At 42.1% G+C, this 57,559-nt stretch overlaps 1 protein-coding gene across 2 annotated transcripts; it reads right to left on the bottom strand.

Moving 5' to 3' along the window:
* Positions 1 to 1,172: 1,172 nt before the first annotated feature.
* Positions 1,173 to 52,045, bottom strand: LOC135945260 (protein tiptop-like). Of its 2 annotated transcripts, none has more exons than XM_065492828.1 (3): positions 51,638 to 52,045; positions 8,808 to 9,006; positions 1,173 to 5,722 (listed from the first exon to the last, which is right to left on the bottom strand). In XM_065492828.1, the coding sequence occupies exons 1-3, from the start codon at positions 51,675 to 51,677 to the stop codon at positions 2,983 to 2,985; spliced, it is 2,979 nt and encodes a 992-aa protein (XP_065348900.1). In that variant the 5' UTR covers positions 51,678 to 52,045; the 3' UTR covers positions 1,173 to 2,982. The 2 variants fall into 2 exon arrangements, with proteins under 2 accessions (XP_065348900.1, XP_065348901.1); XM_065492829.1 differs by lacking the exon at positions 51,638 to 52,045 and adding an exon at positions 38,548 to 38,635.
* Between the last annotated feature and the right edge of the window lie 5,514 nt (positions 52,046 to 57,559).

Here is a 57,559-nt window from a genome sequence, read left to right on the forward strand (position 1 = left end):
TGGGAAAAGTTTCAGACGTTCAAGACATATGTCAATTTGTCCTTTTGAGGTGTGCTCGCTGGGATGGTGCAGAAAACAAAACACACCCGGAGTCAATTGCGGTGAAAGAGGCTTGGAAAGTGCCGATAAATTGGCGTCTCATTTGTCGGGCTCGAGAGGAGCAAAAATGGACCGGCGACCGATAAAAATGATGATGAGAGAGTGCAGAGCGAAATAATAAAATATGTGCGCGCTCGGCCGCCGCTGTTATTCACAACTCACAAATAGCATGAGTTGGGCTGAGCGAGCGGAGATGAGTTGATGGGGGCCGTCTTCTCTCTTTTTCGCTGCTGGGCCTCTTTTATTTTGCTCTGTTATATAAAAGACAAGGAGACAAGTGAAATTTATCGTCTACCAGAGAGATTTATAAGTGTCGCAGCTGCTCTTCATGGTGCCATCACATCGCGTTGCCGGCTCAACTGCTGTACATCAGGGTACACATCAACTCTTGATGGATAGACGGACAGATGTCGCCGACCGACGAGCCAGAATTTCTGCCCAGACGCTATTTATTTGTAGATCCGAACGGGGCCTACCTTTTTTGGCCGCGCCGCAGACGACACGCATCGCGCCGATCACCACCGGAATGCGATTCGCCGACTCAAATTAATTTGCGAAATCAGCTCGTTAAGCGGCCAAGCACTCAGCAGGACGCTGCAAGAGCAAGACGGATGAAGAATTGGCAAAGTGCGGTCGAATCCTGTTGGCCGGCGCTTGTAACTACTATTGCTCACGAAATGTTAACTTTTTACGGACTTCAAGCATCTTTATTTCAGTCAAACGTATTAAGATAAGTGATAATTTGTGTACTTTGGCAAGCTCTCAAAGTTTTAATTTGGTTCGAAAATCCAAATGAACTTACTAATCACGCTTACTTAGTAAATATTCGATTACTTCATTGATTTTATCAAGTTTTTGTATTTTCTCATCATCTTAAATCATAATTTTATTTCAAGCACTTGAGTAAAAATTTAAAAAATAAGTGAAAGAAATTTTTAAATATATCGGTGAAAACCTCTAGTTAATTTCAAATGCTAATCATGTTTGTAATTCACTTAAGTATCATACTCTGTTTGCAATTTTGTTACGTAGTTAACTTCATTTAAGGTTGCTTTAAATAGAAACATATCGGCTAGCCATTTTAGATTGGTTTTTTATTTATAATTACACATAGATTTTTTAAAAACATTTTCATGTCGTCAAATCGTATCTCTCACTGTATTATATTGGCAATTGCTTTTCATCTTTTCGTAAAGATCCCGACAGAAATGCGCGCAGTGTTATTATTACACCTCATTTCCTGGTATAATAATCAGAAATAAACAAATCATTTTCACTTGTAATCGTGTCATTCAGCAGCGATCCATCCTTTGTGGGCAGAAACGCAAAGAAATGCAACGAAACATGTTTATTTACCAGGCAAGAGCTAACACAATATATGGCAGAAGTGTCGCAATAATAATTTAAGTTACAGAAAGCAAAGTCTTTATAATTTGAGCACATATTTAAAAGGGTCCCTCACATATTGTTCAGAGATGCGTGGTTAGCTCGATCCGACCGGCACGACTAGGGAACCCTTTGTTTTTGCACGTTAAAAATTTACCCAACTATATACTGTACAAAATCACGAGATAAATTATAATTTACACATCACTTTGATTTCTCAAGGAATAGAAAATGTTATCGTACCGTCTGCGAAGACAAAACCTAATGAAAAGTTTGTATAACAAGTGAGTTGTACCTTTCATTCATTTTAAATTGTTATACTCTAAGTTTCACCTCGGCCTCAAATTTCATCGTATTTTGACTCTCAACAATAATTTTTGCTACACGATGACAAAAATAAATTTCAATGAATGAACAATGAATAGTGTGTGTGCTTTTGATTTTCAAAGATTCTTAACATTATGGAAGATATTTGCGTAAATTGAGATATGAAAACATTTTACCGTTATGAAAATCAATAGCCATGAAAATTTTTCGAGTTTTTGTGTGTGTTGCAATGCAATATATATAAATTTGCGCTCGTGGATATAATACTGCTTTTTTTACTAATTTCTGCGAAGAAAACAAACGTGGCGCGCTCGAGACTTTCGCCCTCGCCACTGATACTCTTTTTAATGTAAATGAGCATTTTCAGTTTACGTACTTTCAAGAGGTATACAAAGTTTTTATTATTTCGCACGCATCCGCGCTCGCTCTCCTCAAAGATGGCGTGCGAGGAAGAGCGGGGCCGGTGCGTCGGCTTGGTTGACGTTGCTTTTTCTGATAACAGGATGGAGAGGACAGTGAGCAATTATTAAATGTTAATTTTGCACGAACCACCTGTCATGATCTTTGAATATGTACACGATAGCGAAAATTAAAATTTAAGCAGTAGAAATATACTTTCGTTACGCGCTAACTGCTTGACTATGTAATATCCGCTTGTTGCTTTTTTTATTTCTTTAACTCTCTATAGTGTGTGTGTATATTTAAGTCAGTATGGCCACTTGAATCGTATATCTGCGCAGTTGGGGTGCGACTTGTTCGTTCGCGGGTACAACCATCGAATGCCGTATACTTGGGGTATTGTGTTCGTTTCGTCGTCAGTGATTAATTCCATAAAGCGCCGCGAGTGGCGTTACAAAAGAGCAGTTGTTGCATTTATTATATAATTAGAATCCAAGTCGCACGGCCGACCGCTGTTTTTCGTACATGGTTCAGAAAACAACGCTCGAATATAAGAAGAGGTGAATCTTTTTCAACATTTTCCAAACATTTTTTGTCGTAATTAATCTGAGTAAACTGCTATCCAGAAATGGCTGTTTCTCTATTAGTATACAAGTTTTCGTATCAGGTCTAGCACAAAGACACGTGATCACCAGTCTGAGTCGATGGGATGTGTCGGAATTATCTTCGTAAATGGCACTCAGCAATCGTGTATGTTTCTTGCCAAACAATTCAGACGTACTTGCTGGATAATTGCTTCGCGAGTTCGGTATACTTGAGGAATTTCGAGTGCGGCGACTCTTCAGCAGCGGCGGCCGCGGCCGCGGCGCTACCGGCTGCGGGGGCGGCGTCGTTGTTGGGGGGCGTCTTGCGGGCCGAATTTGATTCGAGCGAGGAGCTTGTACTGGCGACAGGCGGAGATGGCGTCTTCTTGTTGCTCTTGGCGTTGTCGGCGTTGAGGTTGCCGTCCTTGACGAAGTGCATCTTGGACAGGTGGTGACGGTAGGCGCCCTTGGAGATGAAGGGCGTGTCGCAGAAGGCGCACTTGATGAGCGCCGATTCGGCGTTGCCGACGACGGCGTCGTTGCACGCCCAGGTGAATGCCAGGATGGCGCCCGGGTTGCTCAGCGCCAGCGGCGACGACGACTGGCTCGAGTTGGCCGACGTGCGGTCCGTGTAGTCGCACAGCTTCTGTAGCGCGGCCAGAGGGTGGCTCGAAGGGTTCTTTCCTGTGCTAGCACCCCCATTCTCGGCGGAGGACTTGCCCGAGAGGCTGTCGTACATGTTCGAGAGCGCGTTCAGCGACTTTGCACTGTCCGACTTGGGCGTGCTACGCTCGCTGTCGCGTTCATTGGCCTCGGACCTTTCGCTTCCTGCCGGACTGGGGGTTCGCCGCACGTTTTTTGGCGAGACGACCGGTTTTTCTGGTTTGCCCTCCTCGTCGGAGGACGCCTGGTTCGATTCTTTCTCGTCCTTGGCCGACGGCGTGGTGCAGGGGCTCTTCGGACTCTTGGGCAGCGGCTCCAGCTTCGGGGAGGAGGGCGAGGCCGCCGCCGCCAACGACTTGGGCTGCGAGTTCTCGTCGATGGTGGCCGGCAAGGGGGTGACTTGGGAGGTGGACTTGCGGTCGGGGGTCTGCGACCGCGAACTCGACTCGCTGCCGCTGCGCTCGCGCGGCCTTAGCAGCTGTGAGGCGGGGTAGTTGCGCAGCAGGTTGATGGTGCTCGAGTCGACAAGCGGCTTGGTGTAGTCGGCGCTCTCGTCGATGCCCAGCCGCTTCAATATGCTCGAGCCGAGGTTCGGATTGGGCATGGCGGAATGGTGGAAGTTTTGTCTGCCTCTCGAGTCGAAACTCTTCTCGATCAGCTTCTCGATCGCGTTCAGCACCGAGGGTGAGGTAGAGCTGCCGGAGGACGCCTCCGCGGCGGTGGCGCCTGCGTCTGACGGCGACGCCTGCTGCTGCTCTTTCTTGCCGTCGCTAGGAACGTCCCGTTCGGGCGTCGTCTCGTTCGACAGCAGCGCCGACTTGAGCAAGTTTCTCGCGTTGCCGACGCACAAGCGGATATGTTCGACGAATATTGAGGTATCGATTTTCTCGCCACACTTTTCACAGGAGATCTTGGACGAAGTGGCCAGCTTCTTGATCGACTCGGAGCCGTTCTTAGCCGAAGCGTTGATTTCGTGTTGCGCCCTTTCCAGCTCGAGCAGCTTGCGCACCGGCAGCGACTTCTTGCGTTTCTCGCGATTCTGACGACGCCTGCCACCCGTCTCCGCGATCGAGCGCAAGATGTGATCCTTATAGTGCGAGTTCTTCACCATGTGAGTGCTGAGGTCCTTGAGACTGGAAAATGCTTGATCACAAACCTTACAGGTGAGCACGGCCGTCACATGCGACTGCTGAGAGGTGGGTGGAGGGGTGGGCGCGGTGGTTTGACTGGCGCCGCCACCCCCACCACCGCCGCTACCTCCACCGGTGCTGTTGCTGGCTGAGGCCTTGGAGCCACCGCCGCCGCCACCCGAGCTGTTCTCCTCGGCCGACTTCCAAGAGATGATCTGCTCCTGCGAGATGATGTTGGTGTAGTGCTGCGTCTGCTGCATGTGCGACGTCATCTCGGCCAGGCTGCGGAAGCTCTGGCCGCACCACATGCACTTGAGGATCTGCCGCGTCTGTTCTGCACCCTTGCCGAGCCAAACGTCCTGGCCGCGCACCAGCTTCCTGGGCAGCGGCATCGTCTCCTTGATCAGCAGGTTCAGGTCCGAGTTCTTGCCAGAGGAACTTTGGGAGGGCGGTGGCGCGTTACTGTTGCAGTGTGAGGTCTCCTTCATGTGTGTCGTCAGCTGGGCCAACGAGTGGAACGAGCTTTTGCACCAGACGCACTTGAAAACCTCCTTGTTCTTTTCGATGCTGCCCTTGTTGACCCAGTGGCTCTGCCACGCCGTCTGTCGCGGTGGCATCTGGCTTCGGAACATGTCCTCGCCCAGCTTGGACAGCTCGTTCAGCGACTTGCTCGTTGTCTCCGAAAACTTCTTCACGCTCATCGGACTCTTTCCGTTCCACTCCTCCTCTTCCCGTTTGGCCGGCTTGCCAGTGTAGCCGAAGGGGAAGTTGCCCAGCGCCCAATTATTCTTGGGGAATTCGGTTCTCTGCTGCTTGACCACCTTGGCATCCTGTGCGGTGGGCTGCGCGTTGCGTTTCCGCGACGAGCACGACAGGTCGAGAGGCCCGTTGAGTGGCTCCACGCTCGGAGCCGCCACTTGAGATCCCTTGGTTAGGTTGAGGCACGCGCTGTCTGCAGTGCTGCCTCGATGCTTCTTTTTACTAAAATCCAAAATGCCCTCTTCCGTCGGCAGATTCTCGTCCTCGCTGTCCAGGTGGCGCTTCACGCCCGGCGTGTGTTCCATCGCCTCCGACGAGCTTCTGGACACCGACCGGCCCACCGACAAAACGGGGTCGCGCGAGTCGCATCGTGGGCTGAAACAGAACAAGCATAAAGATGAGCATTTTGCAAAATCAGCCTGCGGTCGAGTTACAATAGCTGTGAAAATTATTGGTCTGTGCCAGCCGGAAATCGATAACTGCCGAGCCGGAGGGTAATGTGTGGCCCATTAATCGCAAGACGGTCATCTCATAAACTGAGCCCAGTCCTAAATTTCATCAGCGGCCACTGATAATTGAATGCAGCAGCCGGTGAGCGGTCAGCAGATGCTATAAATCCGGATGCAAAATACCTGCTGCCGCCGCCGCCGCCGCTGCAACAACATGAGTGAGAGATAAAGGGCGGCCACTCTCGGTAACTACACCTCCGATGAACGTACTTTATTGCCCAGCCAAGATATACGTGATTTCGAAATTGTTTTAATTTACACGAGAGAGCAGCGCGGCTGACCCGTTCAATTGCTCTGCGCGCGTTGTGTCGGCGGACGGAAAAACGCGTGCAAATGCGTGGTGTCGATGAATTACACGCGGCGGCAATTATACTGCAGATATGTACTGCTGCTTCGAGTTACTTTTGAAACGCAGCAGCAGGCACGCTTTGATTTATCCCGTTGCGGCCGTTTTTTCGTCCACGCTCGCCAATGATATCTGTCGTGAAAGTGTATACGCACCGCATCGGGTGTAAATTTTGTCGATATGAGATGTGGCCCGCTGTTTTATATTTATCATTTCGGATGGCAATAAATTTTAATTGGAAAGTTATTCGGCGCTCGGCTCGCACGTTTCTAGCGGGGCAGAATCGAGGCCGCATGTGATCCGCCGGCCGACGAGCTGTCTTCACGGTTAATTATTGCGTCCTGTCCATTTTTCCTCAAGAAAATAATTCTCCAAAGTTCGCCAGGCACACCTTAGCACCTGCTGAGGCGCCTGCCGGATTTTTATTGCGTTTCGCAACGTCTAGGCATATTTACTGTCGTTTACGTCGCGCCGTATTGAAAATGAGCGGTAAACAGCCGCAGAATAAACGACTTCAATTTTGTAATAAATTCTGGTCCGGCCGCAGGTCTAATCCAATTTAAGTCTAATTCTGCAGAGGAATTCTCGGCGGCCGTCCGAATTCATTGCTGGCGGAAAGACGAGGGGGTTCGTCAAAACGAGAGGCCCATCTCTCTGGCGTGCTGAAACTTAATCCACCCCGCTGGCTGGCGTAATTTGCCAGCGAGATGAAATTGTGATGCGTAAAAGACAAGAGGCGAGAGGTCGGCGGCGGCAAAAATACGGCGGAAAAGTGGAAAAAAGGCCCGTGCAGCACGAGTATAATTTGGTTCTTATAAGCAAAAGCGCGCGGGGCGGCGGACGGACGGATGGAGAGGGCTGCTGGAGGGCGCGCGCACTGGAGGGTGTGGTGGAGGTTTTTAGAAAAGAGGGAGGTTTTGCTGAAGCAAAGGAGGGTGTGCGGGAGTCGGAGAGAGAGAATGAATGTTGGTGTTGATTTACGATAATGGCTACTAGGGGGCAGTAAATATCAACCCTCCCCCTTCCAACCCCAACGTCTCTCACTCGCTCGTCTCCTCCTGGTGGATGCTGTGCCGGCGAACGACGAGCAGAAAGGGCCCGAGCGCCGCCGTGAGCGCTCCGGCCAACTAGGCCGAGGGGAAACCGCCACCGCGAGACCCACGACTCGGCGAGAGGGTGCGATTTCACGTGCAGTTCGATTCAAATTGACCGACAGTCTTTGCGTTTCGCTTCAGTGATTCTCATCGATTGTTTGAAATAAAAATGCTACTGTTCTGCTCAAGTCACGTCAAGTATCCATAAAGTACTTATTAACTTGGAGAACGTCCAAGTGAGCCAATAGATCAACCAAGGTGTGAATGTGAATTCCAGTCGATTCTGAATGGTTCTGGCCGATTGAAATAACTTTTCCTTAGCAATAACTCTTATTCCTCCCTTTTGAATTCAGATCCAGTTCCGGACTTCCCCCTGAGCCGAGGCAAACCCTTTTATCTCATCAAGCCGGCTTGCCGGACGCACTTTTGTTAAAAATGCACGCTTTATGGGCGCAGATTTTGCGGTATTTATTAAGATACACGAGGCAATATATCACGGCTCGCGCGACGTTTATTGCCGACGCGTATATGACTGACTCATCTCTCTCGCCGCGCTCTTTCTCTCTCTCTCTCTCTCTCTCTCTCCTCGGAGGATGTATTAGAGACGTGGTGCGTTTTAATTGCGCATAAATAACGCAACTGCATGCACATTATCCGGCGAAAAAGTAAGCAGGGGGACTTTTGCTGCGCTCGCAGATAATCATATTCAAGGCATAAACGGCGCCGAATTTCGCTGCTCTGCGCACGTGTTGGTTATTGGATCGAGGAGGGTTTGTGTGCCACCGCGCTGTTTGTTCGGAAATTAATCCGAGCAATTTGCATGAATTAAGTTTCTGGATTCACGACTAAAATTTCTGTACAAAGCTGTCTTAAGAAATGGTAGCAAGACTAAAATTTATCTCAGTTTCCTGCTTTGAAATGGGATTCATAAAATATATTCCTGTATTTCCCATGGCACAAATAAATTTTATTAATAATTTTAATTCTTTTAAAATGCTTTCTAGGATTTGTTCACCGATGATTTTGTTATAACATACATTTTTTCATAGATAACATGGAAAAATCTTTTAAATTCAAAATCTTCTGAGAGTTTGAAATTTTCAAATGACTATTATATATATGGAACGGTCAGGTTTTATTTCCGGCCGGGGAACAGTCGTCTAATAAATGCACGATTGGAAATCACTTTGCGTAATTAAGGGACAGATTGACCCGGCAGCGGCCTCGTTTCCCTCTCCAGTGCTGCGTGCTCAATTAAACCGAGAGGCCTGAGGGTGGCATTGACACAACGTGTCTCAGCGAGATTTGCATTTTACCCAGCAGACGAACTAATCAGGCCGTAAATCAGCAGCAAAAGCGTGTCTTTGCTGCGAAAAAAGAGGAAGCGTCAGGGCGTGTCTCCGTTCTCCACGGCAGCAGCCAACAACATACACACACACTCATCTCGCTCACAGATCTCTTCTTTTCTCTTACAAACACAATTAGCTAATTTATTTTTCGCGTACACGTACCTCTGCATGAGAAGCTCCGGCGAGACGACGCTCAGTTTGGCCGGGGGACTCATCGACTTTCGGCTGATGGCGATGGCCTCTTCCAGCGGATTGTCATCGGCTGGAGGACTGACCGGCCCGGAGCCGACCGAGTTTTCGCCGTCGCTCGACTCGGCCCCTTCGTCCTGGTCGGTGCAAGGGATCTCCACGCCGCCTTCCCCTGCGAATCAGAAATTAAGACAACTCGTTAGAATAATTGCAAGTGGTACAAATAAAATGTCTTCAAGATATAGGTGACGAGAAATGGTAACAATTGGAATGAAACTGCTGAGTATACAGAAAATCCAGTTCAACTTAAATTAATTTAGGCTTCGAGAATTGAGTTGAAGCCAAAATATTCTTATGAAGATATCAACTGCAATGTTTGTGTGCTTTTCACATCTCTCTGTCGAGAATCGTAATTTATTTCGTTAAAGAGTAGGAAGTCCCTCAAATGAGAAGTAATATACCGATGGTTTTAGATTTCACGAAAAGGTATTGAACGTGGGCTTAGGTTGTCAAAAATCTTATACTTGGTATTGGTTCGTTGCTTGAATTTTCCTTAAAACTTATTGAATTTCATCCAGTATTTATATTTTTGGCTAGCAAAAAATGCAAAGTTCGATTCAACAAAATTTAGTGGAATCTCGTTGGAGCAAAGGTCAATTGTCATTTTTTGTCAATTATTTGATCTCAGTCTTAGTAAAATTATCATTTTCTTTTAAATTTAGATCATTATATAGTAAGACCAAGAGCTATCAGAAAAGTCTCTGCTTGTTTTTTCTGGAGGACCTCTCAAATATTCAGTCACCCTGCAGACGCGTCGTATTGATTGAATTAATTTGCTCTCTTGGCGATCACGCCAGTCGAGAGACGGAGGGAAAAAAGTCTCAAGAGTCACTCGCTTTAACCGCTAATTAAAAAGCGCTCTCCTGGTCTCCGTGAGCTGCTCCGCGTTTCTCGCAGCAGAGCGCAAACAGTACTTCTTTTCGCACGGGGGAATCAATCCGTGCAGCCTGCAGCGCGGATTCGGTTCCGGCGTTTTCGCGTGCATGCGTCCGGACGCAAGATGCGAGATTTGCAGCTAGCAGCTTCTCTCGGTGGTATTTTTTATTGCGGGCCCGTCGTTTCCCTCTCTCTCTCTCTCTCCGTGTGCTGCCGCCGCTGCTAGCTCTGATTTATCAGCCATTGTCTCTCTCTGATGTATTTATGTCCGATGTCAATCTGCTGGTAGATTTTATTCTCTGTGTGCGCCAGCAACGCTGCTGCTACTGCTATCTCTAGCTCTTTTTGCATCGGGCAAAAATCCCAAAAAGACTGCTTCCCCCGCCGACCCCCCTCCCTCGCGCTTTTTGCCCGTTTAGTTAGTATGCTCGTCAGCGGCGGCAACAATATAAAACCATAATGCCACCAGGACCCACTTTTCCCTGGCTGAAATTTATTCGCTCAAATAAGGAGATAAATATGTCTTTATCTGCTTTAAATATCTACTCTCCATAAATTTAAATGCCTGCTGCTTCTTCTCTCTTTCTCTCTCTTTAGTGCTCCGATCGTCGTCGTTTTCTTTTCCTTCTCACAGCAGAGATGCACTCACTTGGTGCCTTTTACACACTCTCACACACACATACGGAGGAAATTTTATTTTCCCAAGCTGTTTCGCGGTAATTGAATTTGCAAATTGATTTACGTCGCTCGGCTGGAATTCTTTTCTTCAACGGAGAAATTTAATTAGTCCTCCTTGCGGATTCCTGTGCGCGGGAAGGATGATTATCGGTTGATTTAAAGTAAGTGCACAATGTAGAATGAACACATTCTTCTTAGAATTTGTTTCATTTGCGTTGCTCTCATTTCTGATTTAAATTTGAAATCACGCCAGTTAATTTAAAATGAGCCTTGACTGTTCAGGACCACAACTGGAACCAGTAAACACGAAAAATGAAATAAGTTTTTATGATTAAAAAAATTGGTAATTGAATAATTTTATGAATATTTAAAAAACAATTTAGTGATTTTGGGCGGTGACTTCTGTACTTCGAAGGGCACGGAGCAACAAGGTTTTTTTGCCGTAGACTGACCCAAAGAGAAAATTACCGCGTGGAGGGTAAAATTAAAACTAAAATATCATGCAAAAATATTTTTTACTAATTAATTTGAGCCAAACAAAACGTTTGCTCTAAAAGGGGCTATCTTTCCATAGTCTCGTGCGCGTTTAGAGGAGATATTATACGTTTGTGGCGGAGACGCGGCGGCGGCGCGTCTTGATGCCCGCCCGTTTAAATATAGACTGACAAATGTATTGTTATACTTTGTGAGTGACAGTTGAATAACGTGAGCTGGATGTGATGAAGACATGACAGTCGTATTTCAAGAAAATCATCCGCAGGCAGGCTCAAACCAACTCTTCTCGAGACTCGTCATCATCACCAGCACTGAGAGAGCTAGCGCTCTCAGCCCTTATTCTTTCGCAAAACTTCGCCCGAGACTCGCTCGGGGGTGCCGGAAAATGCGTATGAAATCGCGGCAGACGCCAGCTAAGCTGGATGCGTGCGACTCTGCGTGTTTAATCAAGAGTTTTTGTTTTTAATTTACCCTGCAGTTTTCCTTGCGCTTGGAAAAGAAATAAACTGCGTGCTGCGCCTGCGTTCCCCTCCTGGAATAATTAACGAGAAAACCTTCTCGAGTCAATCAGGGACACAACCAGGAAAAGAGCTAAAGTGGCAATAAATTGTAACAATTGTGACGTGTCGCGATGCATTTTTCCTGTCAAACGCTGACAACTTTCAGCAAAGTGTCAGCAAGCGAAGCAGTCAATTCGCTCGATATCAAATTAATTAATCTCCTCGGCGACATCTCGCGTGTTCCGCAAACAAAACACAAAGTTATGCTCTCTCTCGCTCGCTCACTCGGTTCTTCTCGTACAAAACTTTCTTTCTCTGCTGCTGCTGCTGCTCCTCGCGATGCTGCTGACACTCGCTTAATTAAATCAACGTCACACAAGCTCTCAAAATATTTCGATTGAGCTGCCGTTTGGCGTTTGAACACGGGCACATCACTTTTCATTATTGCAAATCTTATTCGAAAAAGCAATCAGAAAAGTGCTCGCCCGTACACGCACCAGACACTTTTCCGTCTGGTTAGAAATCACAAATGATGTATTTCCGCCAGCACCCTCAAGAGAGGAAAAATTTAATAAGAAATTATTGAAATTCCAAATAAAAGACTTTTAGCTCATACTGAAATTTGCATATCAATTTATACTGGCAATATTATTAATTTATAATACAAGATGACAAGACACGGCTGCTTTCATATTTAAAATGTTTCATGATTTTAAGCATTATGCGATGGTCACAGAAAAATGACAGTCACGAGTGTAAGGCAGGTTGCAGTCGGAAACTCCACAATTTCGGTCTTTTTTGGGGGCAATTAGTTGGAATTGCTGTTTCGCTATGCACTCACGGAGCGGGAAATTAGCAAAAAGTAGAGCCGGGTGGTTTGCGTCTCTTTCCACAGTAATAGTGTGTTTAACAGGTGGACGCCAATTAGGTTTTATTACACAACAAGTGCGACAGACAGACCAAACCCTTCCCAAGCATTTTTTTACTTTAATATCTGCTCACTCTGTGCTCAACTAAAATGTACGGTCGTGGATTGAAAATCAAGTTTAAGTGCTACTAATAAAAATTCAACTAAATGGGAAGAAATTTTTCAAAACAAAATTCAAAGTATAAAATGTGGAACATTTAGATATTTTAACTTTCTCTTTTAGAACCGAAAATTATGGATATAAAGTTGCAAATACACTGCGTTTTTTTACCCACGCATGTTTTAAACTACTGTCGTCTGTACCTCACGATCATAATAATTATTAATTCCCGTTGCCAAGACGATAGATTAAAATGAGTAAAAACTCGACGAGTTGAAGGAGAAGATTTATTGCTCCTGATTATCAACAGTCCTTTTCCATGTTAAAACCAAATTGAATATCTGCAGTCAGTCAATATGCACAACCCAAATAAATGTAGAAAATTACTTATATTAATTTATATCTTAAACAATTGTGATATGAAGCATCAGTACATAATTTTATGCAACATTCCAAATTAAATTTAAATAAATAACATGATGCAAGATATATTTCTGGAATTTGTAAATATAAATTAACAGTTGATGTCAATTTTGGAATTTTGAAAAAGAAATCTGCTTCGTTTGAGAGTAAGAGGGGAAGAAATATTTTAATCACAGCATTCACACACAACGATTGAGAAAATAGCGCTGCAGAGGCGAGCGCACAAATTGAAAGCAACGCGCGTAAGACACGCATTCCCGCAGAAAGCACGCAACAACATCAATAAATAAATAAATAATCGAAATCGTTGGGCTGCCGTTTCACATTATTCGCGGCTCTCGACGAGCCCAAGAAGAACCTCTTTCTGCCTTTTTATCCGCGCGTTCGAACGCGTGTGGAGAGAGAAAGAGAGAGAGAGAGCAGTCTCGCGTGTGTGTATATGTTTTAAGTGTATGTGTGTGTGTGTGTGTGTGTGTGCGACGCGGCTACATTTACTTATTTTATATATACAGTTGTCACCGACAGTGATTGAATTATTACCGACAGGTACTTTTAGGCCCCTCCCATTAAGTAAATGGCTATTGGCAAATGAAATTTAAAGCAGCGCACGACGTGTGTTTGTTTCATTAAAGCAGTCGAGTTGCCTTATATATAAACCTACATTCCCGCCTACCCATCATGAATTTTATTTCCATTTCAATAAGAAAGAAAGAAAGAGAAAGATTTTTGCAGCGAAAAGACAATGGCTTCCACCGTACCCTTGCTCTTGAGCGACACACGTAAGATGCACTTTTGTGAAATTGTTCGGATTCCTGGAAATCATGCATATGTGCTTATAATGCGCCGTGCATAAGTCATCCTCGCCTATCGCCGTCCACCATCTAAGAGAGAGTAATGAGCGAACATGCATAACGCGGGGTTCACTTGAGACTTGAGATTGAGAAAATAATAAGCAGCTGGCCGAGGGAAACTTGAGAAAGGAATGGCAAGGAAAAATGAATTGGATTTATCAAAATTTAAATTGCTCGTTTCTCAGCTCTGTGTACAATTACAACTGTGCTTCCCAATTAATAATATTTGAATTTTAAATTATTTAGATAGTTATTCAAATTTAATTGGTTGGGCTATTATTAAAAATAAAAAAAAATCCTGAAAGGCCAGACCTAGACGCTTTAGAGCTGGAAAAATCCAGATGGCTTTAACAGAAAATAATGCAAAAATCTAATTATTTAATTGGTTTATGTTGCTTTTTAATCCAGTCAGTAATTACAAATTCAATTAAATTTGATTCGAGGTCTTTGAAATTCTACAAGCGAGTGCACAGCGAGCCTTGGACCAGCTGTTGAATACGTGAAATTTTATTTCAATATTTAACAAGCGCGTTGACCCCAAATCCTGGACCTTTCCTAAATAAAAAATGCGAGAGTCCACCTGAAATGCCTGGCATCGCGTGGCATGCAGCGGTGGCTGCGGTGGAACGTGTTGTTTTATCAGAGCAGACAAAGCGTTCATAACGCACCATTATGCCGACTCGTTTACGATTTGATGAACTCGGCAGCGCACAGCACACGACGATAATATTTTCTTTCCTTGGCTGCCGAGCCTCTCTTGCCTCCTTTTTATATACGCGGCCGCGGAGAGTTTGTTTGGAGTGACGACTGAGGTCGTTTACAGCTTTTTTAAACGCTCGTTAAATTCCACCTACAAAAAGCTGCACCCTATCAAGCCACTTTTTTCAGCACTTAATGAGCCCATCTCGCTACATTATGTATTATTATAACGGCCGCACACGCTCTCTTGTCAATATTCCCCATGCAACGAGCGCGGGCGAGCAGAGCACATTTTCTGCAAAACACATCAGAGAGCAGCAAGCAACACGCCAAGCCTTTAAAGCTTAAAGTGCACCTCGTGGAATTATACCAATTGCGTGGCAGCTTCAATTATTGTCACTTCACGCTGGGGCTTTTAATTTAGATGAACGAAATTTGTTAATAACTTGCTATGAATTCATCTAAAAAGAAAACAAACAAAAATCAGGGCGAGTTTAAAACCTTGCCTTATTATAAAAACAAAATAGTTTATAAAATATTCTCCAAAGTTTTAGGATATAATTAAATTTAATTTGCATTTTAAAAGCGGAGTTAAATATTTTTACAGTTTTTTTACTTCAAACTTTATTTGAAGAAATTAAATTGAAATCGATATGGTTGCTTCGACAGAACTCTAGCCCAAATTTCACTGAATCTGATTCTTTAAAATATTTATAAAAATTTTGGCTCCCCTGACAAAAGAACTAAATACCCATTTAATAATTATTTGGCTGTTAAACAATTTTTTAGAAATAAATCTTCTCCGTTCATCTGATTTTACTCTCAACGAGAGCTGGTCAGTAAAAATTTTGCCATACCGCCTCCCCTGCGAATCCATTCAAGATTGACGCCATAGTGACACCCTCTTTGTCTCTGCTTTAAAAGCATATTTCGCGCCACCCACTCTAAAATCAATCGTGAAGGTGCTTAGGGGCCGATGATTCGATTGTGATTAAATTTTCAATAATTAATCGGCGTCAGGATGGTCGATGATGCATTCGTCGCGCGCGTAATTGTGCCCGGTTTTAAACTGCCGTGCCTTATTACCGTCGCCGCACATCACCGTACGCGGCTTTTGCCACGACGTCAAAACGATTACAAAGCATGACGAGTGATTGACTGTGACACTTTTGTGCATCAAATGAAAATACTCGGGGCGAGCGTACGTATATTTTGAAATGTGCGCGGACGCGCTCAATAACGCTAATGCAACCCAAAACGAGACTGGATGACGACAAATTGAGTGTTTTCCCCTGCCTATGACGTGCGAAATTGACTTTTGACAATTGACAAATTAATCAGCTGCCTACGACTTCATTGCGACTGATGCAAATAGACTGATTGATCGCGCAATTTATTACACTTTTCTGCTGCTCTTTGCCGGTCTTTCGTCGCTAAATTTTGCACCTCAGTGACACTAAAATGTATCAATCCTCAAGGAAATATTTTCTGTTCTTGTTTCTTTTGAGAGCATGGATGTAAGAAAGATCCGCAAGAATCAAGAAGCATTGTTGATACAGGGATTGAATCGTAAAGATTTTTTTATGGTTTATTTTTCGCCTTCAAACGATTATTTATCAATAAAGACTATTTTGGACATAGAAGATAGGTTAAAGGAATTTTATATGAAGTTCAAATCGTTTATTCAATTTGCAATAATTGTGTTAACTTAAAAATCCTAAATGAAGTGCTGGGAAAAATTCGACAGCAAACCAATGATTTTTCGCCTTAAGTTTTTTTCTTAGTCATGGAAATATTTTTTGGATACATTCTACGCATGCTCTATTTTTATTTCGCGTTTTAAAAGGGGCCTTCAATCACGTTTCTGATCGCGGAGTCGGCTAGTCAGCTACTTAGGCTGTCCCGTGCTGATTTAAAACCCGCGGAAAATGTCTGCTCAGTTGGAGGAAGAAGCGGCCAAAATTCCTGGGCCGTGTCGAACAAGTCGCAAGAGGGAAAGCCAATGCCTCGGTGCAAAAAGCGCGAAAATTTACGATCCGGAGACAAGAGCGCGTTATAATTTATATCAATAATAATATTCGGGCGGTGTGTGCTGCGCTGCTCTCGCTATTTTTATGTTGACACATTAAAAGTTGGAAACTTCTGGGTATAACGTGCCGCCGGAGTGTGTGACAATCGAGTGAATTAGAGCTTTCAATATAAGCTGGCGAAAATGCGGCGTGACACATCACACTGCTGCCTCGTAAATCAGCACACAGCAGCGCAGCCCCTCTTGGCCCTCATTGTAAACGCTTGCAAGCAAGAAAGTGCGCGCCTTCACGTCCAAGTTTCCCTGCAAGTCGCCACTTTTTGTGAAAATGAGCTGCACATCGCGGATCACCGTATCTGTAATATTGACCGCTAACAACAAGAGACTAAGTTATTTTTTTCTGATTTTGATCTTGAGGAATAAATGCCATTTTTTCGTTTGGAATCATATTCTATTCAAGGAACGACAAGAAGTGAGGAATACAGACAGGACTTTTTTCATTTCAGTATTGAATTAATAAGATTTTTATCAGGACAAGTTGATTTTTTTTTGCAATTAATCAATTTGTTCCAATTTTTTATTTTTATGCTTTTGATCGGTTCCATTCCCCTGATAACGAACAACTCGCAAAAACTCAGCTTCCTCAGTACATCGCGAACGGATAACATGGGCACTCAGGCCTCATTGATGGAAAGCCCAGTCTACAAAAAGGACTAGCTCGTGTTACTACCCCCCCCCCCCCCCACACCGGGGTCTTTATTGAAATGCTAGGCATTCTACCCTTCGAATTCATTCACACAAACCAGCAAGTTGCGATTCGGAAAGCTTTCGCAACCCTCCCAAATCCGAATGGACTCATCATTGCAAATTGCAATGTAAGAGTCAAACGTAGGCGTAAATTAGCATTCGTTCGACCCCAAAATTCGCTCGGATTCTCACATTGAGTCGTTTTATAACCATACAAATTATAGTGCGAAAAACAAATTTTACTTTCATGAATATTTTGTGAATAATTATACATTTACCACGATTTCTATATCTTTAGTATCAACCGGTTAAAAGGTTAAAAGTTTTTAATAATAACTGTCAGCATAAAAATATGTTATGAGCCAATTACTCACGCTTTAAGAACGTCTCCGTTCCTTAATCATCTTTTTTAAATTCCAAAAAAAATCAGCAAGGTTTCGAATTCCAATTTGAAACCATCAAAATCCTTTACAATATATACAAGCAAGTTTTGTGTTTTTGTAATCAGTGAAAAACAGTTTCATTTCGCACTCCTCATCCACATTTCTCATTCGTGCCAAAAATAATTACTCTCCGCAATTGGAGCGGTCGTTTCATCAGCGTAATGAAAAGCTAACGAAGAGCCGAAAACGCGCGGTGACAAGTGAAATATCAAAAACACGTCTCCAATATGCGAAATTCCGGTCAGGTCACTTTTGGAGCGGAGCAAATTGGCTCTGCTCTCGGGTCAGCCCCGATTGGCGGGCCTGTTGTAATTTATTTACATTTGAATCCAAATGAAATTTCACGCACAGGCGAGAGCAGCGGCCGGGCCGGCATGATTAATTGGCGGAGAGGCTTTTTGCTAGGTGATCAGTAATAATGATGGAGCGGTGTCACCATCAATAATCACGCATGAGTGATGGAGGCGTCCAAAAAGACGAGAGCCAGCGACAGGCACCGCGGCATTTGACAAAATGTGTCACAGACAATTGCATGTCTGCTGCTTTTCAATTTGATTCGAGATTGTCATCTCGTCGTGATGGAATCAAGTGACAGTCGAATGTGATTGAGGCGCTCTTGCCACGGTCGGGCGGGCGGATGGATTTTATATTTAGCCACCGACGACGGGCACGTATTGCCGCCACCGCCGAGCAAAAAGCCTCAGATTGGATATTGGAAAACGGAGAAGAGAGGAAAATCCAAGATTTCTTCTATTGTGCGACTCGCGATTGATTTTTGTCACAGCTCTCATTCCAATTGTATAAAGATGATTCAATTAACTTGAATACTTTTCATTGACCTCCACTTGAATGATAAAAATAAAATAATTGTATTTGGAGGAAATAGATCGGCAGAAAAATTAAAACACCTCTTGCATAAAGTGAAAAACAATATTTTGGATTGAAATTTGACGCTTTTCCTAGTTCCTAAACATCTATTGCTGGAGCGTCAAAGCAACTGTAACCTTTCTGTCAACAAAATATCAGATTTTATTTCTAACATTCCTCAGGTTATCTGACTGCGGTTGCAAGTTACGTAAAATTTTCCTCAGGATTATTGCGGTGAACCGATTGTTATATAAAAATAAGGTAGTGGAATTTGACCTTCTACTTGCAAAATATAAAATATTGAAATGGTACTTAAAGTGTCCAAAACCTGACGGGGATATTTTTATGCTACGTTTAACTTCGTGATGAATTTATTAAATTCTTGATTAGAATTCAATCTTGATTCCTTAATGCAATATTGACTCTAAATTGATGTGTCATTTTTACTTCCAGAAAAATTTTCAACGATGCCCACAGCCCAAACCTTTTCATCGCAAATTGTGTCTAAACTATATTTTACCTGTATTAAAATATTCTACTTCTTAGTAGATTTAAAAAATTGTATTGAATCTTAATAAATAGTAAGATTCGTTCAATAATTAAAAAATCAACAACAGAATTTGCTACACATTTTGCCAGGCTACACAAAACCAATAATATTTGAAAGAAAAAAAAAATCAAATTTATTGGCAGGAAAACCATCTCAAATTCAATCGTGAGTATTTAGCATCATTTCATTCAGACGATTTTATTTGGAACGATAAAAAATTAATTTGGATATTGGTTTTAAATCTCATAAAGTTGGAAGAGGATATCTCGAAAATAGTTTTAGTGGTTTAAACGTCACATCGTGTAATCGACTTTGGTCCTAAAATTTTAATTCAAACCCCTTCCTCAATTCAAAAAATATATCGGTGGATAAAATGTTGTGGGTCTGTGTGGGACGCACCCGGCACGCACTTGTGGCTAATTGCGGTTAATTAAGCAGCTCGTTACTCGCAGCGAACGTGCAAAAAACGCGTGGCTGGGCAAACAACGCGACGCTGGCTCTCTATGTGCACACACACACAAGTGAGTAAGAGAGCGAGAGGAGCAAAGAGCAGCGCCCCTCGCGTCATCCCGCGCAGCTTTGATGGGAGAGACGCTCGCTCGTTGCTTTGATGTTGCTGCGATTCTTTTATATCAGCATCCAAACAGCCTTCGCTCTCTGTTATTTAAGCCGTGTGTGCGTTCTTTATGACACCTCTAGGCGGTGTGGGTAACGTTTTATTACTCGCCATCACAAAAATCAACCTGCGCGAGCCAACGCTGCGAGAGGAATTATTGTTTTTGCATACCCGTGCACGACTTTTTTGCCTTTCACGGCGCGTTTTCAGCCGACATTCCATCACTTGAATCAATTCTGCGCTTACGTCGTAAAATCGCTTCTAATTTCGGACGTTTTTGTTCCGACCGCAAACTCATTTCAGCTTAATCAAACGTGACTTAAAATATTCATAGCTGATAATAAGACATTTTCAGCAGCTGTGCCAGAATGCAAACCGTTTTCATGGTCTTTATATAAGTAGTAAAAAAGCTCTCAGGACGCACACCTATCCATCAGCTTAAGGTTTTCAGGTGTGACGAGCCCGGTCTGCGGCGATTTTGACAGCTGCCTCACCGGCAACGAGATACGCACTTTAAAACATACACACACACACACTCGGTGTGTATGTACAGTCCACCCATCTGGTGATCAAGGAAGGGGTCTCGACTCTTATTTTACGAGCGCGTCTCTCGCGATGACAAGACGCCAGACTGACTGATCCTTTTTCTCTCCCGTCTTATTGCCCCTATAACTGATTGGTCGATTTTACACTTGGCAGGTGATTTCGATTGATGTAACCTTGAAACGTCTGGCCGGGCTCGTCATGACTGCTGTCTCTCCTCATTTTTATTGCCTTTTTTCTGTGTATAATATCAGTCGGGTTGGTACTAAATTAAGGTCTTTCTTTCGGCCTCGTGCTGGATTAGGTGGTACCTGCAGAAAAATTCCCTCGCGCGCCTCCTAAATAACATTATTCGCCGCGCTTGGTAGACGGAAGACCGGCTCAGGGGCGTCATCGGGCCAAATTTTACGACTCTCGTGCAAATTAATTCGAATTTGCAGCCTCGATTTGATATACCATTATTCACAGCAATAGTTTATATTTCAAATTCTTAATTTCTTAAATAAAATAATTTGAATGGGCAGTTTAAGTTTTAAAATTTGTTAATCCACAAAATGATTTTTATTTAAAAAAAATTTTAAAGTAGAAAATTTCCTGCTTTTAATGCAGTGTAACATTAATAAATCAATAACTCTAAAAACAAAATTTCAATTTGATTTTGTAGTAAGGAAATTAGATTAGATTAGAATATTTATTTAACGCCAACGGCGTACAACTATTTCCTATTAAGGATATTAAGAATATTTAAACTCGACGATTGCACTGAATGTTTTGTTAATTCGAGAATTAATTTGAAATCAGCTTGAAATTCGAATTAAATCCCACCAGAGTAGTGAAATTATAAAACTATTTTTTTTCATCGACCTAAAACCCTGATATCAAATGACCAAAAATCCAAAAATCACGTTTCTCTTTGAATTGCGAACGAGATTTTCCGTGCAATTTCTTCTTGAAGAGGGCCCAAAATCGATCTGGCGAGTTTTGTGTGTTGCGCCACTGGCACCACGTGAGAGCTAGCGACCTTCCTTCCCCACTTCGCAGAGAATAGGAGCGCCTGATGTTGATTGACGCCTGACAGACAGGTGACTGATGGCTCCTATCCCTGCCTCGCCACCGCCAGAATAAATGGAAAGAGAATTAGACAATTTATGTGCGAGTGAGAGAGAATGCGCGCTGGCTGCCTGGCTCGGCTCATCCCTCTTCTCCCTGCTCCGCCACGCTGAGCAATTTCTTCTCCGGCGAGCAATCAATAAAGTGCAAGTCATTAACAAAAATTAATTATTTTTTCTGACGCCGAAATCGTCTTTAAAGTGGAACGTCAGGTGCTGAGCGACCCCCGCCGCGGAATAATAATTCACGGGCGCACACACACGAGACCAAGGGTAGGGTGGGTGAATAGGAATTCATGTTTTATTCTTCCAATAATTGGACTAAAGCGTCAATTCTTTTACAATACTTTTTGTGTTGTTCTAGATATATATTTTAAGTTAAATTTCAAACCGATATTACAGGAGAACAATAATTGAGGTTTCTCTCAAAATACATCAATTGCAAAATAAAATTGAATTTTGGGAAATTTAAATTTTGGGAACATTAAATAAAAATAGCAAAGATTGTTTAACTATTCAGTCTAGAAACTCGTATAAGATATCATAATAATCAGGCTAAATTAGAGTATTTTTCGACTGTAAACATGTAAATATACCCCTGATTTTCCCAAGCCGACCGGATTTTTCGTTGCTCCCCTCTTGGTGTTGTTCTGCATTGGAAATTGAATTTGAAAAAAGAAAAAAGACGTTTATTCGTTCTTTACAGTGGGGGTCCATTTTGGATTTTGGATTTCTCATCTGCTAGTAATGCAATAATTCCTCTTAAAAATGGGAAAGTGTTTTTTATTGCAAATATTTGAGCGACCGATCTCGACTTTTAACCAAGAGAATTGCAAAAACTGCACACCATTCGACTCATCTTGACCTCCCCTAGAGCACTGAAGGTGGTGTTCACCCCAAACCACTTTCTAAAATTTATACTCAATGATTTTTTTATTTGAATTTCAATTACTCCAATTTGCAAATGAAATTCACGAAGACTTTCAACATTTTAACGCAGTCTCTCTATCCATAAAAATCCTAAATCGTTCTGGAAGCTCATTTAATATAAAATCAGAGCTTTGCACCAACAGCTGCTAATTCGAGTCGTGCTGGTGAAAAATCCCCCTTTCAGCAAATTGTCCGTGCGGCCGGTCGCACATTTGCAGTGCAAAGCCAAATCAAAGCCGTGCTTAATTGACTTCAAAAACGGGCTCATTTGCATGTTGTAGGCAAGTCATGCATGCGTCTCGGCCGGTTGCCTATGCAGCCAGGGGCGCGCGTTTTGCCGAGCGAGCGAGTGAGCGCGCGGTATGTGGGGCAGGCAGAGACGTAGGTGTCAAGCTGCCTGTGGCTGTCAGTCAGAGCTGTCTGGAGCAAAGGGGCGGTTGGTTGGTTGGAGGTGATGTGTCTCTTTGCCGCTGCAGAGAAAAGCTTTGAGACAAAATCGATGCCTGCAGAGTGACCGACCGTCGTCGCAACTCTCAACCCTGCCAGCCAGCCCGACGACGACGACGGCTTTATCGCGCGAAAACGGTACATACACGCCAGCCGCAGCGCGTGTATGTGCACACTCGCTGCCAGCCTGACGAGGGCCCCCCAATTATGAGCGCGATTTTTGCGGCCGAGTGAGCTTTATGGTGCCGCCGCATCTTCGCCGGGGGGTTAATTAAGGGCGCGTTACACCGGGTCTACGGTGATTGTGAAAAACTTGGCAAGGGGATAAAATTGTTCACTCCTTGGTCTTTCCAACTCCACATTCGCAATAATGGGCAGATTTTGTTATGTGTGACCCACAGTCCCTAAAACGCGGTTTGAATCTGGTCCAATCATGTTTAAAAATTAATTTTAATTTATAATTATTTCTTCAAAACTTATCAATGGTGGATTTTTGTCTAAAGATTTGATTTTTAGTTGAATTTTCTAGACCAAAATATTTTTTGTTCCAATGAACATGTCAGTCACATTGCAATTTACAGATCAGGCATATCTCGTACAAAGAAAATGATTGAACAGTCATTATTTTCAATCAAATAATCTCTTTCCCATTGAAATTAACCTCAGCTGCTTCCGAAGGCTACGGAAAAAAAGCGTCAGAAATTGTAGCAATTTTTACTGAGTAAAATATATGAAAATATTGCAATGATATGGAAAAGGGGAAATTTTGTTGTTTAGGATTTGTAGCAGAAGATAAGATTTCCTAAATATAAAGATGCAAAAATTCACAAAAGTGAGTTACAGGTAGGTCGCTCGTCACCATCTTGTGTGAATTACTTGGCGCCGTGGCCGCCACAATCTAAAAGATAAGTAGTTTTCTTTTCCATGCATCAAGAGCCTTATTGCTCGACATAAAGACAAATTAGAAAGGTTCCTGTGGGTGAAAATGCCATTTAACTTGTTTAGAAGGCTTTTATATCACCAAAAAATTTAAACAAGTGTTTAAGCCCATTGTTATGCTATTTCCCGAAAAATAAAACGTACGAGTTGCACTGCATTAAATTATTTTTGTGTGTTTGCGAATTCCAAAATGAACAATTATATTGAATTTAGTTACAACCTCAATTTAACGCTTAATCCGACGAACCTAAACAAGTACTCACGAAGTGTGTGTGTTGGTATAATACCAAACCGTCTAGACCCTTGCCACACACTTACCTGAAAGGAAAGAAAAGGCAAAATTAATCAACTTGAAAGAGTGGCGTGCACGGTTAGTGGCAGAATTTAAAGAATTCGTGCCTCGCACGTCACTGACGTTGATCTAAAAAGGACGCTTGGTGCGGCGAAAGTGCACCTCTCTGGTGTCACTCAGGCATTCGCATATTGGACAGGCGTCCCCTTGAGTTTGCAGGCTGCTGCTGCGAGTGTCAGGCAATTTGCATGCAGACTGAGGAGGCAGCGATGGACAGTTCCGAGTGACAATTCGCAGCCGAGACAAACGTTATTGCCCTAACTGCTGTTGGAAGTGCGGTGTTTGCGCCTCTAGCACGCTTGCTTGCGGCCGGGAGTCGAGTGGACCGGTGCTCGGCGCAAAATGGACTTGCGGCAAATTGCTCAGGGTTCCAGCTGCAGGATATTTGTCCTTTTTTGCGTTGGGAATTTGGCTCAGCTCTTCGATTAGAAGTTAGAAGACATCCAAAATTTAAACTAGAGTTTTGGGTATTCGAGTCAACTTTTGTCATCAGCAATAATTTTTAATTAAAAATAATTTTATTTTATTTGTCAGAGAGTCATCCGGTTTAATATCATCTGCACGCCCTAAAAATTTTTTATTTAAAATTCATAAAATTTGGTTTTATCGAGCATTAATTAAATCCGCTGAGTTCGCGAGTCTTTGAAAAATAATCTGATCATTTTCAACCTATTTCGGAGAAAAAGCCGCAAGATCGAATGGACACGTGGACGATTGAGTTTTCGGAGCCGGGTCTATCAGGCGAGATTGATTGGCCGATAGTACATTTGGCGCAATTTCACCTAATTTATGGCGGGCTGGAGAGGCGAGGCTGTGGCAGCTAGATCTCGTGGCGCGTTTTGTCCGTCCGTCCGCGGCGGCGGCGACGACTTTTCAGCGCGGCAGCAATAATTTAAATAAGTGGCACTGCCTAATGAACGGCATCCTTGATTGGCGCGCGGATGACTCGGTTTTTTCCCTCCGTTCCGCGTCCATGCAAAGAGAACAACATCTAAATGAAAGATTTATAGAGCTGCTTTTTATTCCGAGAGAGCTGCAAATAATGTTTGCTTGATGCCCTTCACTCGGCGTTTTGTGTGAGCGAGTGAGCTCGCGCTCGCGGAGAGTTACTCAATCCCAAATATATATCACCGCTTTGACATGTCCGACTGGATACACTCTTGCACTTTGAATTATTTTACATTACATTTTTTATCCGCGCGCCGAGGCATTTTTATCTGCTGCTCTCAGGCCGGCGGTGGGGCAGTGCGGAAAATCGACGCTTGATACAATGATTTTTCATCCTCTCGCGCCAGCCGAGTATGAATGAAATATTTCTCTTATTGATGGAAGCAGGCCGTTTCGCGAGAGCGGCACTTGGAGAGTGGCATTTGGTTTTTCTAGCCACTGTTGTTTGTTTTAAAACGATCAGTGAGCTGACGGTGATGGCCTGCTAGTGCTGCCACCTCTATCACATATAAAATTAAACGCTGTTCTCATCTTTTTAACAGATAATTCATCACAATTATATAAATGGAGGTTTTTCTCAAACAACAAAATAGATTTATTAGAAATGACACAATATATATCATGAATCCTAAAATGGTAAACATTTCCAGTTCACTATTACTTTAAAGGAGGAATAAAATAAATCAGTTTGAAAGCCAGAAACTGCGCATTTTTCCTGGTTTCTTTTCTTTCAGCACGAAATGCAGCGCAATAAGTTGAGAACATCTGACGCGAAGGTCGACCAACGCCGGATTAGCAATAATTGCGTGCGAGTGATTATTTGTGTCACTGCCCTTCACTCATTTCGTGCGTGTGTACGTGTCCTTTTTTATGCTCGAGCGTTGGGCTTTGAGTGACTTACGACGACGACATTTTCCCCCGTAGGATGTCCAGGCGCGAAAAGAGCGAGCTGCCTTTTCGCCTTGTAAATGCACAATTTATTGGACAACGGCCCAGACGCCATACGTTTCTCGTTCTGCGTCTTCATAATTATAAATTTTATTCGCGGACGCCTCTTGCGGATAATCCGAGTTCACAGACGAAAACGGCAGCTAAAGTGACACGTTAATGTTTCCACCTCGCACCGCGCGTATTTCGTTTTATTTCCCAGATTTTCTAACGAGGCGAATTTGCAGAATCGGCTCGAGTCGGTCGGGCACAATTAAAAGTTGGGACCAGACTTGAAGTTTCCTATTTCGTGCGAGCGTGCCAACGTCCGTCGCCGTCTTTTCTGTTGTGCGAAAGGTCGCTTTGAATATAAATAACACGCGCGGGAGAGGGCAAACAAAAAGAATGACAACATGTAGCACTCGACGTTGAGGCTGAATTTATTGTCCTTACTTTGAATAACTCCAAACAATGACAGCGTGCGCGGACATTTATAAGAAAGTGCTGGTGGAATTGCCGTTAAATGTGGAATCGATAACGACAGAGGGACGGCTGTCCTTCGCATATAGCCTTTGTGTCTATCTCAACGAGTGAGTGAGTGTCTCGAGTTGCTGCCTGCTCGATTGTAATTACTTCCAGGCTGAAGTAGCAGAAGAATTCTAGAACACTCTAAAACGTCAAAAATTAAAAAAAGGCCAAACTCAAATGAATCTCTCCATCGTAGCCACAACTTAAGCATCTTCTATCGGTTGATCGGAGAGCGGATAATGCAATCAATTAGCAATTCCTCGAGCGCCCTAATCGAATTTCTCCGGCAGCCGCTCTCATTAGTGCACTCGGCACTCGCAGGGAGACAGAATGAGGTGTCACAATATTTATTTTCCGGCGGCTTACTCGGCGCAAATGAGAGAGCAGGGCTCACACCAAGTCAGCAAAACCTGAGTGGAATTGATATTATTTTTTCATAATTGGCGCAACGGTCGACGGAAGGACGGCGTCAACGATAATTAACTTTGCAGCGACGAGGAAGGACGCTTCGCCGGCCCCGAGGTGGCACGCAAAAATGGGCAGAGTGACGTAAAAAGTCGCTTATTGACTTCTGAATTTTTCTAATTTTCGTCTAATTTGGATTGATTCAATTTTTGACGGAGATTTTTCTTTAAATCTCCACTCTCCCACGAATGCCAAAAGTTTTGCAAGTTTATATATATATGTGCTTGCGAAGTGTTTTCCTCGTTTTTTGACGCATTTCAAGGAAGTCGTCAGCAGCACCGGAGTTTCGCCTTCCTTCACCGTCACCACCGTCATCATTTGAAAAGAGGGCTGACGAGTGGGGTTGGAGGGGGCAGGGTGGGGGGTGGCCTGTGTGTGCGGTGCGGTGGCAAAGCTGTAGCCCTTCTGCGAGCCTTGTCTCATATTATTGATTAGAAGGCCCGTGGCTGAAGACAGAAGGACAGGCTGTCAATCAAACTCGCCCGCCACCCCCGCCACCCCCGACAGCCCCTTTGCTGCGAAATGCACGACGACGACGACGACGTCTCTCGCTGCTGCTACTGCTGCTCGCTGCCGGAGAGCCAGAGAGAGAGACGAGTCAGTCACCCAAAGTCTTATTTCTCTGATGGCTTGACAACTATAGTAAGTAAAGACCTGCCTGTCTATCTTTTCGGCTGAAAAGCTGCCGCGCGCCAAATTATTTCCAGCCTGCAGCGACGAAATGAAAATCCTGGCTTTCCAGCACTGCGGAAAAGTGACCAGGGGTCGAAATAAAAATTTTCAGCGGACTGTGTATCTGATAATTATAATAATTACTCGTTGAATTGATCTATTTTGGTATTCCTGGCTTGTAATAATGTTATGATTGCGTCATTGTTGACCGCTTTGGCGGGGAGCAAGTTCCAAATTTATGCCAATCAATGCATCGGTTCCATGTCACAGGCTGAAACAAAAATAAATCCATTCGCACATATTATCCTTCTTTCATTGCGCTACTTCTTATTTATTGTACAGCTTGAGGCCGAACGATATAGATTTTCTGCTTCTCATCACTTCATGAAACGAATTTCGACGCTGAGCCGGTGGAAAATGAGAACGTAATTGCGTGCGTCTCGGCGGCAAGTCAGCCTTCGGAATGGAGAAATTTCGTACATTTACGTATTGCGGCTTTTCGTGATTGTTCTAATCGAAAAACGGGCCACTATAAAACAATTATTTTTGCTGCTTGAGTGGTGTGGGAAACGACTGTTCATGTCGGCAATTTGCATTTGCACCTGAATTGGCGCAAATCTAAATTGCTGTAAAAGCTGCGGGTATGATAGCCTGGAGCAGTTTTTTCTTGTCTGCAAGATGAAACTTCAGACATATATTTTATGTCTGTTTCAACAGAACATGATTTTTAAGTGGTTAGAAAATTACGCATAATGTAATATATAATTTTAAAAAGTGCAAAATATCAAATTGTATTTTAAAATACACGTTCCTTCTACGGTTTGCATTCTAGGCAACACAAAACGACTTGGCATATCTTCAAATATAAAATATTTATTAAATTTCCAGTAAAATATGGTTGATGATCAGGAAAAACATCAATTATATTTCATCTCTTTATTTTCAAATTTTATTCTGGTACAGAAATGACCGGGAAGAGGGAATTTTAATCTAAAATTTTTAACTTCTATCCACCCTTTATTTGTTAATTTCCTCGTGTTGTTTCAGGGTAATAACTTTCTTTGTATGCATTATAAATCAGAACAATGCTCCATTGTGTAGTGATCAATTATTATAAACATAGCTTCCGGCTATAGCGTTGGTGTTAAATGCATTTACAATTATTCCTCCATTAAATCGCTTAGTCCATTCATGCCTCTATCTTCTTTGCACGTTTTCTCACGCGGGCGGTGTGGAGTATGCAACCGGGCGGGCAGAGCGACCACGAGGGTTGCGTTTTCGCCGGTTTCCCGCCGCTCTCTCGGCGGGCGAACGTCTTCCTCCAAGAAAGAGGCAAACAAAGTGGGTGAAAAGCACCGCCGCCACTGCCACCCCCGCCCACCCTTCTCCGCAGAGGGAGCACAAAAGCGGCGTGTGAGAGCAGAGTGCTCCACGGGTGTATGTATGTATGTGTGTGTGTGAGCGCGCGCGGGGCCGGATTTAGAAAGAGAGGGAGCACTTGTGGAATAGCTTATAAAAGGTGCAACAACAAAAACACCGCACCACGCCAATAGAGCCGGATTTCTTCTTTCCAACTCGATTTACCGAGATTAGACCTGTTAATTGACCGAATATGCAAATTCCGGCTATAAAAATTACCACGCCAGCGGCACGTGGATAAACCTCTGAGGGAATAATAACGGCACCCAACACAAAGGCACATTTTCAATTTTTAATTTTCCCGAGCTGAAACAGAAGCAGAAGCAGCGCGTCTCATCTGCTGCAGTCCGGCTAGCAGATGTCAGCCGGCGGATTGACGTCTTTTCGCCAAAGACGCCGTTTTAATCTGCGAGGCAAAAACAACGGGTACGCTTGCCATATATTGCGCGGGGTGATTTAAAATGAAGACTGCGCCGTTCTCTCTCTGGGTGTGTATGAATATATAGCACATCACACAAAAACGTAACAGCCGACGCTGCTGGCGGCACGAGAAATATCAAAAAGGACCCGTGAGATTGTTTAATACATCATTCTGTCGTCAGGGATGCCACCTCTCTCGGCAGCACAAAGCCAACACACTCACTTCTGCATCTTTATCATCGGCGGCGGAGGAGGAGGACGAGCACCGACCGACCGAACCGACGACCGACGGGCTCATCTCTTTCTCCGTCGAGGCGTGCGAGGAGGTTTCACTCAAATTTCTCGCAAGCTTGTCGCCCCGTGTTCTTTGTTTGCCAACAACAACCGCGACATACGCACACCGTCAACCCTTTCTGGCGGCGCTGGCTGCGGCTGTTTGTTGAGAGGACTTGTCGCATTATTTCTGACGCCTCAATTAGCCCGGGCCTGAACGAGGCTTCGTCCACTAAAGCGTGGGTGGGGCCTCGACAAGGCGTGCCATTCATTTTCGTATTATTTTAATTTTCATTCACTTTTTAGGTTTCTGTTGGGAATTTTTTATAAAAGCAAAATGCAAGACATTGTGAAGAAATGACTTATGTATGTTTATTTTAGAACAAAACCAATCCGATTTTATTTGAAACCAGCGTGGGGAAGGAAGAGGTCGTGGGAGATGTGAGAGTTTGCCATATTCACAATCCAAGGCATATAGACATTGTAGGAACTGACAGGTGACAAGACATTCTGCAAAATTATTGCTGTGATGAAGGCATTAAGTATGATGGACAATTTTTTAACCCATCTATAAACCTGATAAATAGGTATGAGGAGATTTTTTTTGACAAATTCGCATAATTTTAGATGGTTTGTTTGATGATTTAGATATTTTTTTGCATCACATAGGTGGTTTTGAGTATGATTCGAAATGCTAAAATATACAATTTGATGTTGTCGTGACGATTGGAAGCTCGGAAAAAAACATTCATGCACAGCTCTACAGAACAAAAATCTCATTTCATGAAAAATTCAATGATAATATATACTGAAATTAACAAACACGATTTATTAATTTCTCTAGCTTTTACACGTATAAAAGGAAGTGGGCTTTGTGAGATTTTAATATCTACGTGAGCGCTAGAATAATTCGCAACGATCGTTGATCACGTTCACCGACAGATTGCAATATTGTTGCAAAACGCCAAATGAGACACGAAGCACAGCAGTAATTATTATCACAACAGATATCATCCGCGTGAGTTGCGGAGAGCATGATGTGATAAAGCGAAGATAAATCATCAAATAAGAAAGAAAGGAAGCACGACTATGAGTATTCAACAAAGTACGAAGTGATGGCGTCACTAAAAGACCTTTGCGAGACGGAAAAGGCAGCTGAAAATTTTCGGCGTGGACCGGCCAGCCTATAGAGATGTTATAGCGCGAATCACATAAATTAAGCGGTCGAAAAGGAATTTGGCGGAGAAGAAAGGAAAAGCGCGCACGGCGACGCGCAGCACGGAGAACATAGGGGGTTTATTTTTTAAAACCGGGCCTATAAATCTGGACGAGTCTCGAACATATATCCATCGCGGCGAGAAGGAAGGCCCGCCTCAAGTGTGGGATTGATGGAAGGGCTAACTCCCAGAGTCCACTCTTTTTTTGCACCTAAGCATGGTTTCTGCAGTCTGTCTGTCAGTCCGCTTTTCTATACACATACACCGGCCAAGGGAATTCCTTTTTGGTCACGAAAGGAGTGAATTTCTCGCGCCGGTAAACGCGCCATTTTTCTTTTACGACTCTCCAGCGCAATTGCGAATCGTAAAAAGAGGTATTTTGCATCGCGAGAGAGCCCTCTCAATCCATAACGATATTTGCTTTTGCCGCACTTTTCGCGGGTTGGTTTTTACGAGCCCAATTAGTACTAAACTTACGCTGATAATGAGGATCGAGTATAGAAGTGACAGTATCTCGAAGTGGACTTACCTGAAACAGAATAAGAAAATTGATGATTAGATTAATCAGTTGAAATATTTTTGAAAAGTATGAAACAATTATTATTATTATTTATTATTTATTATATTAGACACCAACGGTGTACAACACAGAGTACATTATATAACGATATTATTTAACTGCAATTTCTTATATTTAGCAGCTTGAAATAAGGTAGTTGTATTATTTTTACAATTGAGGAAATGATACATGTCTATACCGCTTTCATCGCAGAATTGGCAAACACAATTAGCAGAAACATCTAGATGGAAACGTTTGTCTTTACATAACAGAAAATGATAACCATGGAAAGAGTATCTCGTAAAAACACTTCGATCTTTACAATAGGGTAGCCACCAGTTCTTGTTTGTCATAGCTGGGGTACTGTAAAAATTAGGGTGAATATTTTGTTTTTTATGCATCATATTATCCAAGAATTTAATATAAACAGGTGTGTCCGGCAGGGAGAATTTTGTCTTTAAGTCATTTACAAAATAATCAGTCTCAACTAGATCATATACAAATCTTGATTTCATTCTCTTATCGACACATAAGGCTTTCTTAAAAAATCTAGACTTAGCACATTCAAGATTATTTAAGTCTTTTAAAGTCAAGTATTTCCAGACAGCTTCAATACCATATGAGGCAACAGGAGAAATAGCTAAATCAAATAATTTTTTGGCTGTAACAATAGAACTTTTTGACAAATTTTTAATTTTGCCTGTAGCAAATATTGAGGCTTTAACTCTCTTATCAATATGTTTACTAAAACATACACCTGCAGTTTGGAAAGTGACTCCTAGATAATTAATTGAAGAGCAGAAGGTAATTTTATTCTGTTTTTCCCAGTTCAAATCTACTTTGCTATAACGACCATGACCACCGGCTCTGAATTTCATGACTTGGCATTTCTTTTCGTTTAATTTTAAACATCTTATAGCTAGGTAGTCTGTAATTCTGGGCAGTAAAATGGAAAAATCATTTAAATTTTCACTTAAAAGTACAATATCATCTGCATACAAAATGCATTTAACGCCAGGGAAATCTTTCATAATATCGTTAATATCACTGATAGCAAAAATGAACAGGAAGGGTGACATGCACCCTCCTTGTTTAACCCCGTTTGACTGTAAAATTTCTTCAGAAACGGAAATACCATCATTAATTAATAGAAAATTTACGTCAAGAATTTCTGCAAGCAAGTTTAGCTCTTCAAAAGAAAAGATTTTTGTATCTACGACTTTCTTAAAGATAAATGTTCTACTAATAGAATCGAATGCTTTTTGTAAATCTAAAAATAAAGCGTACAGAATGTATGAAACAATTATACAACTTATTCAAATATTATTTGCTAAAAGAATAAATAACTGATCTATTTTTTTATCTACGGAGCACAGGCCATGCATTTTTAAGCATAATTTTAAAATTTAATATGTTAATAAACCGTCAGTTTCAATGGTAAAACCAATTGTTAAAAAATTTATTTTTAACCCCAAAAAATTTAAAAAAAACGTGAATATTTTTCGATTCGCTCGCGGTTTGTGGCAACTTCCACGCCCGTTGTTAGATCTTGGGAACCGCAATCCTCTCCATATATGCCCTATTTCCGAAATTCCCATCAGCTACGCCCTTTTTGAGAAGTCAATTTCGCTTGAGTATATCTAGCACACATGTTTTCCGAAATTAAATTTCCAAACGCATAAATATTTGTCATGGTTTTTTAGAAAACTTTGTAGAATATGACTTGAAATCATTTCAAAGAGAAAAGAAATATTGTCAGTGAGTCTCCATGTAGTTTGAATCACAATTGTAATGTTTAGAGAGGAAAGAAAAGTTTTTAGCTAAAAACGGTGAAATGTTCTCGGGCCACGCTATCGGCATTAAATATTTATCCCCTCGTGCGAGAGGGCCGAATCGCGAGCAAATTAAAAATTCAAGGTCTAATCAGGCATAAATTAGCTTATAGTGGTTCCAACTTGTTCCTTCTCCCCGGTTTTATTACCCTCAGTTTTTAATGAATTTGTGTGTGTGTGAGAGAGAGAAAGAGTGTGTGTACTTTTCAACCAAGCAACTAACTGCCAGTCATTTTGCACGAAAATCATATTTCAGCCGTGGCGCGCATAAAATCAACAATTTATCGTCCGATGCTGCGAAATAAAAAATATTTTATTTACTGCGTATAAAGGTGAATTTAAATGACCACTTTTGAAGGGTCGTAAAGATAAAAGGCGCTTTATTGCCCGGCTTCACCTTTCAAAAGCGGCAGACGAAGAAATTATTTGGGCCCGGTCGGCGCGCGGAGATAAATTGGCCGCGCGCGGAATCAAATTTCGCAGGGCCTAATTTATCGTGCTTGGGCGCTCGGACACCTGATGTCACCCTCGTCGCGTAAAGAGGCTCAAATTATTCGCCGGCCGCGCACCGTCGACACGCACGCTGCTTTATTTAAATTGGTCTACGAACACCGCTAGTTCTTTGTGTCTGTCTGCTGCGCGATGATGGCCCGGCAAAGGTCAGAAAAATCGTTATTCGCGCGCGTCTTGTCTGATCAGCCGTGCACACTAGTTAGCTGGCTGGCACAATGGCATCCGCAATCGCCTGATAATTCAATTAGAAAGTTCGGAATCCGCGTGCGGAATCGTAAAGTGCGCGGTTTTAGCGCACCGTTCACCGTTAAATTGCTGGCCGATTGAGGAATCACGTCATAAATCTGCACTTTATTACATGGTCTAGGCTTTTGGTGAATTTTTTCGCCTCAAACCGAAAAAAACCTGAATGGAAGAGGTGGCCGTGGCTGAATGAATTGAAACGGGAGAGCTAATTTACTCTAGTGCCGTTATTGTGAAAAATTACAACGTTTTTAATCAAGATAGAGGGATAATTTAATTTTCCAGTTTGCTCTCGAAGATACCGAAGATACTCCTGAATGAATATATTTACTTATAAGGATTCCATCTTCATATGAAATTGTCCAGGATTTTTTTCTCCGACAAAGACGATGTAGTCTTCGTCTTTGCTCTTTATAAATTGCCTTTTTAAATGTTATTTAATTTATCAGTTTTAAATTTTTGAGGCAAAAAAGGGGAAAATAATATTTAACGATTTTTCTACAATGCCAAGTTTACCCGCTAGGAATTAATGCTTGAAATGTTGCCAGACCAAATCTAAAAAAATGTATTTCAGATATAGAGTCAAATTATATTATTTTATTGAAATCAAAATTGGGGGTTGGAGGCAAAATTTTCTGCATCCAACCGACAGGAAGTAAAGATGGCGTCTTTAAGGGTCGGTGTTTATTTGTGTTGAAAATTTATATTTTGACTTTTGATCAGAAGATGAAGATAGGTAGAAAAATGGAAGAATATCACAAATTGAGACAGTAATATTTTTAACCCTTACAGCGGCCATATTTCATTTTATTTGGGACTCCTATTGAGCTAAACCACAAATATAATTTTAAAAAAACGAATAGCTTGGGTGAAATTTCTAAATTGTACAAAACTTGTACATACAAAGTATAAACACAGGAATGAACGGAAATTTGCATCATGTGATCTCGACGACACTTAATATCTAGTGCTGTAACTTAAAACCCTGCATGACATATCATGAGCATGCTCAAAGCCAATATTAACGCTACTGGATTTAACAAAGCTCTACAGCAGATTCTCGTGTACATAAAAACAAATAAAACAATTCAAAAAACTTTTTCCTCTTTTGAAAAAGTCTCGAGCCCTGGAGAGAAATTAGAGAAATTAGGATCGGCGCCGACGGATACGCCTGTGACGTGAGCAAATCGATTTCGCATGCCCAAAGTGTTTGTGATTAGGTAATTTATGGTGCAGCAGCAGCGGTGGCGGCAGAATCCGAAAAACATTTCGCAGCAATAACAATAAAGGCGGGAAAAACTTTGGGGTCGTTTCTTGCTCGCCGTGGCAGAGCGCGCAGATGTGTATTGTGTGTGTGTGTGCTTGGCGAGTCAAGCAGCCATAAATATTCAAACTTATTTCAAATGGGCGCACACTTTTGACAGTATTTATTGCACTTTGCTGAATTAATGACTCAAATATCATTCATGGACTGTGAATAATGACGGGGCTGCGCTTGATGACCATCTGCAGGCAAACACATATTATCCAGCCAACACGCGCTCCTTGCCTTTTCGCCTCCTCCTGCTCGACAATGGCCGCGGCTTTTTTGTCACCCGGCGAGCGAATGAGAGAGAAAACCGACGTGCACATGCGGCTGCTCTGCGAGAGACAAATAATTCATTGGCACAAATCATGAACCATTCTTCTCTATTCGCAGTCTTCTCCTTGGAGATTCGAGATAGAAATGTGCAAATCGATGACTCGAACTCATAAATATGGAAAATTTTATCAGATTATCAGTTTAACTTATTTCAGTTTTGTGCAACGCTGGGTAGAACAACGTATTTCTGATTTATTCTTTAAAATTAAATTAGCAACTGAAAACCCCGATGATTTTTATGTTCACAAATATAAAGGTTGATTTAGCAAAAGAAAAAATTAAACAATTATAAAAGATCGTATTTAAATTTTTGACATTTTTACTTCGTTTGAAGTTATCAGATTGACTTTTATGGGATAAAACAAATAATTCCAATAATTTAAATTTTTGTTGTGATTTGAGAATGATTTTTTTTATAAAATGTTACACTTTAATTAAATATTACGAGTGTTTTCAGAATAAATCAACATGGAATTAATGATAGTTTTTGTATAAGAAGACAGCTGTAGCAGTTTTTGTAATATCCTTACTCTCAGGAAAAATAATAGTTTCTAAATCATTAATTGCATTCTTGGTGATTTTCACCCTAATTCAAAATTAAAAAAGTCAAGTCACAAAATGGGCATAGTTGAAAATGCTCACTTTTTCTAAGTTAAAAATTATTTTTAACGCATTTTGATTTAATTAATACAAATATCAATTTGATCAATTGAACACGGTCTGAAACATGATCAAATCTGCTCTAAATTTCACATCTATTTTCCATAGTGAAGATTGTTCTTGCCATGCAAAGGTTCAGCACAAAAGTTAACCCTTCAAAATTTAGGGATTGAAAAGAAATGTATTTGATAAAATAAACAAATATCAAATCAAACGGAATAAAACAGCTGAAATATAAAAAAAACGTAAAAGCAGAGTTTCAATTAATCTTCTGCTCCCTCCCATTTGCAACAATCGAAAGTGAGAATCTGCTCTTTTGAGCGTCAAAGAGGCGATTGCATTGTAATCGGCCGGTCTCGTTACACGTGTACGCGCTATTGTCAATTTCGGGTCGCGCATTCCGAATTGGCGATGTATCCACACTCATCTACACACGCGGGTGGGCAGGCAGGCAGGGTAGTTAGTCTCTCCGCGTGGAGGTTGGTGGTAGCGGTGGTGGTGGTGGTGGGGCTGAAAATAATGCAGCGCGAGGACGCGAGGCGGCGGCGGCGGCAGTGGCAGCGGCAACGTTCGCAGAGCAGAAATCTCGTGAAAGGAACTTGAATGAATTATTGCCTTAACGTTTCCACTGTTCCTATACAACACATGTCACTCATAAATCTCAAACCTTTCCAACTTCCCTCCCCGCGTTTTCTATATAAAATAAATTTTTCCCTTGCAACATCCATCCGAAAAGTGTGCGATGGCAAAAAGCAGCAGCAGCAGCAGCAGTCATCAGGCGCGCAGCAGCTTTTTTAAATTAGAAAAAGCACTGGAGGAGATAAATAATCTCTCTCTCGCACTCACACACTCTAATACAGCAGAAAGCTGGAGAAACGAACGGCGCGCGCATTCGCCCCGCACTCGCTTAGACCGGACCATTTGATTTACTGCCCGTTTTTATTTTATTATTTAATTACATGCCTCTTTTTCTAATTAGTACTTTTGTAGCAATGCGAGAGTGAATTACGATGACGCTTTCGTGAAGGGTTCGAGCCGAAGAATATGCTTTATTAAAATCATATAGAATATAATATTCACGGCTGCGCGCGGCTGCGGCATCGGCGGCGCGGGATTGTTCTCAGATTTACGAGCCGTCCGTCAATCCATCCGCCCAATTGTTAATTATGAGAGCCGCGGAATTTATTATCATCCGCGGCTCTCCATCGCAATAAAACATTTTTGTGTGTAACTCCAATAACTTTTTTCCTCCTATCTGATTTGATCCTGCACGTCGCTGCAGGGACAAAATATCTCAAATGCAGTCCGTTTGGAAAGCGTGCTAGGCGTCCATATTTTGGGCTCACTAATTTTCTTCCAATCAACTCGACTCTTCATTTCTGATCTTGCGGAAGCACCAGGTGAGATTTCTCCACGCTGCAGATTTATTTTACCATGCAAGTGATGAATTTGACAGTGCAGGAAAAATGCTAAAGAATAAACAGCAACTGGAAACAAAAAATTTGAGTTATAATTTCTCTGATTTGTTTTAGACATTACCAGTCTGATTCCAGAGGGTTAAATTTGACCCATTAAGTAGTTAATCACAATAAGACCTAAGTTAAATGAAATGAGGCATATTTTTATATTTTTAATCCCCTGTGGTACGGTGAGGGATGAAATATTAAAAAATAAAACTGTCACTAAATTGTTTATTTTAAGGATAAAGAGAATTTGCTTGAATCAACAAGAGAAATAATGGGTTTCTGCACTTTATATTTTTGCTAGTTTTTCTCGTTAAAAAAATCGGTTTTAAGACTGAAATAAAACAGAGTTTCAACTTTATGGTCATCTGCAGGGCTAACAATAAGAAAAAACAGTGGCCGGACCAAACCCCCCAAGTCATCGGGGAGAGCGCAAATCAAAATCAGTCGGCCAATTCAGCATTCAGCAAAACGATATTTCTTGATTAAGAAAGTCATCGTGTCGACTGGAACTGCTCGGATGCGCAGAAAACAAAAACCACCCCAAAGGGTCCGCGGGGGTTGTTTTTACTAATTAAAGAGGGCAGCGGAGACGAGCGGCGAGCGCGTCGGAGAGCCGCCGCTGCGGAGTTTTGATAATGGTGATCATAATTTCTAATCACCATCCATCCAAATCACCCACCGCCGACCCACCCCGACGCAGGGCGCTGCTTTTTTCGGGGTGGAAGGAGCACACACACACACACTCACTTGCTCCGTCGCTCGCTGGCTCTTCTCGCTCGGTTGCTGGCTGGCCCGCCTGGCTGGCTGGCTGCTGGCTGGCTGGCAGGGGGCTTTATACAGGAATATAAAAAGGGGGGCCTGGGGGGAATGATTTGTGCTCTCTATGTCTTTAGAAAACGCCAGATTTGACATGTTTCAAAGATTTATGTCACGCTCTCGGTTGCTAGAGTAAATTCTGCTGTGGAGGCTGCCGCTGCTGTCGCTTCCCCTCGCGGGCCACCCCTCCCCACCACCCGCCCGGCCTCCCCCCGCCGCCCTCCAGAGTCGTCGTCCGTCGTCGTCGTCGTCACCGTGACATTCGCACAGCACACTCACCGCCGCTTTCCCCTCTGCCGGCGCTCGCCGATAATTCGCGTGCTTTCGCACGCTCGCAACAACACATTGCGCCGCGGCGAGTGGGCGACCTGTCCGTCAATCAATCAGTTGGGTCGTCCGGCCGGCGCGCGCCCCGCGTCTTCAGGTGCGGCCGACGGGGGGTAGGGGGTTACGAACATCCCCTAGCTCTGTGACGAGAGTGTTCCAGCCAAAAATACATACGCTAATCGGTGTTGAATTTTCTTATTTTTTTGCTAGCCGGTTCTGCTCAAATTAAAAACGTATTTGACCTCTTGCTTGTTTCCTAAATAATGCTTAGTGAAAATGCTCTAAAGATTGTTCAAGGGCCTCTGATTAAACTTTTCAATGAGTTCGTAAGTAAGAAAAGAGATAAGGAAATTTCAATATTTCACGATTTTCAATTGATGAAAAGGTAAATAGCTAAATAAATTGTTAAAAGGAAGGGCTGTATTTTCTTCTGGTGACTTTTTGGCGCACTTTCAATTAGAAATTAGAACAAATCATTTCAACAATTTGATTTAGAATTAAAAACTTTTCAGCACATTTTTTAACGATTTAAAAGAACTTGTTTTTAAATTTTCTCAAATGTGAGGAAAAGTGTTTGATAAAAACTAAACTTAGCTCTCATTATGAAAACAATTGATTTTTTTATTTTTTGCTACTATTTACAATCTAACGTAAGGATCAAGTACCGCGTGTATGATTTTCCTCGCAAAACAAGCGCTAAGGATCACATTCGTAATTAGCTCTCTCTTACACAGAAATAATCTATAGCTAATCAGCATCCAATGTACAGTGTCAATAATAATAAATTTATCTAGAGCTAGGAAAGAAACGGGAGTGGAGGAAAAGAAATATTTTATGCACAGTCAAAATTTGAGAGTAAAATTGCGTATGTTTTCTAATCTTTGCACTCATGAAAAATTCCGATTTGGTACTTCAATTATTTCGCCCATTCGCCGCCATTGCCAATCTCGCCCAGCGTTTTTGTGGAAAATCAAAATCGCACGAAAACGGCCGGGCGGAGTCACAATTAACCGAGCGGCGGTCGGGACAATTTGCATTATTTCGGCATTATCGAAGCATGCACCTTATTCACAGAGTAATATTCGCCGCGATACGAATATAGAGGGCTGGTTTTCTCATAAAGATGGCCGGCGCGAGATTAGTCGCGCGCGGCATAAAGCGTTTGATTGTGCCAGCCGCATGTTTGTGTGTACAAAGTATGTGCCCAGTGCTAAACGCTTGCACATTTGCCGCCGCTTTTTGCAGCCGATGCGCCCGCCCGCCCGCTCGCTCGCCGCCGGCCAAATATTTTTATCGTCCACGTGCCAAACCGTGTACACATTATGTGTTGTGTGCACTAAATTGTGCAACGTACTTTATAAAATAAACAGCAGCCCGGCGCCCTGGACCGAGCTCAACGCGGCCGAGAGCTGATTTTGAGCGATATTTATTATTGGGGCCGAAAAATCGCCTCAATCTGCTGCCGCCACACCGCACCAAGCGGATGAAATTCTGCCCGCAGGTCCTCTTGCTCGGATTATCGTCGCGCGTAGTAATTTGATGCTTGCTTTTGCATGCAGATGTGAATCGAGCAAAATTATTGACTGATTTATTCGCTCACTTCTGGTAATTAATGCTTAGATTAGCAATAAAATTGCCCAGTGGCGGCTAATATTTGCTCGATTTATGTATAGTGGGATTGTTTTTCGTGTGCGCGCTTGCCGGCTCCGTCCGCAGTTTGAGCAAAAATTGATTCCTTATTAAGGACGACACGTCTTTTTCAGTAGATATCTCCTCAACAAAGGAAGAATGGGAGTAAAAATTCGTTTTATTTGAAAACTTAAAAAAATATTCTTGACGCAGTAATCCTTGCATGCACTTATAATTATTAGAATTAATTATAGGCGAGGATTGTTTAAACCTGAAGAAAATTCATTTAAAATATTTGATTTTTTTAAATAAAGAATTGCGGTTTTGATCAAGTTCATTCTTACAACGATTTATTTATGCAACATCATAGTTAGTTCTATAAAGGATTTGATAGAATGAGCCAGGAGAAAAAAGCTGAAAAGCGCTATTATATCCTTTGAGGTAGGGTTTGTAAGGAATCCCCAACTAGCTTGGTAGCAAACCATTATAAAGAAAAATCCTCTAGTCGTGTGGTTAAAGCGAGTCAGTGGCCGATTTAGATAAATGGAATCACGGGTTCGACTCCCGGTTCTGAGTAACTTTTACAGCGGAGAAAAGAGCCTTTGACAATTATTGCTATTTTTATTAAATGTAACATTGAGAAAATCCTAACGCTAGGCAAATTTAAAATAATCTCACAAATTTATTGACCTGCACAAGTAGAAGCAATATCATATCACAAAAATCCTGATTGTAATTGTTTTTGTCTTCGCGATGCACGCTGTATTTGATAAGAAGGAGGCCAAGATTGCCAAATAGCAGTTTTATTACCTCCCCAATTAGACCAAACTATTAACAAAGTCAATTTGCAAGTGAACTCTTTCTGTCCAGGTGTCGGAGAAGCGCGTGTAAACAGGCAGGAGAAACCGTTCCACGCTGAGAACAGCAAAAGTGCATTAATTCTGATGTCGGAGAGCGCGTGTATAATTTTCCTCGCAGCCGGGCCGCTTGCTTGAGCACAAAAAGACAGAATTCCCGATGTTGAGCCACGTACATCTCGTGTTTTGAGGCAGAGGAAGCAATAAATTGCGCGCACTCACATTTATTATTTCGTTTCCTGTGTCGCGCTAGACAAATTAATACAGGAACATATTACTTTCGGCAATGAACCCAGGCATGCGTGAGTATATATTTTTATGCGAGAAAATAGAAATTCAGTTGAGTTCGTGCGGTTGCCTGCCCGATCAGCTGAATCAGAGCTCGAATTTTTGCGCGCTCATTTCCGAGCTGCTCGTAAAATTTTTACAGCCGACTCTCTCGCTCCACGCTAGTTAATTTTTAGGTGATCAAAGCCTGAAATTTCAGCTGTTCCAAAACCTAAAAACGAAATGACTGGCTTGAAATGAAATATTTGTTAAATATCTTCCGCCAAAACTACTTCGATTATTTTAGTCTCTTGATCAGATCAAACATTTTTTTCTTGTCAATAATCGTGTCCACGTGCGCCTCGGAGCTAAAACAACTCAAGATACGCCCCATTTGCGTCCAAAACCTGAAATTTCTGCGCTTTGACTTAGCGTGCCGGTCTGCCCCTTGAAATCTGGGCTCGATTTATGATCTCGGCTGTACTGATTGCCATCAAGAGAGTTGTGAGTGACAGGTGTTTAAAATGACAAACACACACTTCAAGTCCCCGTCCGTCCGACGTCCTTCTCTCTCGCTCTCGGCTGCAAAGCTCAAATTTCAAACGAGTTTCGTTCGCTTCGCAGCATCCTCTCTCTCTCTCTCTCTATCCTCGGGAAAACATCATAAAAATTCAGCATGCAAACTTCTTCTTCTCGGCCCTTTTCGCCAGCAACCGAAAGCAAGCCAGCCGGCTCAAAACTGACTGATTGAGTTTGGAGACACTTGATTTAATGTGACGCGACTTTGATGTGCCTGCTGTTGGCCCAGTGGAGAAAAATAGTATATGTATATATACGCGCATGCATGCCCTCCCTTCGCTCTCCGCATTGCTGGCAGGCCGGCTTATTTTGCTCTCACATTTCGTGCCCTTGTCAGGGTTTGCACTGTTTGCAGGCATTGCTGCTTGGTTATCGTTCCTCTACTTGGAAATCGTGATGCAAAAGTAACTTTTTTGGTCAACATAATTCACTTACTCAAATCAATATCGCTACGCTCGGGCGAAATCTACTTTTTTAATTCCTGGAATTAATTAGTGTAATTGAATAGGCATGAGGAAAAATACAAACAAACAGAAAATATGGAAAATACAAAAACCACATTGTTTGAAAAACGCGTCAATGTTTTATTTCAGCCCACAAGTTAAACTATTTTAATTAAGAGACATAAAAAATTACATTTTTATATTTTTACTCTCGCCAGATGGTTTTGGAGCCCAGCCAAGTGAGAAGGATTAATCGAATTTAGATTATTTTAACTTTTTCTATCAGTGATATTTTAGATAAAATTTAAAAAAAAATGTATTAAAGTATTATATTTTTGCCAAAAATGTGTACTATAGGAATTTAAAGGACGAAATTATTTTCCCAATTAAATGTTACGCCCTCAAACCCCGTTCAGTACACCAGGGGAGGTCAAGAAGGGACATATTGTGTGCGATTTTCATTTCTCACTGTTATTAACCGAAATTAAAAATCAAAATATTTTATAAAATTTCCACAAATTCCCATTTTTTAAATTCCTAATCTAAACGGGAGCGGACAGTGCTCTGAAATTTTCACGGAAGCACACTTTCTTCCTTTTTTTCAGATTTAATCAATAATATTTTGGGTTTTTTAAGTCACTGAAACACTTAAAACTTTTGACATTGACCAATCACCCTTATTTCTTGTATGTATATATCCTGCAAAACCTATAAATTAAAAATATTAATGTGTGAACTCCAATAATTTTGCATGATTGTCCCACGACATTTTGTAGATGTTGAAAGAAAGCTGAGAGAATATTTCACAATAATCTAATCGACACAGAAATAAACATTTGACAAACGTTGCATCTTCAGAATTAATTTTCCCTTGCGAGCTTGCAGCGCACGTCAAATTCTAATTAGCCCATCTGCAGAGAGTTGAGGCACAAATCTGCTGCACGACCGTAAACGAAAGTCACGAAAACATCACCGTTGCCAGAATTAGTATGCACCCCGAGACGCTGACGAGGCACACCCAGCAGCCAACAAAACAAAAGCACGTCATTTTGAATGCTTTATATTTGCTGCTCGGGCGCAATCCGAAAATTATAACCTTTCCCTGAAATTTGTGTTTCGATATTCGTGGGAGGCGGAGGGGGATGATTCCGTGGAGGGTGCAGGGATTCCGATAATACTACACCTGACACTTTTTCAATACTCAATTTTAAACGCGGCCTTTGTTATTTCCCCACGCGCGGATCTGGTGGTGAAGTTTCCTTTTTATTCGTTTTGAAACCGATAATCACATTATATTCGAAACAAAATTGCTCCAGCAGCAGCATAATTGACGGTCGCGAGAGAGGCTTTGAAACGCAACAAAAAGAGCACAAGAGACTGCTGATGGCTCTTTTTCTGTTTGTATATCAGCACACAGCGCAATTGGAATCGGAGAGAATTTCGAGAGCACATCACGTCCATGCATACTTTTCCCTCTCTCTCTCTCTCTCTCTGTATGTGTGTGTGTGCGGCTGTTTGTGTTATTATTGATCTGCACTCATTTTGTTTGCAGAAACTTCAAAGAGTTTGTGATGAGGCATGTCAAATACCCGACCCACGCCTTGGGGAGCGTTTCTTTATCCGCGCACAAAACAAAGAAAGCTGCGCTTCATTAAATCTGTTCTCGCATCGGGCGTGCGTGTGTCACTCGCAATAGAGTGGAAATAATTGGATGTGTGCGCGCGCGGACATATGCAGATCAAATGCAGTTTTGCGCTTTTCGCCGTCAGGTCAAATCGACGTTTGCATCCTACTCTATCGACGGCAACAAATGGCAAAATGTTTTCTCGAGTGAAACTGACTGAAAGCCAAGGTTGTAGTTTCATTTTTCCAATTTTTTTTTGCAAAAATTTGTACGCAAAACTTAGCATAGTTTTTTCTGAGACAGCTTTTGATTTATTGCATCATGAAATTTGCACAGTTGCAGTTTTAGGCATACAATTCTTATTTAATTCCCACGATTTGCGCCCTCTTCTGGTGGTCAATGTCAAGAACAAATCAGGTGACCAGGTTTTTAGGGGCATATTGAGGCCTTAATTTGAGTTTCATTTATTTTATTTAATTAATAGTGGAAAAATGATGCTGGAATTTGTAACATATTTAGTACACCGGTGAAAAGTCGCAAAGAATCAAATATTTGTCCCTATTTTTTGCACTATTTTTCGTGCAAAAATTAAAAGATTTTTAATACATTCATTCAAATGATTTCTTTATTTCAGAAAGATTTTCTTGCCGATATTTGAAGTAGTGATACATAGTCAAGACAAATTGGTTTGGCCAGAAATAGAAAACACAAGGAAATTTTTCGCTTTTAGCAGCTCTGTTTACTGTTAATCCTGCAAAGTCCAAGAAGAATGACAATCTGACATTTTCCTGGTTGAGAAAAACTGTTCTATTTCCTCCAATATGACAGTAACCACGGATGGCATTGGCCTCTTTTTTCGTTAGATGACAATTATTATTGTTACCTAGTGATGACTATTAAATCAATCACAATGGCTTCAAAATCCTTCGTCCTATTTATATACTGTGTCTGACGAGTTGAATAGCTCCGAGATTTGCCTATGGACGTGATCAAACCCAATCCAGATCAAAACAATTGCTTGTTTCTCACGCTATTGCGAATTCGTCCGGCAAGCACGCGGCGGATAACTGCCAATCAGAAAAAAATAACGCTTTTCGCAGCGGGGGCAGATGGAGGCAGAGGAAAAAGTTCCGAGAAACTGAATCGGATTTTAATTACGGCGGGATGACACGCTGGAATAGCACGCGGGCACTTGTACACGTTGGTGCACGCTGTCACTGCTTGAAGGATGCATGCCGCGGCCAACAATGCCGCGCAGCCATCACTCGATGATCTATAGACGGCGAAAATTTGATTGACAGCTTTTGAGAATCATGATTTCGGGGATTGTAACAAAGGATTCAGCCGAGTCACTCCTTATTTAAAATAATAAAGAGCGCGCTCTGGGCTGTCTGTCCGCCGCCGCCGCCACTCCACTCCAAATTCTATATGCGCGCGCGAGGGACACAAATAATATTGTAATGGAGCACAATAATAATGGTGCTGGAATGATTTTTAAAAATTACTTTTTAAAACCGATCGCACACAATGTTTTGTAATCACATCTCTCTCGCCAGTCGGTCGGTTTTTGAGTGACGCGGGCTCTCGTCTATCATTTATTATCCACGTTTCCAGCACTCTCAATTGAATGATGCATGACTCGGTGATGACAAAGAAAAATTGCTAACTCGAGAGGGACGCGTCAAGTCATTCGAATTTTTGGCATTTCTTCTGCACGTCACCTGCAGAACCCAAGCCAGGATGTTTATAATATTAATCGTCCTGCGCGCTCTTAACATAATGATCTTGCTATTCAACATCATCGGCGCTTAAATGAAACACCTCGAAGCAGCTGACTCCCCGTGATATCAATTTTAAAATGGAGGCCTTTTTACAAGTTCAACGAGCATGCCGGCAATTATTTTTGTTTCATTCTCCCTGGCGATATGAGAGAAATATATAATATGTTTTCCCATCCATTGAGAACGCACACCGGCAGCATCACTCAGTCAAGGTCGGCTGACTACCTACCTCTAATCATTTGCTAATAGGCCGGCACGCCCCCTCGTTAATTAGGCGCCGATTTCGCCGAATTCTAAACTGCGGTCACGCTGGCACACGGTCTGAATCCGAATGACAGGAAATGAGCGGTGCATCTCGTTGCCAAGTTGCTCGGCAGAGACAAAGAAAATGATATTCGCTCGCAGCGTCGATTATTGAGAGGGTGGTCACGTCATGCATAAATCTGCACCATCAATCTCTGACTGCTGCAAGGAGACAAGTCAGGCCGCGTGCGTAATTCGAGCCGCGACATCAACTGTACCCGCTGAAATATTTCCCAGCCCTCCGCGCATTCGAGTGGATTATACAAACAGGACCTCTCTCATCCGGGCCCAGCATTGAGAAATAAATATGGCACAACCTTTTATGACTTTGACACCTCAAATGTGAAAATAAATTCACAAAGCGGGTTTGAGTTATTTAAATAGTTTTTGAGACCAAAAAAGAACATTGCATCACGTCATCAAGGTTTCAATTTTCGGCAATAAAATTAAGTAACCTGTCTTAACTCTTTACTAGATCAATACAAAGAAAAATTTTGAATAAGAACTTTGAGCAATCCTTGGGTAAAAACTCCTATCCCCAATCAAGCATACCATCTCCTTGTAAAATTTTGTCATCCACTCAAAATATATGGGTGCATTAGGTAGGCTCGATCCCTCGCTCACAAAAGCTGACCATCTACTGCCCTGGGGCTCATTTTTTCATCACCTGTCTGTCACACCAGTGCTCACCAGCCTCTCCCCACAAGAGAAAGAGAGATGGACGCTGTCACTCTGGAAACGTGAAAAGAAGAAGAAGGATCCCTTTTAGCACCCACCCTGTCGGCGTCAAATGCGTTACCTGCGCGCAACGCTCAATACGGGATTTGCCGCCACAACGCCACGAAAATCGGATTCAAACGTGTTTACAACAGCCAAAGGTTTCAATTTTATTGTGCGCCGAAATCAAGATATGAATTCATTGGGCAAGATTGAACGAAAAATATTAATGGATTGGTCAAGATCTGATTCTTTGCATTGAGCAGGATAAATGATGAAAAATCCTTGCGAAAACTAGGGTTGAGATAAATCAAAAAGGCTGATATAGTAAGCAGTCTTTCCAAATAATGGGCTATTTTATGTCTCCCGACTGTAAATCTTATTTTGTTAAACAACAAAGATATTCCCTGGAAAGTGTCATGCAGATCTAAACAAAGTGAATCATAAACAGCCATAAAATACCGTCAAGCCAACAAAAGAAGGGTAGCAGAGATTATAGGATCAGGCTATGACGGAAATTCTGTTGCTCCATCATGAGAATTGAATTGGAGGGTAACATAATTTTAAATTCTAGTCTCTTCTATATACCAAGGTCAACTGTTGTAAATATATTTTGAAAAAAGAAATATAAAAATTTAAATTTATAATAGCAAGGTCATCTTTTGACTATTGCAAATTGACTAGTTTAATCTTGGTTGACAGCTGCTTGCAGTAAACATTTTAAATCATTTTCAATCGTTGTCCTGCATCAATCCATTTTTAAATGGTTCGGTCCAGTGTGAGGAAATTATGTTACATTTTTGACAAAAATGTATCAACTCCAGGTAAATTGCTTGAATTAATTACCTTCTTAAGTGAGACAAAAGACCTTTGGATCGTTTCTAGAGTGATAACCTCGAAACTGTAACAAAGGCGACCTCTGAAGATCAACAAAGCCAAATTGAGCGGCAAAGTGGACAAAAAGGTCGGGTCCTGCGCTCCCACCCACACCCTCTGTGAGCCGAAAGATTTTTTGCCTTCGACAACACACCCAGCAGCGCGGCAGGCAAGGAGAAAGCCTCTCAATAAAGTATGTGCTTTGAGCGCTTGAAAAATGAGAAATTCACGCCCGTTCAGTCAGGCTAGAGGAAACAATATTCTACTTCCTCTTTCGTGCGCTTCAGTGCAACGGGCATGAAATTTTGACTAATGGAATGTCAAGCAGTGTGTGTCGTTGCTCTTGGTCGGCGCGCGGGTGCAGATTTACATTTATTTCGCAGCCGGCATAAGAAGCGAGTGAGTTTAAGTGAGCGTGCTGGGGGAATTAAGCCGCCACGAATCGACGAGTGGCCGCAATTGGGAAATGAGCCTGCCCGCTAAGAGGGTGAGTGTGAATGTGCATTCGGAAAAGGCGACAGGTACCGCGCGCTGCTTGTTATCGCGGCCGGGCGCAGGGTTGATCGAGTGAAATTGCTCAGGAAATGCTAGTGACGTGAGCGTGATTTGGACCGAGAGAGAGAGAGAGGTCTCCGGCGAGTTGGAAGTCTCACTGCAATAGATGGAAAAATGTAGCGAGAGCCAGTGGTGCACTCATATTCATCCAGATCGAAGCTTAGCTGTGCTTCAGACGGCAGCAACAATGGCATTGTTTTCCCTTTCAAGCACAGAACTCTTCCTTCAAAGCCTTGGACAGAAGCATTTTAAATTATTTTTAATTTTGTTTTTCAAGACATCAGGTCAATAGATTTTTTTAAATTATTATTTTGGGACCCGTACCGTTTTTTGTACATAGGGGGAATTTTTTGTCGCAGGAATTCGATTCGGCGGGGTTTTCCTGTTTTTTTTTATGGTGCTCAACAATCGATTTAAATTGCCGTTGATTCAGAATCGTCAGCAGTTTGGATTTTTTGCAAGAAATAAGCGGTAATACTGATGAGGTCTAAAATACCAAATCAATGATTTCCACGACAAGAATGTGCGAGATTTTTTATTTTTACTCCCCATCCTCAGTCAGTCAATCCATTCGTGATATTCTATTCACCTAGTTTTCGAATATGTTTGAAATATTCAAGTTTGGGTAGTTAAAACAATTTAAAAACTTGCTCTCCTTAATAAAGACGTTAAAAATCCATTAGTAGTGGTATCTTGGAGTAAGGCGCGAGAAAAATCACAACACTGACTGGCTCGAGAGGTTCCTTTGCAGGATATTAATGAAGTAGACCCACTGACGCTTTCCTCCTTTCCTAACGTGCGTACGTATATTCAAATCGGCAAGAGAGCAAGGAGAAGCTGCTGTGCTCGCTTGAAAAATGATGTTGCGGTCGGATACATTACCAGCACATTATTATTATGATTGTATTATTATTTAATAGTGAGTGAGCGAGAGAGCGAATTTGTCTAGTCATTATCTAACTGACAGCCGCTATTTTTTCTCTCTTGCTCGCGCTGCCGGCTTCCCCTTTGCCACGCTGAAAGTGAGAGCGAAAGTCAAACTTGGGCCTACGCACACCAGCTTGAGCGCCGAAATGAAATGCACCCCTCAAGATGGAATGTAAGTGTGAATATTGGCCGCGTGGCCCGTGCCACTTTGATTGAGCGGCCGCTAATTTTCAAATTTATCATCAAACCTTTCAGAAGAATTAGATAAATGCTGAGACCCTATACACACTTGGGTGGTGCCTCTGGAGCAATGAGCACTGTTGACATGAAATAATTAATACGAGATTCTGAAAGTCTGGTGGGGGGGGGGGGATATACAAATCACTGGCAATTTTATTAAGTAAGAGGTGATTGCTATAAATTTTAAAATTTATTCGTACCAAGTCTCCAAGGTTTTCAAAATGTTCTTTTTAGGAACCATCAGCTGATAATCGGTAAAATGCAGTTAGTATTTTTTAAACAACGCATAATTTATGCAAAAATTGCTGTTTTATTTTTTCCGATTTCTTTTATAAAAATCTGTGTTTGGACCAGAGGAATTTTACCTAGTAAATATTTCACTCAGGAGGATGCTAGAATAATTCTGCCGACGCTCAATCAAAAGATGAGCTAATACTTCTACCGTGTGTGAAATGCACACACATTTTGACACTGCGAGAGCACCAGCAGAGCATGATAAGAGCGAGATCAAATTTCCAGCACAGATCTATTGGGCAAACAATTAGGGAGGCTGCTTTTCCGAAAGGGCACCGGTGTCGAAATAAAAAGGGCGGCCGTGCTCTCTCTAACCCGCCTGCTTGCTCGCGCTGACAACTTTATGAAATTTCAATTAATCTCTGTCTTCATTTGAATGTAATTACTCGTCAAACACCGGCTGTTGCTTCTACATCATAATAGTTAGTCGGCGTGTCTGCCTTTTTAAATATTTTGACACCTCCGCTGCTGCCCTGCCACCGCATCACAATCGCGAAGAAAATCCATCCCACCGCGCCACCGCCAAACACTCGCTCATTAACTAAATCAACAAGAGAATAAAGCGCCGATCTCTCTCATTCTGACTCGCACACAAACTTCAAAGGCATTTCGTTTCACTGTGCCAAAATTGCTTTCAATTTCTGCATTTTTTTTGTTCTGGCCGTGGATGAGATTTTGATTCCCAATTGAATGGACATCAAAGACCGATTTATGGAATAACACGCGTGCTGGCGAGGTGCAAATCAGCTAATCCGAAATTCCAAGTGGATTTTATATGAATTCTGTATCGGTTACAAATTCTTTGCGTATTTGCATACCTCAAATATCTTGTCGTGTGTCTGCCAACTGCGTCAAATTTTCGCATGTTTATTTCCTTCAGAATTTTTATCAAGTAGCTCAAGGTCTTGTGCAAGTTTCTAAGATTTTTTCGTTTTTTAGGGGCTTTATTTAAGAACATGATTCAATCATCGACTGTATAATTCCATTTTTACTTTTTTCATAAAATTTCAATGAATTTTAAATTAATTTTCAGTGGATCATGAGGCGGTGTTTGTGTCAATTCATCCAAATTAGCTGGATGCTAAATTCTACCTGCTGAGAGCCGGTATAATTCTGACTTGAACCCTTGTGACGTGACTTATTGAAGCACATAAAATGCCCTCTTTTCACTTCACCGTCAATCACGCTAATTCCTCTTGCCACTCACATCCACTGCTGAATACCTTAACGAGTCAAAGAGCCATTTGCACAGTCGGGATTGAGAGCTCAATTTTTTTAATTAATTTGCGTTTGCCACTGGCTGAATTTCAAAAGACGATTCTTTAGAATAGCTGGCTTATAAAGGTCGGGGAAATCTCAAAGAGGAGATTGTTATTTAAATAAAAAATTAATCGATGCTATTTTTGGTCCGGCAACACACCGGTCTTTTATTATTTTATTTTTTTAATTTTATTCAATAGGCATTATTTATTAAAAATTATTTTCTCTGGTGCACAGAGATAGAACATATCAGGCAAATTTCTTATCCTTGGGCCCTCACCTTGAAGATAGGCACCCAAACCAACCCTGAAACCCCCCAAAAGTCAAGATTCGAGTACTCACATTTCATTCTTTTGGGACAGTGTTGCTTGACGCGCGGCATCTCGGCTGCGACAGTCTGTCAGTCAGTCGGGGGCAAGAGTCACTGATCACTTCGCGGGGGTCGCTTCACGCGGATAACAAAAATGCTGTTTCTGCTGGAGCGACGGGCGGATGTCAAGTTCGGCAGGGGCGCGCACCTCACAACCGCATCGCGGCGGCACTGGCACCAAAACAAACGGGGGGCGCACGTGAGGGGCCTCGCATGGCCCCCGGGGGCGAGGCTGGGGCTTCTTGTGTGAGGTGTTGTTCGTCAAGCGGTGACGAGAGCGCGACGCACCGACGGACCGCTCCTCGCGAGTTCTGCTGCCTGTCTCTTGGCCGTCTTTCTCTCTCGTTCCATCGTGCCGTCTCTCTCGCACACCACACTCGTACCTCATGGCCAGTTTGACACCTGGGCGGAGTCTGCAGCAGGACGCGCCGCCCCCGAGGCCCCCACACCATACATCTCGCTCTCATCACGCCCGCCGATGCCAACCGTGCAGACTCGACACTGAATTTAGAGCATGTTGCCCGGGTCAGGGACCGCGCCGCGTGTTCTTCAGAAGCAGCAACAAAGCAGCCTAGCGGCATGATACCTCTCAAATATTTTCGAAACGACACAGACAAAAGAACACCCGGGAGGTCAGAAGGCCTGAAAAGTGTCGGGTAGCATCAAACTGGATCTATATTATTTGTTTGTCGGTGGGTCCCATTCTTTACAATTTTACAAAACTACAACTAATACAACTGCCAACCAGAGCTAAAATAAAAAAAAATGACGGTATTATCTATTTTAATTAAATTTAAATTGTTATGAAGATTTTTAATGAGGTTAAAAAAATAAAAACAGCAATGTATTCGATTTTCTGTTATAAAAAATGTTAAAATTTTCAAAGGTTTGTTAAGAAAACAATAATTTGGCAAAATATCAAATTATTTAAAATTATTCCTCTTTCTGTGGTATTTGGACAGTACTCATTTCTGTTTTTGCCTAACTGCGTCATTTTTAAACTGATAAACTCTAGTTTCGAATAATTTTAAAACTTAATTTTCATCTGAACCAATCTAGAGGAATCAATTAAAAATTATTTCGAACAAATTTTAATAGATTTGTGATGCTCAAAATTCTGTCGAGAAAAACACCTTAAAATAAATCAACTGCAGTGAACTGCCTTGAAATGACCAAACAAAATATTACTGTTGAAATGTTGCAAAAATATTTAATAAATTGTAGAATCGAGTGAGCAGAAAGTGTGCTGACATATAAATTAAATTCTATTTTTATTTATCACATTTATTTTATTTTCCAAAAATTCAAAAAAATGCTCTAATTATTCTATATTAAAAATACAATCGGGTATTTAAATTTGAAACTACAGCCTTGTTCTTCCTCAATTCCACTGCTTTCATAAGAACTGGAGATGATAAACACACAAAAATGAAGAGCTTTCGGCCGAAAATGAGGGTGAGTCGGTACATAAAAGGGCAGGAAGCACCGATATCGCAACTGCCGCCAAGTGTGGGGTCTCATTTCATTCTTTGCAGCAGGTGCTTCCGTCGTGCCGCTTTTCTTCTCTCTCTCTGCAGACTCGCTTTTTGGAATGTTTTGCCTCCGTCAGGTTGGCAGCGGCGGCTCTATTGCCGGCTAATCGACCTCTCGTCTCGATTCTTCGCACAATGCTGCCGCTTTGATAACACTTTATTTGGCTCAAAATAGACAGAAATGCGGTGACAAGTGTGGCCCGGGGTCGAAATACAATTCTCGGACCCTGAATGAGGTTACGTGAGGCGTGGGAGTCAAGTTAAAGGGTATTAGGGGGTGGAATTCCAAATCCCCTGCTCAGGGGTTAGTTTTGACAGACAACCGTGACGGAAAGGTTTCAGTCACGCTTGGAGGTAATGACAAGGCCGGCGTTCCCATAGATTTTAACAAAAAAAAGTAACAATTATTCTAGGAATTTCCCAACATCAGCATAATTTTTTTTAATTTTTCCTAGGTCAGGGGGTCCGTGGGGCCCGGCAGCCCCGAGGCTTGAGGTCAGGGTTTGTTTACGACGTGCCACAGGGTTGGATGACGTCACGAATCGGACATTTACAAATTCGCGAGCATTAATTTTGCAGCGCAGCGGGGCCCGGGGTGAGCGCGCGGCCGGCGAGTGCAGGCTGAGAGCGAGGCTCCACCCACCCATTCTATCTTTCGCTTACTATGAAATTTACGAGCGCTTTGGCGGGAAAGAGAAGGAGATATGTGGCTTGACAGAATGTGGAGGCGCAGCAGCAGCAGCAGCTCCACCATGCAGCCGCCGAGCAAAAACTCTGGGCGCGATCATTTCTGTTTATTGTTTGAGTGCGCGCACAAGCAAGGTGCCGCCGCCGCTTCTGCTGCCAACCCAATTGTTATTGCAAATTGTTTCGCGCGCCCGGCACGACCGACACGGCCCTTTTTGCTCCGTCACGGATTCCGCGAGTGCCCGGAATTCGTGATACCTGAGCCAATCCGATTTATGGCCGATTATTGGGCTGGAATTCGGCCTCAACGAGCTGCGAAGAGGCGGATAAATTTTTTATTGTCGCCCCTTTTGAAGGCTTAATCAGCCCAAGTCGGAACCGGTAATTGGATCAAAAGTGAAACTGTCCCGCTTAAAAGCCATACATCAATCAGCCTATGAAACTCTCTGACCTCCTTCTTTCACGCCAATTGGCGTTAGTCAGCGTGCAGTGAATTATAATCGCAGTTGCCTTAATTGGGAAACGAAAAGACTCGATCTGTAGCAACTGATAAATGATGTCTTACAAAAAAATGCATGAATAAATAATTAAGCTATCAAGAAGCAGAAAAATTATATTGAAATATTTTTTTCAGCTTGCAGTGCTGGTCCTGGGAAGTTCATAAATATTAAAAACTAATTAATCCTGTTCAAAATTATGAAATATGAGTTTCTACAGAATAAATCGGTCATTTTTTTATCGCTGGAATTTTAAATGCTTTTTTCTTACCAAATATAAACATATTTTTGTTATTTTTGCCTAACAATTCAAGTTTTTATGAAGGTTTGTGTACACTATTTTTCTCGTGTTTCTTTTCACTGCGAAAAAGTAATAATTATTGATAAGCTTTCACTCACCCTTAGGGATCAGGGAAATTAGGTACGTTTATTCTTATGCTCCTCCAGGCTGCACTTAAAGTTAAGTCAACTATTGTGTGAAGGCATACAAAGCACACGCACACTTTAAATACACCTTAGGCTTGTAGAAATTTCTTTAGTCAAAATCATCAACTAAATCTCTCAATAGGAAAGACTTGTTAAACATACGTTGTTCGCGTGGATCTTTTAAACACCTGCTCACGACTAACACCATTACTATAGTTCCTTATTGTTTAGATCACTTTAAAAACCTCAGCATCAGCTAGCCTATTTGCAGACACATATTATATTTACTGACCTATTAATCATTGAGGTGCCAATTTGTAACACTCCGGCAGCATAAATCGGTCAAAAACCTCTGGCACTTTTTTTAATTTTCGGGCTGACATGGTTACGATTTTTTCCATGAGTAAATACAGTTCATTAAAAATAAAATAAACACTCGGACCTTGTGCAAGAAAAAACGCAACTGCGAACATATGCTAGGTAATTTTGTACTAAACACAAGAAATTCCTTAAAATTTGGCCGCGAAGGGAAAAGTATATTTTTTGAAAACGTCCTGCACGGGCTAGGCAATTTAAACGATGAATGAATGGGATGAAATAGACAGGGTGAGCAAACAGACAAACCGAGGCAAAGGTGGCACTACCGAAACATTGAACATTAGCCTACTGCAGGAGCGGAACTCGACCCCGACATCCGGCTAAGTGGCCGACCAGTCTCACTGAATGAAGACTAAAGAAGAAGTAAGCATTTAGGCTCCCTTCGTCCGATAAATGGCAAACGCTCGACAAGCGTACGCCTAGTTCACCTCGCTTTAGGTGACCCTCACTGGAAACTTCTGTCACAAAAACGTCCAAAATTTAGGATAAAACAGACCGGCAATGTTATTGTTGCTGGTATAGGTGTGCGAACTACATCAACATCAACAGTTGTGATTTTTACAAACACTTTATTTTATTTTAAAACAAAGAAAGAAATTTAATACTCAAACAGGTTTATTCTTTAAACTTGAAAAACTGGATGGCTCTACCGTATTTTATCACTATTAACTTACCACAGGTGCTTTTTGGAAATTCAGTGCCGGGGCAGTCCTTAAGCTCAAGTCGGGTGGGCTCTTAGTTAGAATAAACTTGGCTTAACAGTCTACGATTCACGATTCCTTTTTATGGGTTGATCTCTTTGAAGATGGGCGAAGGCCCTCTATGATAGCGGCTAACTCATGAAAGACTTTCGTCCCAGTATGCTAACTTTGCTCATTTGGAGAGAGTCTACTCCCGGATCACCGATCACCGCATTTAAATTTTGATAGTTTCGAAGTAATAAGCCAGCGAAAAAATTCAAACGAACTTAAAAATAACTAAAAGTCAAATAATGCTCTCATAAAGGGGATTGACTTAGGCTCTGGATGAATCTCTTCTCAAGATTTTTCAGAATAAATGGTTCTTTGCAGGAGTGAGCAGGATAAACTCATGCAGCCAAAGCATCCTTAGCGTGGCGCGGTAAAATGTTGTCTGATTGATGAACGTCCGCATTCTTGACACATCAAGCGTTAAATGTCAAAAAATTCAATAAGTTAGAAAATGCAGGATAAAGCTGGACAACCACCGAGAATCCCTTACGCACGAAATCGGCCGCGCACAGTGGGATCGTTTTCTGGCCTTTTGAGTGATTACTGAAACACTATAAATCAAAACTCTAGACTGACCCAGTGTCAAGACTTATTTCGATTTTGTAAAGCCGCGCTTATTCTTCTCATTCACCAGTACACTTTTTGCCGCTGCTTCTCAGGATAATAAAAGTCGTAAATTTCTAGAATTGTCACATGCATGCAGCCGCTCAAATGCCTGACAATCGGTCAGAGATATGCTTTTTCACAATCAAGAGTGACACCTTGCGTAAATCATCGAGTTTTCCGGCCTAACAATTTGCCTCTCTGCAAACCAACTGCATAGAGCAATAATTTCTTCACGCGCACGCACGTCATACAAAAGCGGCCTGATCTAAAATGCAGCTTCCTCGCACTGCACAATACCTTTCTTTCTCTCTCTCTCTCTCTTTTATTTATGGCGCGGCGGCTATAAATTACGCCAAAAACACAATCTGCCGGGCGGCATCTGCCCTTGATGAATCAGTTTTGGATATTATTCGCGCGCAGAGCGGGGAGATATTGAAAAATCGCTTCGCCCTCTCTCTTTTGCTCTCCTTCGCAGCCCCGCGGATCATATTGTTCATAATCATGGCCTATTGTGCTTACAAAAGTTTGCCCATCAATCTGCATCCGGAGCCACGCAATTCTCACCTGAGTATTTCAAGAAGAGGATTGACAAATGTGCTTCTCACAAGTATTTACCAAAAATCTTTCAGCCTCACATCAAAAATTAAGAAAAAAATAACGTCTAAAACTAAACTACAAGTCAGGGAAAAATATTTTTAATCAGCAAAAAATCTGACAGCGAAAAGCAAGATCGCCAAGCAGGGGAATCATATTTTACTAGCGAGTTATACAGAGGAATGGGATTTGACACAGGAAAATCGACTTTAGCTAGTAAAATTGTTATAATATATCTCATTTTATAATGGTTTTGAGCTGATTATAAAGCTCCATTATTGACATTTTATTTTTTTAATATCAAAAACTGCAAAAAAATTATTAACGTTATAAGTTACAAAATTTTATCAACTTTAAAGCAAACCTCAGAATGTTAAAAATGGCCCCAACAAAATAGGATAAAGCTATATTTTTAAATCAATTTT

This window comes from Cloeon dipterum, chromosome X (assembly GCF_949628265.1).
Source record: "Cloeon dipterum chromosome X, ieCloDipt1.1, whole genome shotgun sequence".
NCBI classification, from domain to species: domain Eukaryota; kingdom Metazoa; phylum Arthropoda; class Insecta; order Ephemeroptera; family Baetidae; genus Cloeon; species Cloeon dipterum.

Bases quoted from the DNA above. Each gene is read 5' to 3' on its own strand.
- LOC135945260 (XM_065492828.1), bottom strand. From the start codon at position 51,677: ATGCCGCGCGTCAAGCAACACTGTCCCAAAAGAATGAAAT. The intron at 9,007-51,637 runs GTGAGTACTCGA...TCTGATTCGCAG, and splicing joins CTGTCCCAAAAGAATGAAAT to GGGAAGGCGGCGTGGAGATC. The intron at 5,723-8,807 runs GTACGTGTACGC...GTTCTGTTTCAG, and splicing joins CCGGAGCTTCTCATGCAGAG to CCCACGATGCGACTCGCGCG.